This window comes from Babylonia areolata, chromosome 21, assembly GCF_041734735.1.
Source record: "Babylonia areolata isolate BAREFJ2019XMU chromosome 21, ASM4173473v1, whole genome shotgun sequence".
NCBI lineage: Eukaryota > Metazoa > Mollusca > Gastropoda > Neogastropoda > Buccinidae > Babylonia > Babylonia areolata.
The window spans coordinates 9,628,917-9,701,005 of NC_134896.1; the positions used below are offsets into that span (position 1 = coordinate 9,628,917).

Genomic DNA, 72,089 nt, shown 5'->3' on the forward strand with positions numbered 1-72,089 from the left:
AGACAGAGCTCAGTGTGTGTGTGTGTGTGTGTGTGTGTGTGTCTTGTGTGTCTGTGAATAGTTTTGCTGTTTGGTGGCTGTGTTTGAACTAGTTGCCTGGCTTGGTCGGGCGGAGGGACACGACAGGTGAAAGAAAAGTTGTGCACGTGTTGTGTATTTGGAAATGTTTGTTCTGGGCACGAAAAGATTATTTTTGCAGTAATCCTCCATACTCCAATAGGAGTGAAAGGATAATTAAAACTTGAAACTTGTGTGTGTGCTCTTTTGCTGGGTTTTGTCGTGGTGTTGTTTTGTTTGTTGTTTATGCACTCGATCTGTGGTGGTTGCCAGGGTTGGTTGTTTGGGTTGGTTTTGTTTTTTTAAGAGAGAAAAGAGAAGAGTGGAAGGAAAGGTGAGTTTTTGCAATGATGTTTATGACTATGGTCAGCGGAATTATTTTCTTGTTTTTTTTGTTTGTTTGCTTGTTGTTGTTTTTGTTGTTGTTGTTGTTGTTTTTTGGTGTTTTTTTTTTTGGGGGGCGGGGTATGGGGGGGTGGTCAGGGACGGAGGCGTGCTGGGGGGGGGGGGGGGGGGGTTATGGCACACACGTATTGAACGAGTTAACCATGTTTAGAAAAAAAAAATTGCTACTGTCATTATTAATGTTATTATTTTGCATAACTTATAACGTAACATCGTAAGTGGACTGGTATTACGATTGACAATCCAAAGACAATCACGTCAACCATGTCAGTTCAGTAATTAAAACATTCATCTGTATGCTTCAAACTGTTCACAACCAGTTATTCTATACTGATTCTGAATAAGTGTGTGTTTATTTGTGTTGATGAACTCAGTCTTGCATACCGGCGCACTTGCGCGCACATTCACAACACAACACAACACAGCAAAACTCTAACATACACACATACACACGCGCGCGCGCACACATGCTCATTAAAAGAAGTGAAAAGAAAAGAGTCGCATTAAAGCTGCGGTTTTCGAATGAAGTACGTCTGCAAGTTGACATCCGTATCTCCACGTCCCCTTTTCCCCCAACCTATTACCACCCTCACCCCCCACCACCCCCATGCCATACTACTCTCTCTCTATCTACGTCACTCACACACACACACACACACACACACACACTGATTCCTCGTAGTCGCAGCTTATCCCCAAACTCTCTCTCTCTCTCTCTCTCTCTCTCTCTCTCTCTCTCTCTCTCTCACCTATTCACTTCACTCCACCACTGACTCGTTCATCGACCTTACACAGACACTGGCACTAACACACACACACACACACACACACACACACACACACACACACACACACTGACTGTCTGTTACCATCTCGCTTTAAACAGGGCAGGAACTACACCCCCTACGACGCTGCCGTAGCCAAGGGCAACAAGGAGGCTGCGGACTACCTGCAGTCACGAGGAGGACGACCCACCAGCAGCAAGAGACCCGCCAGCAGCAGGTCCAGAGACAGCAGACCGACAAGCAGCAGGTCCAGAAACAGACCCCCCAGCAGCAGATCCCGTGACAGACCCGCCAGCAGTAAATCCAAGGACAGCGTCAAGGCTGAGGACCGACCCTCAAGCGGAAAGGTCAAGGACAGGCCCGAGAGTGCCAAGGTCAAGGACAGACCCACCAGCAGCAAGGTCAAGGGCAGGCCTACGAGTGGCAAAGTCAAGGATTCCCGCAAAGAAGACGACGACGACGACGACGATTCGGAGAAAAACGTGACAGAAAGGGCCGTCGACAAGGAGAACAAAGAAACGTCGGAATCTCGAAAAGCGGTAGACGACAAGGACAAGAACGGTACATCAGAGGCTGACGGCGGTGATGACCAGAAGAACCGGAGGGAGACGGACCTCGTGGTGGCAGCAGAAGCAGTGACTCCCACCACCAGGGAGACCAAACCAGGCTCGCCCAAAAAGGACTCAGACAAGTCCTCTTCCAACGAAACCCCCAGACCAAAGTCGTCCACTAAAAGAAAGAAAGATACAGATTCTGCAAGTCGTTCTTCCACCTCACAGCAATCCCCAACTAAACAAACAACAAACACCGACGCTAACACCTCTTCCAAAACTACAGAGTCAAACTGCAGCGCCACGAAAGACGATTCTCACAAGAAAACGGTACACATTGCAGAGACCCCCAAGGAACTAACTTCCACAGCATCTAAAAACAAGAAAACCGGCGCAGCAAATAAACCAGTTTCGGTAAACCGCAGTCGCGGAAACAAGAGTGCAGCAGCCAATGCGGTTCTTCACCACCATACGCGACAATCAAAGCAAAGTCAACAAAAACCACCACCACCACCACCCAAACAAACCAGGAGAACAACAACCCGCAGCAGCAGCAGAAGCAGAAGCAGAAGCTCCAGCAGGGAATCTCGTGGCTCCAGCAACATGAACCGGAAAAACCGCAGCAAGCAAGATTGCGACAGTGATGGCGAAGGGTTGAACCTGTTCACCGACAACGAGAATACTGACTATGAAGATAACGAAGACACCGCTGCCGCTCGAGGCCGGAAGAAAGAGAACGCCGAGGCGGCATCCACGGAGCATTCAGACGGCAAAGCTTCAGAAGCAGCCCAGGAGGGGGACCCCCCGGAGGACGGCAAGGAGCAGCGGAAGCGGCCCAGGTCCAGTCGTCTGATCGCCTCAGTGCAGGACAGCGTCAGGCGCTACGAGCAAGACCGTCGCTCCATCCGTCAGCTGCAGAAGCTGCGTCGCGCGGAGATCTACGCCAACCACACCCGCAACGTGGCCCACTTCCACGTGCTACTGAGGACCTACGGCACGCCCAACGGGACGGCCACCTGGGACCACCTTCTGCAGGGTGAGGTCGTGTGTGTCTGTGTGTGTGTTGTGTAGTGTGTGTGTGTTGTGTAGTGTGTGTGTTGTGTAGTGTGTGTGGGTGTGTGTGTGTGTTATTTTGTGTGTGTGTTTGTGTGTGTGTTGTGTAGTGTGTGTGTGAGTGTTCTGTTGTGTAGTGTGTGTATATATATGTGTTGTTTGTTGTGTAGTATGTGTTGTATGTGTGTGTGTGTGTGTGTCTTTGTGTGTGTGTGTGTGTGCGCGCGCGTGCGCGCGCACGTGTGTGGGCGAAGAAGAACATTAGTGTGAGTAGATAGGTGCCAGACTTGTGTGTGAATGCATATGTGTGTGAGAGAGAGAGACAGAGAGAGACAAAGAAACAAAAAGTAAGGTCGTGTGTTTATGTGTACTCACTGACGAATGCATGAGTGCATGTGCTTCTGTGTGTGTGTGTCTGTCTGTCCTCGCATGCCTATGTGTGTTTGGTAACTGATGCTTGAGTGTATATTATGTCCTTCTGCTTTTGTGTTTGTGCGTGTGGGGGTATGAGTTCAGTTTAACTACATAAGCTGATTGCCCTTAAGGTCAGATTGTTCAGGGCTTGAGTCTTGTTTTGGTGGGGTACGTGGTAGGTCCGGTGCGCGAAAACAGCACGTCCATTCAACTGACATAATGGTCAAGCAACTGAACGACAACGTCTCCAAAGACAGCGTGTTTCTCAGATCCAAATTAGTTGATTGGTGACTGATTGAAGTTGGCATTAGAAGTATCCATGATGGCGTCGCTGAAGCTGAACAAATATTGTGAAAAGCGACGAAACCCACAATGCAGGCTAAATTAATATATATGGGGCTGCAAGGGATGCTTGGAGGCCAGACAGCCAATACATCATAGGCTGGACACTGACCACCGACCTCCAGCAGCCCCACACGAGGAGGCCCGCTCGTGAGCAGCCCATCGCGAAGTTTTCCCTTGTTATAGAAAGCTCGGTAGAAGAACAAATACCCATATTTGTAAGCCATTGCACAATAGGCAAAAATTCTAATTTTATGTCCTCACACTTTAAAAAAATTTAACCAGTTGATTGGTAACTGCAGTAATTCTGCTAGTAACCACTACATACATACAGTTATATTTGATTTGATTTTATATGGACACTTACATAGGGCTGTCTTTGGTTGGAGACCAAGGTCTAAGCACTATACAAACTGGGGATCATTTTGCACAACAGGCTGCCTGCCTTGGTAGAGCTGACTGATGGTTGTCATCAGTTGGGTGCTTATCATTTGTGTCCTGTGTCATTTAATCAGATTCCAGGCATGCACACATACACACTCAGACAGACATGTAACATTTTACGTGTATGACTGTTTCATTTATTTACCCCGCCATGTAGGCAGCAATACTCCATTTTCGGGGTGTGTATGCTGGGTATGTTCTTGTTTCCATAACCTACTGAACACTGACATGGATTACAGAATCTTTAACGTGCGTATTTGATCTCCTGCATGCGTATATACACATGAAAGGGGTTCAGGCACTAACAGGTCTGCACATAATTATGTTGACCTGGGAGATCAGAGAAATCTCCATGCTTTGCCCACCAGGTGCCATTACCGAGATTCGAACCAGGACCTTCAATGTTGACTGTCTTTCAAATTATGACTGAAATCAAGTCTATGTTTAGTTTTGAAATGTTCCAGACCCTTCCAAACAAACTCGTGATGCAGACCAAAGCCGCAGCAAAGGAGGCGCCAAGGTCTGTGGGGAAAGTGTGTGTGTGTGTGTGTGTGTGTGTGTGTGCATGCATGCATGTGCATGTGTGTGTTTTATATTGATTTTGCAAAAAAAATTTAGAACAATAATTTTAACACTGCAAAATCGTTCAAAATCACGTAAGTCATGACCGTAGCATTGCTACTTGGTAGTTTTAAAGTGTGGCATAGATTTTCTTTGCTTTGTTGTGGTCATTGTAGGCAGCAAAGTATGAGTGGCACTGCCACACTGTGGCAACATGCTATCCCTGTGGAGAGCAACCCATATTTTACACTGAGAAATGTGTTGCAGCAAAAGGTAATGTAATACAATACAGTACAATGCAATGCAATGCAATATAATACAATGCAACACAACACAACGGAATACAGTCCAATGCAATGCAGCCCAGTGCAATACAATACAATGCAATGCAATACAGTACAATGCAGAGCAACACAGTACAATGCAGTCCAATGCAATACAGTACGGTGCAGTCCAATGCAATACAGCACAGTGCAGTCTAGTGCAATGTAATACCGTACAATGCAGTCTAATGCAATACAGTGCAATACAGTCCAATGCAATACAGTACAATGCAGTCTAATGCAGTACAGTGCAGTACAGTGCAATACAGTACAATGCAGTCCAATGCAATACAGTACAATGCAGTCTAATGCAGTACAGTGCAGTACAGTGCAATACAGTACAATGCAGTCCAATGCAATACAGTACAATGCAGTCCAATGCAATGCAGTACAGTGCAGTGGAATACAGTACAATGCAGTGCAATGCAGTCCAGTGCAATGCAGTGCAGTACAGTACAATGCAGTCCAATGCAGTACAGTACAATGCAGTCCAATGCAATACAGTACAATGCAGTCCAGTGCAATGTAATACAGTGCAATGCAGTCTAATGCAATGCAGTGCAGTACAGTACAATGCAGTACAGTACAATGCAGTCCAATGCAATACGGTACAATGCAGTCCAATGCAATGCAGTACAGTGCAGTGGAATACAGTACAATGCAGTGCAATACAGTACAATGCAGTCCAGTGCAATGCAATACAGTACAATGCAGTCCAATGCAATACAGTACAATGCAGTCCAATGCAATACAGTACAATGCAGTCCAGTGCAATGCAATACAGTACAATGCAGTCCAATGCAATACAGTACAATGCAGTCCAATGCAATACAGTACAATGCAGTCCAATGCAGTGCAATACAGTACAATGCAGTCCAATGCAATACAGTACAATGCAGTCCAATGCAATACAGTACAATGCAGTCCAATGCAGTGCAATACAGTACAGTGCAATGCAGTACAATGCAGTCCAGTGCAATACAGTAAGTACAGTGCAATGCAATGCAGTGCAATACAATACAACACAGTACAATATTTAAGCATGTTTTTCTTTCTGTCCGTGCAGTCTTCGGCTCGAGGCGACAACAAGGACAACATGGCCACTGGCGCTACGAAAGAAGGGTCAGATGAGAACCAGGTCAATGGTGACCAGGACTCTGAGACTGGGGTAATTACCCCTTCCCCTTTCTCTCTCTCTCTCTCTCTCTCTCTCTCTCTCTCTCTCTCTCTCTATATATATATATATATATATATATATATATATATATATATATCTGTATACGTTCATTCACAGATACAAAGATAAATACATACGTATATACATACATACATAACATTTCATAGCATTACATTATGTACATACATATAAACATAACATAGCATTTCACACATACATACATACACACATACATACATACATATATAACATAGCATTACATTACATACATACATACACACATACATACATACATATATAACATATCATAGCATTACATTACATACATACATGCATAACATAGCATTGCATTACATTACATACATACATAACATAGCTTTGCATTACATACATACATAACATAGCATTTCACACATACATAGATACATACATACATACATAACATTTCATTACATTACATACATACATAACATAGCATTTCATAGCATTTCACACATACATACATACATAACATAGCATTTCATAGCATTTCACACATACATACATACATACATACATAACATAGCATTTCACACATACATACATACATGCATGCAAAAGGGAGAGACAAGGGGGGTGACTTTTGACTTGCAGTGAGCATTCCATTTACCATAAGAGTAAGATGTTGAAGAAACATTCCACCAAAGCCACAGATATTATTGTTTTCATCTTTAATTTTGTTCTAGCCTAATGCTTACAAACACACACACACAAAAAAAAAAATCCCACCTACTTTCAAGCACTGATCCATTCACGTTATTTTTCTCTGGACAGAAAACAGCTCTTGTGGACAGACGACGTGGTGGTGCTGGATCTGCAAAGGGAAACAACCCAGCAGCCAGCGACAACACAGAAAGAGATGAGGGCCGTTCAGACAGTCCACCCCCACCCCCACCCCCACGAAGCCCCAGTCCACGGAGGCACAAATACTATGAGTACGGGTAAGTGTCCGAATGCATTGGTAGAGTATATCAAGGAAAGTGGCATTGAAGTTTGATTGGAGAAATGGTCCTGTGTCCATCTCTTTTTTTTTTTTCTTTTTTTTTTTTCTCACTGTAAATGAAACATAATGTTGCAGGGTAAAATATTTGTTACACTGTCCCGCAGTAAATGAAACGTAATGTTGCAGGGTAAAATATTTGTTACACTGTCCCACAGTAAATGAAACATAATGTTGCAGGGTAAAATATTTGTTACACTGTCCCACAGTAAATGAAACATAATGTTGCAGGGTAAAATATTTGTTACACTGTCCCACAGTAAATGAAACATAATGTTGCAGGGTAAAATATTTGTTACACTGTCCCACAGTAAGTTTGTAGGCCTGCACTGTAGTTAGTTTTAAGAACTTTAAAGGTCCTTTAGCTTTCACTTTTTTTTTTTTTTTTTTTTTTTTTTTTGTTACAGACCAGGAAATCGAGAAAGGAAACTACCATTTGAATTAAGAGTTGAGCTTTTTTTTTTTTTTTTTTTTTTGACTTGACCATTTGTGAGTTTAATTAGGGCCATGTGTGTGCATGTATCTTTTTTCCTTGAGCCCTGTATTTTGACCAGGCTTTGTGAGTGTGAAGATGTGGCCCCACGGCCGAGTCAGTCCGTTGTTGGACTTCTGATCCAGTGATCAGAGTTCGGGGCCCAATGCTGTTGTGCGTTTGCTTGGGAAAAACCCTTGACACTTATTTTCCTCATTCCACACGGATGTTAATAATAATAATAATAATGGTATTTATATAGCGCTGAATCTTATGCATAGACAAATCAAAGCGCTTTCGCACTAGTCATTCTCACGCATGCATAACTCTAAAACTGGAGAAACTGAAGACAAGGAAGAGGCAGGGAAGGGAGGCTATTTTGGGAAGAGGTGGGTTTTAAGGCCAGACTTGAAAGAGCTGAGTGTGGAGACTTGACGAAGCGAAAGAGGAAGTTCATTCCAATTGCAAGGTCCAGAGACAGTCATAACCGACTATGAACATCAGAACAGCAGAGGAGGCAACTGCTGTCCCGACTATCTAGGTTAGAATTTGATTATAGTGGAGAGTGTCTTTGCCCAAGTGACATCCCCACTGTCTCGGCCAAGAGAGTTTTAGGACAGTCGGCATTGGGATGGTTCCCAAAGGCCAACGAGCCCCCAAGGCTGCAGCACTAAGCTAAATAAGTATGTATCATAATTATCATCATATCATTTCAGAGACCCTCTGTACCTCCGGCAGTTACAGCGGCAGAGATCAGATGACATGCACCGCCTGCTGTTGAAGGCTTACAGACCCTCCCTCCCTTCCGACCTCTTCCCCCACGGTGAGCACTGGTTTTTTTGGTTGTTTTTTTTTTTTATTTAGTTAGTTATTTATTTATATATATATTTATTTATTTATTTTAGTTTAGTTTACTTGGGTTTTTTTGTACGCCTATAGTTGACTTCAAGTTTTTGCGCCTTATACATATTAGTAGTAGTAGTAGTAGTTTTTTTTTATGTATTTTTCTTTTTTTCTATTTTCTTTTTTTCTTTTTTTTTCTCAAGGCCTGACTAAGCGCGTTGGGTTACGCTGCTGGTCAGGCATCTGCTTGGCAGATGTGGTGTAGCGTATATGGATTTGTCCGAATGCAGTAACGCCTCCTTGAGCTACTGAAACTGAAACTTAGCACTGTTAGAAAGTGAAACAGAGGCCGGCCACACATGGAGATTTCCACTTGTGGGCTCACACATGTGTACCTCGTGTATCGCATGCACATTTGTATTTGTATTTCTTTTTATCACAACAGATTTCCCTGTGTGAAATTCGGGCTGCTCTCCCCAGGGAGAGCGCATCGCCATACTACAGCGCCACCCATTTTTTTTTTTTTTTTTTTTTTGTATTTTTTCCTGTGTGCAGTTTTATTTGTTTTTCCTATTGAAGTGGATTTTTCTACAGAATTTTGCCAGGAACAACCCTTTGTTGCCGTGGGTTCTTTTACGTGCGCTAAGTGCATGCTGCACACGGGACCTCGGTTTATTGTCTCATCCGAATGACTAGCATCCAGACCACCACTCAAGGTCTAGTGGAGGGGGAGAAAATTTCAGGGGCTGTGCCGTGATTCGAACCAGCGCGCACAGATTCTCTCGCTTCCTAGGCGGACGCGTTACCTCTAGGCCATCACTCCACATACTCCTCACTCATGCACATTCAAATGAGATGTTACACCAAGACCCTGTGTGCAGCACACACTTGGTGCACTGAAAAAGAACCCATGGCAACATAATTGTTGTACTCTGGTGAATGTTTGTAGAAGAAATCCGCTCTGATAGATACATAAATATGTTATGTATGCATGCACTCAAGACCTGGCTAAATGCACTGGGTTATGCTGCTGTTCAGGCATATAGGTAGATAGACAGATAGATAGATAGATAGACAGATAGATAGATAGATAGATAAACATTCTTGAATCCTACTTTAAGTTTATAGATAAACATTCTTGAATCCTTCTTTAAGTTTACAGTTAATGGACATATTTTTCTTCATTTTTTTTTTGTTTTGTTTTGTTTTGTTTTCTCATTGAACTACTATTTTAGGGTTCGATATTCCTGGACTTATATTTCTGTTTCTTTTTTCTCGTGAAGACAGAAAATGAAGACGTGAATGATGGGCTTTGTGACCTGTTGCTGGCCAAATATGTGAGGCTGTGTTTGCCTGCTTGTTTGTGCATGCACACCCTTGTCCATGTATGGTGTACTAGATGCATGTATGTTTATGTACTATGTTGGTTTGGTTTTGGGGTGTTTTTTTTAATTGTAAGCACCATGAGCTGGCTGCCTGGGAGGTGTGAGCATAAAATGTGCATTATTATTATTATTATTATCATAGTTCTGCTTCTGCTTCTTCTTCTTCTTATTATTATTATCATTATATTGTTGTTATTTTTGGTACTACTTTTACTGGTTTTGCTTCTTTTATTTATGAAGTCCTACTTAAGGGTTACTGTTTCTCAACTTTTATCCTTTTTTTTTCTCTCTCTCGTTGATTTCCTATTTTAGGGAGAGAAGTTCCAGGACTTATTGCACTTCTTTTGTCGGATGACCATAGAATAAATAAAATGACAGCCATGAATAACCACAACTGACACCCTGCCCCCCCACCCCTCCCCTCACCCCCCTACCTCCCACCAGGAAAACCTCAAGACAAACCCGTCACCTCTTCCTTCCACCCCCGCCCATCCAGACCTTCCACCTCCAAATCGTTACCGCCTCGACCTTCACCCTGCCAAGGTCGCCCTGCATCCTCCACGGGGTCGTGCCAGATCCCAATGACCCCGAGCGGCATGTCGCATGCCCAGTACAAAGCGGTTCAGAGGTCGTACACCATCATGACGCCATACGGGACTCGGAGCATCCGACCCCATAGTGCGCACCACAGTAAGTGTGAATGAAGGAATGAATGATATGGATACTTTTGATCAGTGTCTGTCCTCGGTCGGAGACCAAGCTCTACATGTTTTACAGACAAGAGGGTGGCCGGGGTTATTTACATACACAACAGGCTGCCTACTTGGGTAGAGCCGACTGACGGCTGTCGTTGGGCGCTCACTCATCATTCGTTTCATGTGTTGTTCGGTCAGGTTTGAGTCATGTACACATACACACTCAAACATGTAACATTTCTTTGTGTGTGACCGTTTTGATTATTTTTACCACACCGTGTTGGCAGCCATACTCCGGTTTTTGGAGAGATGCATGCTGGGTATGTTCTTGTTTCCATAACCCACCGAACACTGACATGGAATACAGGGTCTTTGACACGTGTATTTGATCTTCTGCATGCATACAAAAGGGGTTCAGGCACAAGCAGGTCTGCACATATGTTGACCGGAATAATCTCCAGCTTTTACCCAGCAGGCACCGCTACGAAAATTTGAACCCAAGAACCTCAGATTGAAAGCCCAACGCTTTAACCACTCGGCCATTGTGCCCATGTGATAATGATAATGATTATTTACCAGTAGTATTCAGTAGGCATCCTTCAGTCACAGGAGGCTGTGAAGATAAGGTCTTGGTGATGTTTCTGGCACAGCGTCGGTTGTGGCTTGACAGACATATTTCAGTGTTGCAGCACAGTCAGCAAACAAATACCAAAAGTTAGTTAAAAATATAAAATAAAAAAAGTAATGATAATAGCTATCACAGTGGTTGGGAATAGTAATAGTGGTAGTTTTTTGCTGTTGTTGTTTTGTGTGGTTATTTTAATAAAATATATAAAACATGTGAAATTCAAGAACAAAGATCTAAGATCAGATAAGAAAAAAAGAAATTCATTATCTCATTAAGAGAAATTGCATCAGGTGTGGCAAAACATACGCAGACAATTACTCCACACAAAAACATAAATCTGATATTCAAGAACCAACCAGTTGTCTTTGAAATACAGTTTCCTCTGACATTTTTTTTATTTATTTTTTTTATGATATGATATATTTCATCTTTTTTATCAGCATCATGGACGCAGTCCCAGCGTTACTCTGCCTCTGGTAAGCCACGCTTTGGGAGCGCCCGTTCCACCGGCACCGCAGAGAACAGAGAGAACAGCGCTTTTCCTGATGACAGCAAGCAGAACCATCACAGCAACACTGCCGGCACTCACAGATAGCAGAGACAGAGCAGTTTTGTCCATGTTTACTTCTATGGAATCGGTGTTATGATGTTGAATAAGCCATATATACAGCTGTAAATTCCTGTGATCAACTTTTTGTTGTTGTTGTTTTTGTGATTTTAATTATAAAGCGTTTCAAGACAGTTTTTGCCAACTTTCCTGTGATTGATGTGTGTTGCATTTGTTGTGTTCTAGTATGTGCTAGACTGTAAAGACATGTATACATACATGATGATGATATGATGGCTGGTTCTTCGCTTGTGAAGATCAGTGGGAAGATCCCGCCATGGATGGGCGGCATGCCTTTGGATACATACATAACATCCATACATACATACAGTACATCATTCCGTCCATCCATCCATCTATATATGTCTCTATACCCATGCTTGATAGTGGACCTTTGGTTTATGATGTATATGTCCATAACCATTCTCTCTCTCTCCCTCTCTCTCTCTCTCTCTCTCTATGTAGATATATGTACATATATATTGGAAAACTTGTGGAAGCTGTTGTGCAGTGAATATTTGCAAAAAGATAACCACACGTTTTAAAGACATGAAAAGACTGCTGTTGTTTTTTGTTTTTATATCTTATCATTAGGGGGTGCTTACTTCATTGAAATCTACAAAGAGTGGAGCCCAGGTAAAAAAAAATGATAGAAAAAGTAAGAAAAAAATAATAAAATAAAAAAAAAGAGTAGAGCCTGAGATCCCAAGAGAGAATGATCATTTTGTATGTGTGTGTATGTGTGTGTATATATATATTTGTGTGTGTGTGTAATCACACAGTTACTTGTAGCCACTAAATATCACATCAGCTATCAAGTATATTCTTTCAATGCAGCCCATGCAAATTTTGTTGTTTTGCAGTAATGACCACAGTTGTCTCAGAGCTGTGAAATGTTGACAAAATGATTACATGAATTACTTACTTTAGGGTTGGTGTTTGTGTGAGTGAGTGTGTGTGTAAAAGTGGTGAAAGAGTATCTGTGGTCATGTTTGTGCATGTGTGCATGCACATACTCACAGACAAATATATATACATATACATAATATATCTTTTTATATGTTTCTTTTCACTATACGTAAGTGATGCAAGTGTTTGTTTACTAAGTATACAAGGGAACATATGTATGGTAATGTGTGAGTGAGTGTGTGTGTGTGTGTGTGTGTTTTAGTGAAAGTGTGCATGTACGATCCCGTTTGTGTATGCACATATGTAATACAACCATTTCTGTATGACATAATGGGCATACACATCATGACAATGTGTGTGTGTGTATGTCTGTGCAAGTGCAGGTAAGTGTACATGGGTCATTATTTTTCTACATACACATGTATATATATATATGAGTTTGTTTATTGAGGAAACCATGGTAAATACCTATCACATTTTATGTACTAACATACACTTCACACACTATATTATGTGTGTGTGTGTGGTTCGTCCGTCGGTACACTTCACACACTATATTATACAATGATAATGTCAAACATTTTGACCATGTCACATGACTATGCAGGTAAATGATATAATGGACTTCATAATGGCATTCAACACTTACAGACTGGTATTTTGTTTGCCTTCTATAGATAGGTCATGGCATGTCACATGGTAAAGATTAATTTTTAAGAAATACATAAAAAATCAACATGAACAGTTGTCCATACAAGCATACATGTACAAGCATATGTTTGTACTTGATTTGTTGGTGCATGCATAGGCTCACACACAAAGAGAAAACTACCTTCTCCAGAAATGTTCTGTTTTCTTGCTTGTGTGTGTGGGGGGGAGGGGGGGGGGGGGTCTGTCTGTCTGTTTATATGAATATGTGATGTTTGTGCACGTGCAAAATCCATGAGAAATCCATTTTTCATCTTGCTTGTCTCAAATAATCTGAAGATGTCGAACAAAGATATTTTAACATGCCTGTTGATGAACTGTGATAATACTGATGGAGACACCCTACTGTAATTTGAGTATGTGCGCCACTGCACATTTAAACAGCTTTTTGGGGGGAAGGGCGGGGGGGGGGGGGGGGGGGGGATTATAAGACATCTTTACTGTTGACTGTGCACAGCAGTTTTAGTCTAGTCTGTCCTGTACGTAAGTAGAATTGTATGATCTCCACACTGTGTACAGATAGAATTGCTTGTTGTGTCCGGTGTGTCCACTATGCACAGCAGTTTTAGTCTAGTCTGTCCTGTACGTAAGTAGAATTGTATGATCTCCACACTGTACAGATAGAATTGCTTGTTGTGTCCGGTGTGTCCACTATGCACAGCAGTTAGTCTAGTCTGTCCTGTACGGAAGTAGAATTGTATGATCTCCACACTGTGTACAGATAGAATTGCTTGTTGTGTCCGGTGTGTCCACTATGCACAGCAGTTTTAGTCTAGTCTGTCCTGTACGGAAGTAGAATTGTATGATCTCCACACTGCGTACAGATAGAATTGCTTGTGTCTGGTGTGTCCATTTCTTTCTGCATTTGAGTGCTGCAAATACCATGTTCACTGGCATTGACATGTTTGGCTGTTTTTGCTCTGCCATATAGGCAGCCATATTCCGATTCGGGGGGAACCAGTGTACATGATCTCCATGCTTAATGAAAGAATGATATGTGTATGCATATTACATTGTTCATGTTAGAATATTTTGCGAAAATACAGATATCTGATTCATTTTGTTATCTTTCAACCTTCTGGGTAATGTATGTGTGAATGGACTAAATTATCTCTGTGTGTAGGTGGCATGTGTGTGTGCGTGTGTGTGTGTTTGTGTGTACAAAAGCGTACAAGAGGATTTATGAACTGGAAAAAAAATTGTGCCAGGTTTTCAACAAATCCTTGGTTCCTGATTCAGGTGTTCAATGTTTTCTGACCAGTGTATCATCAAACTCTGAAGCTGAAAAGAAACACCTTCTTTTTCTTTTTTTTTTCTTTTTTTTTTTTTTTTTCCGTTCTAATGGTCTTTAATGTTCTTGAATTAAAACTATTCATTGTTTGTTTTCATCAGCATACAGAAGTGCCATTTGTCAGTGTTCGTATCAAACCGACTGCTTCAGTGAAAACCTCCCATGAGTCACATTTTTATTCAACTGTTATGAATTATGTATAAATTCAAATGATGAATATTATGTGTGTACTAAAACCGTTATAACACTCCCAACAAAAAAAAAAGAAAAGAAAATATATTCTTTAAAAATCATTTTATTTTTCACAATATCCTGCAAATTCAGGCTCAGGAAAACAGTACAAAGCTTTAAAAAATGACATGAATGTATATATAAATTTACACACGCAGAAAAGTTAGAAAATGCTATACTGATCTGATACATGCATATACACTGTCATATAGTGAGTGAAAGGCTAAGTGAAACTGACACCATTAATTTTCATACATTCTCAAGCCAAAGCCAATAACGACATGAACACCAAAAAGTTCAGTCAAGGCACTTTTGAAGCAAAATTAAAAAATGACATGCTTATGTGATACTCGGTGCTGAATCATGAAAAATCACATGCTTGTGTTTGACAACCTATATCTTGTTCTCATCGCATTTGATGTTGCTCATTTCACACTTAGATTACACTACAATTTGCCCTTACATAGACAAAATTATAATAGACATACAACCGATTTCGCTAGCTCTTACTTATTCTCTGTACAACCAATTGCTGTAGCTGTCTTCCTTTTAAGTGCAAGCAATCTTAGCAGGCTAAGTTTACCCAGCATCAAGGATTCTCCAATGTTTATGCATTTTCCAAAGACTAAGGACAATGCTCAACGCTAAGCAGACTTAGCAAGCACCACAAAGATTGCTTGTATAAAACCCTGCCTCTGCCTACAAATTCAAAATGACAATAATCTTGCGTGCACACCATTACATTTGGTTCAGTGTGCTCAAGTGATCCCGATACCATAGTCCACATGCTGTATACACAGCCGCAGAATTTAAACTTGGTGTGATCACAAGTGATTAAAAAATATAATAATAATTTAAATCTGGTAAACTGGGAATAAGCAAATCATCAGATTTAAAATATGAGGAGAAAAAACATGTGTATCTCATTACCTTTCTGAAACAATGCTGTACTGTTCTGTGCTGCTTTTTTCAGTTTTCTTCAAATCTAGATGGACTAATTCAACTTTTCATACTGATTTCTGTTCCCCCTTCAAAAATGATGTTTTTATTTCTGATACCACACATTTTATGTAGCCACTACTCCATCGTTCATTTAATTATCTATTTTACTTCCAAAGTACTGAAAATATGTATATATTTTAAAAAAAAAAGAATCTAGAGTATACATACCTATGTGCACTTGACGCTAAGGATATGCATGTTGATTTTTACTCTTTTGTCTTTGTAAGGTACACATTTTATCAAGCACACTGTGTGGATTTTTAGTGCACTTGATATACTGTGAAATCAACAATGTAGTGATACACACAGACATTGCAGTTTTACCTCGTCAGTTAACACAAAACCTACAAAAGCAACAGAAATCTGAGATCAATCACCACAAGCACTGCAATTGATAGACAAATATATATATATATATGTAAAAGCAATTTTTGTGCACTGAATGATGAAAAAATTATTCATACAGTTTTAATGATAACAATGACAATGATGATGATGGTACATTATTGGCTGCACATCCAAACATCCAGCAACCAATAAAGACAACATGAAATCGCAAAAACATGTCGATCTGAAATCTTTTCGGCAGTCACACAGACAAAATTCACCCAGACTGTGGAACAATTTCAAGTTCATAAAACCCCATAACCATCAAATGCACTCATGTGTGCAAGCAAAATGAATACATCAACTGTTTGTCATTTTGCATGTATCTCGTAAGAAGAGTACCTCTTGAAATATTTGGGCTTTTTTTTTTTTTTTTTTTTAATAAGAACATGTTTGAAGAAAAAAAATGAACAGAAACAAAAATGAATCTTTATTCCATGTGTCTGAACATGGTATATCATTAAACCTGAAGCTAGAAAAATAAAAAAAGAAAACTGAAAAACCCTGATTTACACTTCTCCCCAAGAGTGATGTGGGGAGAAGAGGGGGGGGGGGGGGGGGGCAGTTCTGTGATCAGCTGTATTTCATTTATTTCTTCTTTTCTTTTTTTTAAAGCATCTAAACTGCTTCCATAGCTGTTAATACAAATTGCTGCCACATAATACGTGCGGATTCAAACGAAGGAGAAAACAGACTGGAAAATAAAAATAAACAGAGCTGTCAATAATGCATTCCAACAACAGATAGCTGTATAGCAAAAACAAACATAAACACATTAAATCCCTGCATCTTCCAGCACTGAGAATGTGGACTGCAAAAAAAAAAAAATAATAATAATAACAAAGTTGCTGATTCCAGCAACAGGGAAAGCAGACTGAAAAGAACAAAACAAAGAATCTTAGCAAACACTGACATTCACACTGTTGCTTATTGTCCAACGGCAGATAACCACACAAGGCCATTATATTATCAGGACTGCCCAACCAAATACAAGAAACCAACTGCATGAAAAACAAAACCCTGCCACATCTGGAAAAAAAAAACTCATTACATATTAAGTCTTAACCATTAGGCTAATTAAGACAAACAGCTGCTGTGAGGACGTCAGCCCTTCCACTTGATTTATCATCCTCAGATTACAAAACACTGTAAAAAAAATAATAATAAAAAGTATTAAAAAAATACTTTGAAGCCAAACAAAAAATACATTAAATGGCCTTATTATAGACAACGCTGCAAAATGGACTGCTAGTGTTCATCCCGATGGTTACTATATCTTTACCTAATCACCAGAACACAACGGCAAAGACAGTACACAACAGACGACAGAAATTAGAGAAAAAGACATCAAAGCTTGCTTGAGAAAAAGAGAAAGGGGAATGGACAGGGAAGGCAGAAAAGCAGACAACTGTGAAGAAAAAAAAAGCAAAAAAAAAAAAAGCAGATACAGAGAGCAACAGAAAAGAGGAAATTTCTAGCACAGAACTTCCATAAGGCGGGAATGCTATTCATACTGAAAGACTCCTGGCATCTTATAGGAGGCAGCTGCAGATTCAAGCAACAGGGAAAGCTGCCAGGAAAAAAAAAAAGCATTCAAATGCTAGATATGCAATCTACATTCACTTAGCAGCATGCATGATGCCAAAAAATCTTTAATTCACTTTGGACTGAATAATCTTTGGGCAACTAATAAATCCACCAATGTAAACGTTTCCAACATGCATAAAGGCAAAAATACAACAACAACAAAAAACAAAAAAAACCAACAATGAAATGTTAGCGGTGAAGACATTAATCGTCTTTCACTGGGCATTTTCAGCCGAAAAGCAAATTTTACAGCTGTAACAATAAGTATCAGTATACTGACATTCCACATAACATTGGAATAAAATACAATGAAATTTGAACAGAACAAAACAAATACACGAAACAGAGGAGAATAAACAGGTACATCAAAGACGATTGTTTTCTTTAAAACAATGAAATAATAAATAAATAAACTTCTTCTTTTTTTTATTATTATACGAACTAACAATCACATCATATATGGTACAGAAAAAAATATCATGTCAAAATAATACTGAACTTAACAGTTATACCTAACTTCCAGCTGATCAGTTATTTTACTTACTCAAGTCTGAATCCTTGTTAGCAGTCAGCTAAATGTGCTTTTTAAAGTCTGAAATCTTTCCTTTTCAACCACCATATCATACCATATATATATATATACATATATATATATGACATAATAATAATGATAATAATCATAATTATAACAATAATAATAATAATAATAATTACCAATACTATAATATGCTACTTCTCATCCATCCACTGTTAGCTGGAGCTCAAAGAATACTTCCAGTCACCTCAATTCAGTAAGTAAACACCTCATACTCAAGCCAGACAGGAAGTTTGTTTCGGCTCTCGTGGTACAGACCTCAAAATTATTTCTCTTCTTTGAGACAGACGTCCAAACGAGCAGGGAAACAAAAACGGAATTGAAACTGCCTCAAAGAGGAGCTGGGCCTATTTTCTATCTAATCCTCTGTAATCCAGGTGTAGTGAGCATCTTTTACTGTTTACTGCCAAGCCAACCACAGAGGGGCATCTCAGGGCTGAAAAACTATCAATACTGATCCTGTAGAACTTGCAACAACAACAAAAAAAAAAACCTTGGAAAAGAAAAGCTGACCTATGTACAGTCACATTCATACACATAAACCTAGAACATGCCTCAGCTGTTGACCATTCCATCAATTTTTCACCAGAGGATCAAAACAAAACAAAACAAGCTAACTTGAACAAACACATAATCAAACATAACACACAAAATTGTACATAACCGGCATACAAAACCAGAAATTGGCACCTCACACTATCAAGGTGCAAAAAAGATTATAAAAAAATTAATAAATAAATAAAAAATAATTAAAAAAGCCTAATTATCGAGTCTGGAAAAAGACCAACGACAACAAAAAAGAATCAAAACTTTCTAGGGGAAACACACACACACACACACACACACACACACACACACACACAAGTGTGGGGACCAGACCATCAAGGCAGAAAAGGAAGGACAAGATGACAGAAAGAAAAAAAAGGAAAAAGGCAGAAACAAAGAGAGCGATAGAAAAGAGGAAATTTTGAGCACAGAAGTCCCAGAAGATGGGAGACACTATCTACACCGAAAGAGTCCCAGAAGATGGGGGACACTATCTACACCGAAAGAGTCCCAGAAGACGGGGGACACTATCTACACCGAAAGAGTCCCAGAAGATGGGGGACACTATCTACACCGAAAGAGTCCCAGAAGATGGGGGACACTATCTACACCGAAAGAGTCCCAGAAGATAGGGGACACTATCTACACTGAAAGAGTCCCAGAAGATAGGGGACACTATCTACACCGAAAAAGTCCCAGAAGATGGGGGACACTATCTACACCGAAAGAGTCCCAGAAGATGGGGGACACTATCTACACCGAAAGAGTCCCAGAAGATGGGGGACACTATCTACACCGAAAGAGTCCCAGAAGATAGGGGACACTATCTACACTGAAAGAGTCCCAGAAGATAGGGGACACTATCTACACCGAAAGAGTCCCAGAAGATGGGGGACACTATCTACACCGAAAGAGTCCCAGAAGATAGGGGACACTATCTACACTGAAAGAGTCCCAGAAGATAGGGGACACGATCTACACTGAAAGAGTCCCAGAAGATAGGGGACACTATCTACACTCAGAGTCCCAGAAGATAGGGGACACACTATCTACACCGAAAGAGTCCCAGAAGATAGGGGACACTATCTACACCGAAAGAGTCCCAGAAGATGTGGGACACTATCTACACCGAAAGAGTCCCAGAAGATAGGGGACACTATCTACACCGAAAGAGTCCCAGAAGATAGGGGACACTATCTACACTCAGAGTCCCAGAAGATAGGGGACACGATCTACACTGAAAGAGTCCCAGAAGATTGGGGACACTATCTACACTCAGAGTCCCAGAAGATAGGGGACACTATCTACACCGAAAGAGTCCCAGAAGATAGGGGACACTATCTACACCGAAAGAGTCCCAGAAGATAGGGGACGCTATCTACACCAAAAGAGCCCCAAGGAATCCCTGTTGTGGGAGAGTACAGTGAGCTGATGGAAAGAAACACGACTTGATCAAATCTAAAAGCTTGTTTACTGTTAATTGTTGCTTATCGTCAAGCCGACCACACATGGCCATGTAAGGAATGACGAACCATACAAATGCTCAACCGCATCAACACGTAACTGTCACATCTACACACATGCGTACAAACCCAAAAATCCCACAAAGACAAACCCACAAAGCACAGTTCATGACACATTATCCTAACCATTTAATTCCTTAGGGCAAATAATACTAGGCCATGCTGAGGACATCATCCCCTGATTACAACAACAACAAAAAAGGGATTAAAAACAACAACAACTTCAAACCCAAACAAAAGATACAAAAAAAAAGCCATCTAGGCAAATAACACTGCAGAATGGACAGCTAGTACCCATCCCAGTGTTTACAATTTCACTACCTAATCGCCCTAGCAATACAGCACAAATAGTACATCATAGACTGTAGAAAAGAGAAAAAAAAAAAGTGTCAAGACTTTCTCGAAAAAAAAAAAAAAAAAAAAAAAACAGAAAGGGAAGGCAGAAAAAGCAGACAACAGTTAAGGAAGAAAAAAAAAGTAGAAACAAAGAGAGTGATAGAAAAGAGGAAATTTTGGGCACAGAAGTTCCAGAAGATGGGGGATATATAATTATAGTCAGTCATGTCCGACTATGACCATCAGAACAGCAGAGGAGGCAACTGCTGTTCCGACTATTTGGGCTAGAATTTGATTATAGTGGAGAGTGTCTTGCCCAAGTTACATGCCCACTCTCTCGGCCAAGAGGTTTTTAGGACAGTCGGCGTTGGGATGGTTCCCAAAGGCCAACTAGCCCACAAGGCTGCAGCACTAAGAACCAGTGCAATTTTTTGCCTCCTAGTTTGAGAGTCATAGTCCTTCACAAAAGACCAAGCTGTAAATGATTTCCCCCATTGACTGGAGAAACCAATGATAATACAGCTCTCACTTTGCTGTTGGCCCAAATGTAAAACTTATGTCAATCTGTGATACAAGCCGAGTGTTGGGCCGGTCATACTATCCATACTGAAGGAACTCCAGGGCATCCCCATAAGGTGAGTACAGTGAGCTGGTGGAAAGAAACACGGGACTTGACAGAATCCACACACTGCTCCGTTTCTTTCCAAGTCCTTCACAACAAAGTGCAGGATATAATTGGACCTTGCAACTGGAATGAACTTCCTCTTTCGCTTCCTCAAGTCTCCACACTCAGCTCTTTCAAGACTGGCCTTAAAACCCACCTCTTCCCAAAATAGCCTCCCTTCCCTGCCTCTTCCTTGTCTTCAGTTTCTCCAGTTTTAGAGTTAAGCATGCGTGTGAATGACTGGTGCGAAAGCGCTTTGATTTGTCTCTGCACAAGATTCAGCGCTATATAAATACCATTATTATTATTATTATAATCCTTTCATGTGAAATCAATACTTGGAGACAGAAAGACCACAAAACCCTTGGCTGAAGATGTCCATAAACTAACTATAAATACACACTGTTATCCACAGTAATCCATGAATAATGCAAAACACGTTGGAACCAACACCAGCAAACGTCAACCCATACAATATCAGCTTATGATGAACAAAGCGACAGAAATTATATAAACCACACAACAAACTAACACACCACAACGTGAAGTAACACATTTTACACGACCCCACAAAACAGACCACCAGATTCTCCACAATAACTGATTTTTTTTTCAGACACAACATACAAAAGACACAAAAGAAAAAAATTCAAACAATACACATGCTGTATGTGTCAATGTTCGCAACAGGTTTACAAACATATCATCAGTTTCGACAGAAAACTTCAGAGCAGCAAAAAGCAGGGAAAAAACACAAACAAACAAACAAACAAAAAACTGAAATAAAAAAAAAACGCAGTCTACATTATCACAAACAGGAACACCAAAACAGTGACCTTGAAGTCTTTGATCTCCATGACAACTGTGGCACAATGGATTCCAGTCAGAGTGTTATCACAGAAAATCACACAATGTTGACAAACACTTAGTGTACAGAAAATCACACAATGTTGACAAACACTTAGTGTACACATGCAGCTTCAGTGTCTTACACTCATCATCAATCAGATCAGGGTATTTGCAGTTGAATCTATCAAAAAATCCATTTCTAGATTTTCCATCCTCTTTGCAAGTATTTTACTTCCATTGTAAAAATCAAAACGACAATCAAAAATTCTTCTTTTTTTTTTTATCAAAACAGTAGATGCGAGTAAAATCAAAGTCAAATATCAACATCATATAACCATGGTTTTCCTCATTTGCTTTTTATGGATTTCATTTTCTTTTTGTTTAAAAACACCATCTTGGCTCTGCCAATTCCTTCTATTCAACATTTCTAACTGACGCAATTAAATTACAATGTCAGTTTCAACTGGTGGCTTAACAACATGACCCTGAATAATGACACTGCTTTAGCCACTTATCACCGGAACTGAAATGGATTTTTTTTTTCTTTAACCCTGTGTTTGCTTCCTCTAGAGCTAAACTGTCATTTGGTTGTCATTTGGCTGTGGAGTGATGGCCTAGAGGTAACGCATCCACCTAGGAAGTGAGAGAATCTGAGCGCACTGGTTCAAATCATGGCTCAGCCGCCAATATTTTCTCCCCCTCCACTAGACCTTGAGTGGTGGTCTGGACGATGGTCATTCGGATGAGACGATAAACCGAGGTCCCGTGTGCACTTAGCACACGTAAAAGAACCCACGGCAACAAAAGGGTTGTTCCTGGAAAAATTCTGTATAAAAATCCACTGCGATAGGAAAAAAAATAATAAAACTGCACACAGGAAAAAATACAAAAAAATGGGTGGCGCTGTAGTGTAGCGATGCAATCTCCCTGGGGAGAGCAGCCCGAATTTCACACAGAGAAATCTGTTGCGATAAAAAGAAATACAAATACAATCTTTAAATCAGAATTACTAAAAATATACACAGTAACCAAAGGACCAATAGCCTACAAGCTTACACATGAAAAATGTGTGCAAACATTTGGCATTTACCAAAATGACTGGATGCCTGCTGAACCCACCATTTATTTTTAGCATTATCTCTTCAAGGGATCGATTCATTCTTTGGTTACATGACAGTTGTATTCAAGTACATACACACTATACCCAAGTTTTTAAATGCATGTGTATGATTAAAAACATGCCTTGCCTTTCATGCACAGGTGTCTTTTTGTTGTTGTTGTTTTTAGAGCAATAATTCAATAAATCTTTGGTATGGGGTCTTTGCAACACATTGACGTAGGTGTGAAAGTATTTCAGCTGTGCCTGCACTGATTAAAAACTCTGTGTGTGTGTGTGTGTGTGTGTGTGTGTGTGTGTGTGTGGTGTGTGTATGCGTGCATGCTCATGTATGCTTGTAGCTGAACACATGCCTTCAGGGAAGACGAAAAAGAGACAGAGCACAGACACAGAAAGGTCAAACAATGAACGATAACATCTAATGCATACAACGCACAACAGAGACAAGATAAGAAATTACAGTACAGTCACAATCTTAAATTACAGTACAGTCACAATCTTACAAAAGAGAAATGTCTGTTACCCTGAACAATGATGGATCAATCCATCAAAATGACAAAAGATGCATAGCTGTTTATTGTGTTCCTTTGTTTTTTTTGTTGGTTTTTTTAGCTTCTGTGGGAACACCTGTTAGCATTTTGCATTACAACAAAGTTGCATGTGGCTGTGTTGGTAAATAGGGGGTACTCATCTTTTCTGTGATTTTTGCAAAGCATAGCCAACAATCAGATTTATAGCAAAGTTCTTTGGACACAGAACCAGACTGACACACACATGTAATGATGTGTGTGTCTAGTAATAAACGCATGACAAAAACTAAAGTGTTTGCTCACATGCCTAGTGCGTAAGTACACATCTATTTGAATGCATGTTTGTGTATGCTTTTGTGTCTGTCAGTATATCTCCATCTGGGTGTCTGTTCATGTACTTTGGCAAGTATGTGCGTGTGTGTGTGTGTGTCTGTCTGTCTGTGTGTCTGTCTGTGTGTCTGTGTGTGTCTATGTGTACCAGTAAATACACTGAGTGCTTGTTTCATTACTCATATATTTACATATACACAGCAATATTTTCTTTGACAAAGCACTTGTTAAAAAAAGAAGAGCAGAATTCAGGAAAAGCAAAACAAATTACCAACAATATAATGAAAGTACACATATGCATCTGAAGCATTTTATATAATTGTGTCTTCACATAAACAAATATCAACAGAAAAAAACATAAAAGAAAAATTAATACATCCATAAATTCAACATACCATACAATTTAAACTCATACTGTAGTCATAACAATAATCAAAATTCAAATAAAAGGAATAATAAACAAAGAGTGGTTTGATTAATTTGATACACCAGGAACAGAAGAACTTGTTTTCAAGAATTCCCTTACACATACACCAGATTCGTAGTTTTCCTTTGGTCCCATATATACACAGCAATACCATGATAATTCTCCACCCATGGCAATGATCTTAAGTATTTGGCTTGTAAAAAAAAAAAAAAAAAAGTGGAGGTAAAATAACTGGTCCCATCCATTCATGAAGTGTTATACATCTGTCCAAGCCATGAAGGTAAAAATAAAACAAAATAGCAACAACAGATTTAAGGTATATAACTGATGATTAAATATATAAAAAAACCCAGTAAAAGCAACATGCAAACATGTGTGCGCACATGCACACACATCACAACAAACACACACCACAACACACACACACATACACACACACAACACACAAACCAACATACCACAAAATGAAGAACAACATTTCACAATAAAGACATTTCACTGTCGCTACAGTCAGAAGCCAAACTGCCACAGAAACTGCACATGGATTTATTCATAATCATAATCTGTTGCAACCATCAATCACTGGCGAGCAAAGCATGGGGCACAAGCCACCACTGGCACGTACTAATGACATTGGTCTGGTTGTTTGAATAAGAAAGCCATCAATGTCAAAACTACAGCATTAGGAAAATCTGATAGAACAGTTCTGGAATGGGAAGAAACTTCCAATATATACACCTTAAATCGGAATAAGAAACGCACGCACAAGCATGCATACACACACACACACACACGTGTGTGCACATACACTCAATCAAACACTTCCTCTCTTCTCAAACATTCACACACACACACATGCATACACTTTCTCTCTCTCTCTTTCTCTCTCTCTCTCTCCCTCTCCCTGCCTGTCTCTCTCCCCCTCTCCCATGCACAACATACCGACAAATATCAAAAAACACAAAGGGAAGGAAAGAGACTCACCCATAGATTTCAGATATGTACTGTATACGGGAAAGGCACTTTCATGAAAAAGTCATCGCACCTTATCCATTTCCAGAACTCGTCAACCATCAATCACAGAGATGCTGCAACTAGTTTGATTAAAACTTCCATCTCAATCACTAGATTTTTAAACTGGCAAACAACTCACATACAGACTGGAAACAAATATGCTGATAACTCTTTGTGTGTGTGTGTGTGTGTGTGTGTGTGAGTGTGACTTGACTTGACTTGACTTGACTTCATTTATTGTCATTAAATCCCGAAGGATTAATAGACACAACAAAGAACAAAGGGAACAAAGAAATAAACGGTCATCTAATACGCATGCACTGAAATACATAGTTGGCGAGTGTTTTTTGACAGTCATCACAGGTGAATAAATCACTTGGTTTTAGGATACTGTTTTGTATTTTTCTGGAGATCACATTTGATTGATGATCATACTGCTGTATAGTTGTGATTAGATGGTTTCGCAAATTATGAAATAAGATACACATATCTAAGAAATGTAATTCATCTTCAACAACTTCACATACAGCACATAACCTCTCTTCTCTGGGAATGTTTGCATATCTTCCTTGTTCTATGTTTAAATGTGTGTGTGTGTGTGTGTGTGTGTGTGTGTGTGTGTGTGTGTGTGTGTGTGTGCCTGTGCCTCTGTGTGCATCATACAAAAGACATGTACATTCAACATTTCACTGGAAAATAGAGCATGGGACAATATCTATCTGTGACTAACACCCCTAAATTCATTTGCCCATACCTATCCAAATCAATGTTTGCCCAATGCTGTCTTGGAAGAATTCTGTATTTGTATAATTCACAATACTGGAATTGACTTGTGCATGCCACGTGTTGTTCTCTCATATGAACTATGTACTGGCCATGTTAAAATAAATAAATAAACAAGTAAATACATAAAGATAAAATAAAATCATAAAAAAAAGTACTGGCTATGCTACGGAAGAATTAAAACTGCTACAACTGAAACTAAAGAGCTAAAAATCAAACAAACCAAACACCTAAAAACTAAAGAATCAAACAAACAAACCAACTATGTACTCAGCAAACTTTTCATTCAAAAAAGATTTGTCTAAAATTTTCATCTATATAATTATGAGTACTGGTTTACGATGTACTGGTAGCTTATTTTTTTTTTTTTTTTTTTTATAATCAGCCCAGAAAAACAAAATATAAACATGAACAGGAAGGTAAAAACCAATGCAAGCAAACTTCCTCTCTTGATAGATTCTACAATACAAAACCATGAATGGAAATGAAAAAAAAAAGAAAAAAGAACATCAACCTTTTCATGATCTACAGGCACAAAACTTTAAAAGGACCCCACCATCCCCCTCCTCCCCACGCCCTGCTGCTAAACAGTTGTAACTTCAGGAAATATTGACTGATTGATTGATATGGATACTTATATAGCGACTATCCTTGGTCGGAGACCAAGCTCTGAGCTCTTTACAAACACGGGGTCATCATTTGCACAACAGGCTGCCTACCTGGGTAGAACCGACTGACGGCTGCCACTGGGCGCTCATCATTCGTTTCCTGTGTCATTCAATCAGATTTCAGGCATGCACACATACACACTAAGACAGACATGTAACATTTTGACATGTGTGTGCCTTTTTAAAAAAAAGACTAAAGATCCCCTAGCCTCTTAAGCCTTTAGTAGCAGCAATTTCATATTCACTGTATATCTAGGGCTTGGCCTAGGGAGGTGGGGGGGGAGGGGGGTGCCCAATCATCACCTTCCGCCACTTTTAAACTTCCCTGACCGAAATCAGGTACCCGTTCACACCTGGGGTTGAGTGATGAAAAAATCGGGATGAAGTGCCTCTCCCTGAGACACAGCACCATGCTGGGAACGGGGACCTTGAACCCTGATCCCTGGTGAACTCATCACTCATTACTCATTCCCTCGACCGCTGGGGTCATTGGGGGGACATGAGGAAGATGTCATAGCTCACCACGCCGTTCTGTTGGCAGCTGTCGTGAAGAGATCTGGCATCGTCATTTTGGTCCATTCCTTGACGTTGTCAGACCAGCTCTTTCTCTGCCGCCCCCGTCTGCGCCCTCCCTCTACAGTCCCTTGCAGGATGGTTTTGGAGAGGGTGCTATGTCGTATGACGTGACCAAACCATGCCATCTTCCGTCATTTGACAGTCGCCAGCAGTGGTTCTTGGGGCCCAACAATGTTGCTGACCAGGTTCCGCACATAGTCATTGGTCTTGTGCTCCAAGATCCTGGTGAACACTGGATCACAAGTCCGATGCCAAACCAACTCTGCCACTGCGCCCCTTTGTATGTAAAATGTTTGTCAGAGGCATGACTGATTTAGCTCGACAAATTGATGCTATACTAGATGGTTGATATTGTGACAAAGTATGATGCTGGACAATCGGACTTCAATGCTTCCTCACATCACAGTGTTGTACAAAGAAATTCTTTCAATGACAATCATGCTGGTCAGCTGGAAAGTAGGGGCTGAAAACAATGCCCACAAACTGGACTTGTTTTCTACTTTTATCAGCAATACTACACGTCAAAATGTTACAATGTCAGCACAACTGGCTAATCTCTCTCTCCAATTACCAAGAAACCGTTTAGGGACAATGCCCAATGATATGCTTAAATATATATCTATGTATGAAGATAGACACAGATGCTCAGGCCAATATGCAGCATGAGAGCCAAAAGCACAAAGGGATTTTGATTTCCACTTTACAAAAAAAAACAAAAAAAAAACCAGTTTTCACACCTCTCAATCTGAAACAAGCAAGCACCATGAAAACATTTCTCACAAGGCATTATTGCCATAATCAGCGAAAATGAAAGTGTTTGTCCACAAATGTACGTTGAATGCAAAGTTTGCAAAATCCCAAATTTCTAATTTAAAAACAAATGCAGCTTTGAACACTGACATCTCCTTTACACTTAGCAAACTAAAAGATCACGAATGCTATAAATTGGAGCAAAAAGCAAAAAAAGAAAAAAAAAAGTTTTTATAATCATGGTGGTAAGAAATAAACCTTGGATTCTTTGCAAACATTGCATGCTTTTTTGTTCTTGTTTTTTTACAATCAAGACAGAAAGCAATAAAAAACCTAACATCTTTCATGCTGGAAATACAACCTAAAGACACACATTTTCAACACACACAAAAAACACCAGAAATACAGTGTCAGGGTTATCTAGGATTTTCCTCTGTTAAAAAAAAAAATCTCATTAATACGAGAAATCCAAGCTCTCAAACGCTCTGGAAAACATTATTTATTTGTGACAAATAAGACTGATGCACACAATTATGTATGAGAGAAATCCAGGTTCTAAAACTATCTGGAGAATACCATTTAGTTGTGACAAGACTCACACACACACACACACACACACACACACACACACACACATATATATATATAATATCATGTTATATCATGTTATTACTAACTGCCTCCTGGTGCAATCAACAAACCAAATTTGATCAGAAACAGAAGTGAATCAGTAGTGAAATGAACAGCCGTAAAATCATCCATACAAACAAAATTCTCCTGAACAATTTTTGACACTTTCCTCACCAGTCCTCAGACCCATCTTGAAGCTCACAGCATACACCAACATGAAAAGAAGAGCATTCTTGATATCTAAGCAGGGTGTAAGTGTTCTGGAGCCAGTTGTATTGCTTTTGGGTATCATTCAACAGCCTTCCCTACATGGCACACCTGACTACACATACTAGGGTGGACTAGCTGGTCAGTTGATCGATGCAGACTGCACTGCTTTAGACAAATGAAAGGCTGAACAACGCCAGACTTTTGTTCTTATGAACTAAGGGACAGACCCAGTTTTCGTAAAAATTGCAGTGGCCTCGAAGATGAAACAAACTATTTGTTGAAAGTGGCAGACAACAAATGTCTTATTATGAAAACCTCACTTGACCAAGTATGAAACTGCCACGCTAATCCAAGAACATATATCTTGCCACCATGACCAAGCGTTTTCCAAATTTAGGACAACAGACTGGAGCAAGAAGAAGCTTTCTATAATCACATCTGGAAATCCGCTTATCTTAACCGACCATTCAGCAGCCATACACTGTTTACCAGGTAGGGACAGCTCAACAGCTTCCTTTCCTTCATCCTCCTCGATGCTCTCAAAACTGAACGGGCTCCAAGACTGCGGGATGACAAGCAGTGAGAAAAGCGTCACCAAATCCCCAGTTCTTTACATATTTTTTCTTCTTCCTTAATTAAAAAAAAAAAATTCTTTTCATTGGTCACAGGCAGCCAGGACAGATGACACACGACAGTCAAAAGAACAAGGAAACAAATTTTCCACACTACATGGTAGGAAGCATCCAACATGACTTGATGATGACATCACAAGTAACCACAGCACCACCCCCGTCGGGCAGGTAACTCCCCCTCCCCCTTCTCCATCTGGGTGTCAGCACTGTCCTGGCGCTGAACTGCAGGCTGGCTCAGGTCTATCGGGGCGCTGCGGCTGGAGTTGTTCATGTCCAGGTGGCCCGAAAGGTCACCACTCGCTTTGTCCTCCTGCACCAAGATCTCCTCACACAGCTCCATGAAGGGCTGGAATGTATACACAGACAGTGCTCCATTGGTAGTGTGTGTGTGTGTGTGTGTGTGTGTGTGTGTGTGTGTGTGTGTGTGTGAGTGTGAGTGTGTGTGTGCGTGAAGTCAAGTCAAAATGATCTTTATTGAGGGTAAAAGAATAAGCTTGTACAGCTTTTTTCCATCCTGCCCTCAGACGAAAAAAAAAAAGAAAAAGAAAAAAGAAAAGACAAGAAAACAAGAGAAGAAAGGGAGGGAGGTAAAAGAGTATAACATGAAAAATCAAGCACGATAGCACACAAGTTCTATGAGGAAAAACAGCATTCAGACAAATAGCAAATGAACATATATATATATACATGATGTCAACACAATTATAACATACGAAAACAGCATCCTCACATCACATCATTAACAAAAATATTTGGGAAGAGAGACAGTGGGGGTGAGAACAAGAGCGAGACTGAAGACAGACAGACAGACAGACAGACAGATAGAACTGATAAAAGTACAAGTTCAGAAAGGGAGGAAAAGAAGGTTGGAGTCAGGAGACAGAGAGAAAGTAACAGACAGACGGATACACAACAGACAGACTGGAATAGTTTCAGTTTCAGTTTCAGTAGCTCAAGGAGGCGTCACTGCGTTCGGACAAAACCATATACACTACACCACATCTGCCAAGCCAAGCAGATGCCTGACCAGCAGCGTAACCCAATGCGCTTAGTCAGGCCTTGGAAAAAAAAAAAAAAAAAAAAAAAAAAAACCGGTGGAATAAATAATACATAAGCTTGCATAAATAAATAAATAAATAATAATTATAATATAGAAAAAGGTAGTAGTAATAATATTAGTAATACTAATAAAATGATAATAATAAAACATAAATAAATAAATAAATAAGACAACAATGGTGATAAATAAGCGAATAAATGTAAAACATGAAGACACACATTCACACATACACCCACACATGCATAACAGAAATGCACCAAACATGCAGTTTCACAGATATGAAAGCACAGTCAAATACATATAAACGTACATGAGCTCCAACACACACACACACACACACACACACACACACACAATACCTTGCACCTCCTGGAATAGCAGAGGTTAATGACAAAAAATAAAAGGGATCATATTTTTTTCCATCAAATGTTTCTTAACTCTCTCCGGACGAAGGAATGCTCACGCATTCCTACACAAAACGTATTCGGATTCGGACGAAGGAATGGAATAGCATTCTCCGAAAGTAAAATTCCATCATGCGCTGTACACGTGATTCTGTGATTAGCCAAGCAGAGTGTGCTATTCTGGGTCACTCCACAATCGAACAGTATGATTGGTCAGCCTGGGATGTGTGGCCCGTCTTGCACACACGCTGACAAAGTCACTGACCGGTCGTCTGCTCGCGTGCCAGCCTGTTAGCAAAGTGGGCTCTTCTCAGAATGTTGTGAAGCGAACAAGGCAGTGACGGCAACGTTTTAGGGTTGCCGAAGTACTTGAAATGCTACAAACTGAAGGGTCGGACATTGAAGAGGTGGATGATGACGAAGAAGAAAGCGAATTGAATGCAGAAAGCGAGCATGGGTATGGTGATTCGGGGTGAAAAATTGGCAGTATTTTCTACATATGGCAAAACTGTAAAAATAAGATGAGAAATTTGATTTTTTTTTTTTTATATATGTAATAGCTCAACACGTAATAAACCAGTTCTGAAAGTTTCATTTTCTTACACAGTATTTTGTATTTTTTGTAATTTTTTTCCAAACCCTTACAAATGGGCCGTCTGTGGGGAAAAGCAAGGGAGAAAACTTGTCGTCCCGAGTGAGTTATAAAGGAAGGTAAGCTGTTCCATATCGTTCCACCAAAATACGTTAAACTAGATTTATGTAAATTGTTTCGGGGTCATGGAAAAGACAGTTTGTGAGCATGTCTATTTTCATTCATAATAAAATTCTGGATTATTTTCTTTGGGGCTATTCCATTCACGACACTGTGCATAAATATACATTTGTTAAACGAGAGTCAACGTCTTAGCAGGAGGATGTCTAGATTTCTGTAGTCAGTATCTGTCACAGTACTGGATTTTAATTTGATAAGTTTTACAGCTCTCTTGTGCAAACGACTGGTGTGTTTGAGGTTAGCGCCTCTGGCATTTTCCCATAAAGTGGATGCATAGTTCATTAGAAAAACTGGTTTCCTTGATTGAAGTTTGAGAAAATTCTTAGCCTTGGTAAGTTGGTATATTCTTTTGGAAATTTGCTTTCCTAGGTCTGTTACATGATTCGACCATGACAGGTCACTGACCATTATGATCCCTAATACTTTGTGAGATTCAACCTCAATTTTTTGCCCTCTGTGTGCGTGTGTATGTGTGTGTGTGTGTGTGCGCGCGCGTGCCCGCGTGCGTGCGTGCGTGTGTGTGTATGTCAGTGAGTGAGTGTGTGTGTGTGTATGTGTGTGTGTATGTGTGTGTGTGTGTGTGTGTGTGAGTGTCTCTGTATGTGAGTGAGTGAGTGAGTGTGTATGTGTGTGTGTGTGTGTGTGTGTGTGTGTGTGTGTGTGTGTCTGTGTAAGCGTGTGTCATGTGTGTGCTTGAGTGCATGCGTGTGTGTATGGGTGTGTGTGGGTGTCTGTATATGTATGTATGTATGTATGTGTACATAATGTGTATGTTTCAAAGAAAGTTTTTATGTATGCATAAATATATTGTCTACATTATCGTGTATATATACATATAGTTTGCTAGATACCTTTTTGGTGTGTAACATTGATGAAATGTGTGATGCAGAATATCATATGTTCTGAAAAACACATAAAGGAGTTTTCTATATGGAGTGCTATATAAGTATCCATTATCATGATTATGATTATTATCATTATCACTATTATTGTTAACAATGTCATTATCATAAAGTCACTTGTTCCAAACTCTTTAAAAAAAATTGAATTAAAGAAAAAAAAAATATATATATATATATATTTATATCAATACTTTTCTTTCTAAGGGAAAAAGTTAGGACCTGATTCACAAAAGCTTGAAAGGGTGTGTTGAAAACTTGAAAAACAGAGAGAAAGACACACATGCTAACACACATGTACATGTACACCCCCCCCACACACACACACACCCCCCACCCCCCCCCACACACACACACACAAAACATTTACCTTGTCAAGACTTCCTGGGTCCTTGGCACTTGTTTCATAGTACCTCAAGTTATTCTCTTCAGCAAACTGCAAACACACACACACACACACACACACACACACACACACACACATACACACACCACACACACAAACACACACACACACACACACACACACACACACACACACACACACACACCACACACACACATACACACACACACACACACACACACACACACACACACACACATACACACACCACACACACAAACACACACACACAGAATTAACTTTTTCCATTCAATTCCTAAACAGACAAGAAAACATTCTTATGTCTGTGATAATTAACTGGCATTCAGAACATGCACATATTTTGTCATACCATACTAAAACTACAACGGTCAGCTGCTACTTGCATTTGCAAACATAAACAAACAAAACAAAAAGAACAACTTGAGACATCCACTGTGATTCTCTTTCAAAACTCTTTGAAAAGCTCTCTTCAAAGCAAAGAGAAAGAGAGTACGTATCAAATTATGTTGAAGATAACAGTCTAAAAACTTAAATAAAACACAGGAATAGCTTATTCTGTTTCAATTTGTTGTCTTCTTCTTTCATCTTACAGACCTTTTGTGCGACTGCAATGGAGACCTGTCGCTGAGCTTCTCGATCACACTGATTCCCCAGCATTATAACTTTTGTTTCTGGTTGGGAAAACTGCACATACATATAATACGGCCATCATAATTATTTGAACACACACACACGCACACACACACACACACACACACGCACACACACACGCGCGCGCTCACTCACTCACACTCGAGCACGCGCGCGCACACACACACACACACACACACACACATCACTCACACTTGTGCGAGCACACACACATACAAGCGCACACACGCACACACACACGCACACACACACACACACACACACTCACACACATACACAGAATACATGTACCGGTACACACACATGTATAGTTGTGTATATATACACACAAATACACCATGCACACACACACACACACACACACACACACAGGGAAAGACATACAGACAGACATATACACACTCATACATATCATATGTGTGTGTACACACACAAACAATGTACATGCACGCACAGACACACACACACACACACACACACACACACACACACACACACACACACACACATTGTTAACACATTCAATGTGTCAGCACACATACATTGTATACAACACCATGTATCCACCATTCCCACACAAAGACAAAAAGCTCAGAATGTGTGTACATACCTCCTTTACATAAAGCAGCCACTTGGCAAGGGACTCAAAAGAACTGCGACTGCAGATATCAAATACCAACACCACTCCCTGAGGGGAAAAAATGTCATTATCATATCATTTACTAAAGAAAGCTGAAATAAAATTGAAACTCCTAGGCATCAAAAGCATAATGGAGCAGATATGGTATTCTACTCAATTCTTGCATACAAGTAACACTTTTGTTGCGCTGACAGTTTTCATATCGAAAATTCCATTTTCAGTCAGAAGACTCTCACCTCTTCTCTCCCTTATTCAGGTATCTCTTTCTCTCATCCATGCATATAAACAAATACAGACACACAAAGACTCTCTCTCTCTCTCTCTCTCTCTCTCTCAATTTTACCTTTTTCTCTTACTCACCGGTTTTCTCTCACGCATGTGAATGCCCACAGCCACACGCACACACATGCACGCACACTCTCAGTCTCACTCTTACGGATGCTTGAGCATTTTGTTTTCCAACATAGCTGTCGAAAATCACTTCAGTGAACAGATGTTGAATCAATGATTAACCACAACATAAAGAACTATGACACAGGGGGAATCATTATTATACCTGTCACTCCTTCCTGGTTAATCTGGAATTTTTATATAGCATACACATGATACAGCAGTCGGCTAAACTTGTTACAACAAATTATTTTTAAAGTTGACTGTCATGCTCGCTAACTAGCAGTGTGATATTCACTAAAAGAGATGAACTGGCTTAATCTCATCTTTAAATTATCTCAACTCAAGAAATTACAAGTGCAGTGCGAGAATTGTGCCCAAGCATTCACACATACCATGGCTCTTCTATAGAACTGTTTCGTGATGGCTTCAAATCTCTCCTGACCAGCTGTGTCCCTGGATGCACATTATACAAAACTTTCAATTTTTCATGATAATATACCACTTGAGTTTACATTTATTCTAATAAAGAGTGGTGATTCAGAGAGAGGGAGGCTGAGCAACATAGCAGTGTTTTTTTTTCCTTCCCACACCCCTTCCCCTCGTGCAGAAAGCAGACTGTATTGTGCATACACATGCATGTTGTTGTTTTTTTCATTTTATATGTTGTTGTTGTTGTTGTTGTTGTTGTTGTTGTTGTTGTTGTTGTTGTTGTTGTGTGTGTGTGTGTGTGTGTGTTTATGTATGTATCTGTGTCTGTGTGTCTGTGTCTGTGTGTATGTGTGTGTGTGTCTGTGTCTGTGTGTCTGTGTCTGTGTGCATGTGTGTGTGTGTGTGTGTGTATGTGGCATTGTCAGTGTGCATGCGAGTGTATTTGTTTGTGTGTGTGCACATGCATGTCCACAATCAATCAATGCAGAATTACTACAATCCGTAGCCAAATACCTCAGCTGTGCAGTGTGTTCAAGATGCACCAGCATGGTGACAATGTGAATGGGGTGAATACATATTCTGGAGTGGGTTTTTCTTTCAAAGCTGACTTAAGCTTCTAGTACACAGTTGATGAAAATGAAAAGAAAAAGTACAAGGCAAGGTCTTCAAGACTCACTTGTGATACACACTTAAAGAAATAATCATATTAATACTACTACTACTACTATTAATGATAATAATAATGATAATAAAAACTTATAAAAATCAGTTTGCTGAAATGTATTCTCTGTTCAATACGAACCAATGATGTTCAGGTCATGAATGCTTAGTTTAATGCACTGGTTCAGCGATGATATTCAAAAATCATTATTTGAGCTTCTTTTAGCGGAATAAATCGACAACAGTGATCAAAGTGATAACACCATTCAAATCATGTGATTTTGGTATATCTCTGGCATTTAAGAATTTCTTTCAGGTCCAAGGTAAAGGAGATGTTCCCATCGCCTCAAACACACTGCAATATGTGTTCGTTTTTATAGATCTGCAGAGAATCGTGTTCGACAAGCTTGTTTTACATTCACTGAGAAACTATGAGTATGACACCGTCCATTCAATTTCTCTTTTCTGTTCATTCTAGTTAATTCAGTATCCACTTTAAAACATTCTTATGCAGTAAACACATCGATGATTATTTAAGAAATTCTTTTAATTTGGCCATAAAGGAGACATTGCCATCGCGTCAGGCTTTGCAACATGTTTTGTCAAGATCAGCACAGACCACTGCAGACAAGGCTGACCTTAACTCAGAGAAACGGTCGAATCAATTTTTTTTTTATGTTCATTCTAATTAATTCAATACCACTTTTAAATATTCATATGCAGTAAACACATCAACAATGCAGTTAATGTCACTGTATGTGTTCTGTCCAGAATTTGTATTTCTTTGCTTTTAATTGCAAACAAGAAAAACAAGGTCATGGCATCTTCTTACCAGACAATCGGGCAGCTGCAAAGAGGAAACAATGTTTTCAGAATCCGGAACCAGCATCAACAAAATAAACCGTTGATGATTTGGAAATATGGCTAAATTTGGGAGACGTACAACCTATTATTGGTATGACTGTGAAGATTTTTTTCAAACTATGTTTAAGCCAAATTTGGTATTGGCAGACAAAGTATTTCCTGAGAAAATGGCAATGTCAAAGTTTACCATGGACACACACACACACACACACACACACACACACACGAACACCAGGTTATAACATAAACTCACTTTGTTTACACAAGTGAGTCAAAAACAAAACACACACCCACTCACACACAACACACACGCTCTCACACATACACACACACATGCTCACACACACACACACACACACACACACACACACACACACACACACACACACACACTGCACTATGTTCACAAATCCTATTCATCTAACTTTCAAAATGAAATATATTTATGTTGAAGATTATCATAATATTTAAACCATGGTGTAAAATATCAAAACCTTTTATGAGGACTACTGTGCAGCAAATCTTATTTCTTTGGTTTTTCATGCTTCATATTCTTATCTCCCTCAAAGATATATAATGTAATAATCTCATATAAAATGGATGTACAGATCTAAAGAATGGGTCCAAAGTCTTACCATATTTGCATTTTGACTGTCTTTCCTCTTATATCAGCAATTTTCAGTTTGAAGTCCACTCCTGCCAACAGAATGAATTAAGACACTGTGATGGCATGATCAACTTGAGGAAGGGCAACACTATCTAAGTTAAACTAGTACTCTTGTATTCAAACACACATTCTCCACTTCAATGTAAAATAGCATACAGTTGTGGACAAATGTCAGGGGTTCCTCAACTTCCTGGGTGTGAACAGGACATTCAATTCTTTTATAAATTATGATAGGATATATTTGCTCTGTTCATAAACCGGTCACATATTGATACTTGTATACATTTCATGTTGAAGATATCACACATACTATCAATAGGATTTCTCTGAAAGCTGACAAAATCTTCAATGTTGCTGACGATGTAATTGCATCCAGAATCTTTGAAGCATGTACTAATTCTGTGTGTTTATTTGTGAATGCTTTTGTGTGTGTGTGTGTGTGTGTGTGTGTGTGTGTGTGTGTGTGTGTGTGCCTGTCTGTCTGTGTGTCTGTGTGTGTGTATGCGCACGTGTGCTTTTGTGTGTGTGTGTGTGTGTGTTTGTGTGGAGGGTGTTCTAGTATTACTATGATACCAGAGCTACTAGTTATTATACTAAATATTACATATCCAACACATACACATAATAAGCAAGTGCTCATAAATTATTATGTCTAATCACAACCACCACCACCATCATAAATGACAGACAGAACCTAAAAACAAAACTATAAATCATAATAATTTACCAATAGTGGTGACATGGATAGGGTTGAACTGATTCTCCGCATACTGACAGATGATGCACGTTTTGCCCACACCTGTGTCTCCCACCAACATCAGCCGCATCAAGACATCATAGCGAGTGGCCATGATGATCACGCAAGCAAAAAGACACTTCAAAGCTCCTAGTGATGAGATGTGTAGATCTTACTTGTCACAGAACTTCCAACAGAATCTTGATCTCACTCCATTTCAAGTTCAATCTTTTAAGTAACCAGTTTCTGTTCAACAAACTTTATCAATGTCAATTTGACTTTAGATATTGTGAGTTGTATAAAGAGATTTAGGAATTGACAATTTTGCTCCACTGCTATAACAACTTTTAGAAGTACGCCACGATAGCTATGACTCAACTTTTATGATGAAATTATTTGAGAAATACTTGCTGTATATTTACGGTGTATGAATTATATTTCATTCAGAAGAAGAGTGATTGGTCACGATACATCAGTTTTACCAGGAATTCTTTTATTACTATATCGAATGGAATATCTCCAAAATGTGTCATCTGCTTTGAGTTCTGATCCACTTGTTATAGTCTTCTGACGAAAATGAAACAAAAGACTTCAAAAACAAACCAATGTGTCCTGACTCTCGTTTCCATGTTTTGTGTTCAAGCCGGAATCGATAAATGGTTTTATCTGTAAATGGTTATATTTGATTGATCTTAATCTTGCTAGCTTCACAAAGCGACCGCTATTTTTGCGAGAGATTTATCAGAATGAAAGTATATGTGCATGAAAATGATGATAACATAACTTCTATATATACATTAAACTAATCAAAGTTTGTATGTATTGAGTGGTTGATTCTTGAATGACCAACTTCATTTGGAACAAAATCCCGAGTCGGGAGGCTTGTAAGGGGACGTTACTCTGGATCTTCCGATTGCATGACCACTGCGAACGGAGCAGAAGATGGCAATGTCACTTTCGATTTTGTTGCGAAGATGTTGCATGAAAAACAAGCAGGTATTGCATCGCTTATTAAGTACAAGACAAACGTCTGAAACGACAGACAATGCGGATATTGTCATTGCTGGTGGTGGCATGGTCGGAGCATCGATGGCATGTGCTCTGGGTAATGTGACTTTTTTTTTCATTTATATGTTCCCACATGTGATAATGGTGGTGTATGTGATGATAATCACGTAATCGTTTTCTTTATGCAACCAATAGTGATATGATTTTGTGGGGTGGGGGTGGGTGGATACGATACAGTTTGTGATACAAGGTGTGATCATGCAGGCTGTAGTTACAGCTGATGTGGGTTTTTTTTGGGGGGGGTTGTTTGTTTTTTTTACCCTAGGATACCAGTGAGAACTGTACACTTCCCAAGGTGGAAGACAATTGCATTCTCCCATTTTGGTGAGCAATGGAGGTCTTGTTGATGGCCTTAGTCCTGCTGGGAAGCGACTGCTTTCTGGACTGCTATGTCATCAGCATGTTTGTGGGTGAAGTCACTTTCTCCAAGAGATCATTAATCAATTTGATATTGATTGGGAAGAAGGATGGTCCCAGCTCCAATCCCTGTGGTACACCTGATCTAACACTCACATTGTCTGACTGAGCTCCCACCACCTCAACTGTGTTTTGTATGCCTGAGAGGAAGCCACCAGCCCAACAACTGACATCATCCCTAATTCCTTAGTGATGGCTTTTGTTTGGGAGGAGGCTGTGTTTAACTTTGCAAAATTCATGACAAGGGTGTTTGTCTGTCTGTCCTATATTAATTCATTAATTAGTTCCAAGAGCTGAATCTCAGAAGACCGCTGTCTTCTGAATCCATACTGCTGACTGCACAGAAGTCACAATGTCCTGCAGTACTTTGCATGAGATGCAGGTCAGAGAGGACTGTAGTTTGCTGGATCATAGTGCTTCCCTTCCTGGTAAATATCAGTGTGACATATAAGTCCCTCCATTCTGAGGGAACTTGACCAATCGAGAAGGATGACTGATAAATGATAGTACATACATGGGCAGCTTTTATCATTAATTTTTTTTTCTTCTTTTTATAATCTTGGCGATACAGTCAGGTCCTTTGGCTTTATGAGGGTCCAGGTTTTTCAAAAGGCATCTGATACCTTTCTCAGTGATGTCGGTGGTACTTAGCCTGTTTGACCTTCCTTGCAGAAGTTTGCATACCCACGGAGCATTTGTAATTGTTTTTGTTGTTGTTGATTGTTTTGTTTTTGTTTTGTTTTTTTGTTTGTTTTTTGTTGTTGTTTTCTGAGGGGGGGCAGGGGGCTAGGAGGGGTGCTGCAAAAGCAATACTTTGGGCAAGCATCAATTTTATGTACAGTTGAGTTGTTATTACAACAGCTGCAAAACTACACTCAGAAAAATCTTTTTGGGGAGTGAGATGGTATGGGGAGAAAGGTTGTATGGGGCTTTTGAATTTTATAACATTCATTACAAGTACTTCATGAATCTTTTAACAAAAAAGCTTCTCTATCCAGTATCATGAGTACGTGTAACTTTAATTGATATTTTTAATTTTTATTTGTTCTAAGCTTACAGTGAGAGTTTCGCAGAGAAAAGAATTGTGATGCTTGAAGCTGCTCCTGACAGAGGGGAATTTCAGCTGCCTGCTCGGTACAGCAACAGAACATGTGCCCTCAGTCCAGCAACAGTCAGTTTGCTGTCAAGTGAGTAAGCATATTGCAGTACTGACTTACACACGTTTACAGACACATGCAGTGATTATGCAAATAGTATACATGGAAACACTCAGTTATCATGTTTACAGACATGTTCATGTTGTTGTTACCTTTGTGAAATCCAAGTTACACATATTTTATTATTCTCTTGCTCTGATAATAACTGGTCTGCACCCCCTTACACACACACACACACACACACACACACACACACACATGCGCGCGCACCACACATGCACACACGCACATGCGCATAAACACACCAGTGCCAGAGTATTGTCAGTTTGTCTTTGGGAAGAGCAGCCTAAATCTTCCATAGAGAATTCTTTAGGGGTTTAGATACACACACACACACACACACACACACACACACACACACACACACACACACACACACACACACACATCCCACCCCCACACACAGTGACATACACACACTCATATACACACATACACTTGCGCTCATAAAAGATTCATTCATATATGCCAGTTCTCAGCTCATGTTGTTTTGTTTTGTTTTTTATATAATCACGCATCCAATACAAAAAATATGCCTAGCAGAATCCTTTTTAATGCAAAAGATCATTTATTGTGATGGTTCTTTTTAGGTTTTGGTGCTTGGCAAGAAATAGAACAAATGAGATGTCAGCCAGTGCGACGAATGCAAGTAAGTATTTTTTTGTCAGTGAAATGAGAAGTTGATTTCGAGGAATTATATTATATAAAGTTGCCCAGGGTTCGTCACTAACGGGAGCGCTGAGTGGAACGCTCTGAAAAAACAAATTGCGCTCTGGAAAATTCCTTGACTCAGAGCGCTTGCGCTCTTGATTTTGAAAAGACATAAGCATACACTACTGTATCTAAATTGTTATTCCATTGTCCATCACAAACAAGAGTCAAAAGCGCGATCGTTTTACATTTACCGAAGTTTGAAAGCCGTCTGTTTACGTTTTGTTAGTTCAACCGGAAGTAGGCCTAGTGAAGTGTGGTCCAAGGAAGAGAAGGCCAAACTTTCAAAAGCGTCAGAAAACTGAGAAGCCAGAAAGTGAGAGTGAGGAGAATGGATTAAGTGACTCAAGTATCGAAGAGGAATTGATGTAAACAAGAATTTGGTGTCATATACTGTACCATGTCAAACTGATGCAAACTAGGCCTATTGGTTTGCTCTGCTTGGCCAAATTTCGCGCGGCTAACAGTGAAAAGATGGGCCCACCGCTCTCAGCCAATCAAACTCCTCCTTTAAAGGTGAGAAAATGAATTTATGTTTGAGACTTGTTGCTCTATGTTTTTAGTGTGCGCTCTTAGTTTTCAGTTTGCGCTCATCAAAATTCTGAAACTAGAGCGCAGGCGCTCATGTGAAAAAATGTTAATGACGAACCCTGTTGCCACATTGTAATAATACGTTAAGTGCCTTTTAGACGTCAGCAGCAGACATAAAAAAATATTGCCATAGTGCCTGTAAGACATCCACTAACGTCTAGCATGGATTTTGATTTTTCCCTTCATGAGAGTTTGAAACAGTAAATGTAAACAGACTCTGAATGGTTAGTTTAATGTGTCTGGTGTCACAAGTTGTTGTTTATGATTGATTATTTTATTCAAGTTGGATTACATGATAACATCTGACAGTTTTTTCATAAAGAATTACACCAGCCTTCTGTTGAGCAAACAGTAAAGAACAAGATATCATCTGTTTCCTGTCATTCAATCTCTGTAACTCCACCTCGGTGTGATTCTGACCCTTTAACATGTTCCCAGGTGTGGGACGCATGCTCAGAGTCCATGATTGCCTTCAGCAAGGAAGACATGACAGAGCCCTTGGCCTACATCGTAGAGAATGATGTGATTCTCGGGGCCATCATGAGAAGACTGCGGAGCGCACCGAATCCTGTGGAGGTGCGTTTCAAGACGTCGGCGAAGGCCTTCAACATTCCGTACGTGGCGGAAGCGGAGCAGACAAGTAAGCATCCCTGGGTGGGCATGGACCTTGGCCAGGGCAAGAGCATCCGTACACGGCTGTTGGTGAGTTGAGAGGATTAGTGTTGGTGAGTGAGGGGGATTAGTGTTGGTGAGTGAGGGGATTAGTGTTGGTAAGTGAGAGGATTAGAGTTCATGAGTGAGGGGATTAGTGTTGGTGAGTGAGATTATTGGTGATGAGTGAGAGGATTGTTCTTGGAGAGAGAGATTGTGTGTATCTGAGAGAGATGGGGTTTGGAGGGGAGGAGAGAGAGAGGGATGGAGAGATAAAAGATTGCATGTCTCGGCAGGAATGTCAGACCCCTGCCAGAGTCTGTGCTAGTTGGGTCACGGTAAGTATGTTATTTTTTAAAAAATTGCCGTATAAAGAGCACAGGAACAGGAGTCATGATGGCTGCCGGAAAAAGAGGGCGCTAGCCAGCGGGACAAAGGGGAGGTTACCTACTTCCGGGAGGTTATCGGCCGTAGTTACTTTCGTTTTCTCCGCATAGGCAGATAGTAGTTTGCACAGGACAGGAATGTCAGACCCCTGCCAGAGTCTGCACTAGTTGGGTCACGGTAAGTATGTTATTTAAACGTAATTTTAGATAGAAAATTTCCTTTTACATTCATTCAGTTTATGGTGTTTTTGTGTGTGTGTGTGTGCTTGTGTGTGTTTTTGTGGGGGTTTTTTGTTTGTTTGTTTTTTTAAGTGGAGTTGATTGAAAGAGAAGATACAGAGATAGACTTACACAGAGAGAATAGAAAAAGAGTTTGTATGTAAAGGAGAAAAGAAAAAAAAAGAACTTTGTATATTATGAAGATGATAACCGATATGATATGAAAAAAAGTTGGGTTTTTTCTGACAGAGGTTTACACTTCTCTTTGATTGGATATCATATAATATTGTTTCATAATACTTTTTGTCACAACGCTCTCCTCCTAGTCAGGTGTGTTACCTCAAGGCCACCTCTCACTGATATGTTTGGGAGGCAGAAAAGAGAAAGTAGTAGGAGCCTGTGTCAAGAAAAAGAAAAGCCACATCTTCATTGTTAAATTAAACTTACGTGATCATTTGTTTGCAGATTCAGTTTCAGTTCCTCAAGGAGGCGTCATTGCGTTCGGACAAATCCATATACACTACACCACATCTGCTGGGCAGACACCTGACAGCAGCATAACCCAACATGCTCAGTCAGGCCGTGAGCGCCTGCATGTATATATGTATGCCTGTCAGAGTGGATTTCTTCTAAAGAATTTTGCCAGAAGACAACACTTTTAGTGCATGTGGTGTGGTATGTGGGACCTCAGTTTAACTCACTCAGTACGGCCAGTCCTGTCTTCTCCTCTACACAGACCCCCCTGATGTCCAGTGGGTGTCTGAATGACCCAACCTTTAGCTTCCGTCATCAGAATTCACCTCTTCAGTATAAGAGCCTTCCGCTTGCAATATTTTGATGATGGTAATTGGGGTGAAAAGCTGTTAACGTCGTCCCTTTCACCGTTCGTATGGAGAGAGTTATCGTCACATTGGTATGACTAGACGTTCAGTTTGATTTTCCAGTCGAGTTTGGAAGAAAGTGCACAGTATTGGCAGATGAACATCCTATCCCTTCTGCCACCTTCTCCTTGTTTTCAGATTGGTGCCGATGGAGCCAAGTCAGCGGTCAGGTCAGCTGCCAAAATGCACACAATGCAGTGGGGGTACCAGCAAACAGCTGTGGTGGCTACCCTCAAGCTAGGAGAGGTATGTTTTTCCGTCTGAAATGTGTCTGCACGCAAGCTTTGTTAGAGTTGGGCATTTTACTTTCAGGAAAGGTGTTTTTGTTTCAAGTGTGTGCACACACTCATCTTTGTTGGAGCTGTTGGACATCTTTGGTTGGAAGTGGAAAACCATGGCATTAAAGCATTATAGAAAAAAATTAAGATAATGTTAAGGGATCAGAGTATCTTTCATTGTTAAAAAAATAAAATAAAATAAAATATTCAAAAAGAAGAAGAAAAGAAAGGTTTAGTTTGTTGATGTGAACTCTTCCTCAAAGTGAAAGAAAACCAGAACACTTTTAAGTCTTTGGCAGCAGTAAGGGGAACCTTGCAAAGACCCAGCCGGTGTATAAGACCTCATAGGGATCATCTAACGGAAACCTATGCTTCCAGAGAATAGTCTGTGACAGCTTGTTTGCAGATAAAGCATGGGAAGCAGTCATCATACAGGGGCATAGGAATAAGATGCAAATATTAGAAACTGCCCTATGGATACAGTTACCTTGCAGAGCAGTTCTGACATAAAATGACACAAGTCAAAAGCCTGGTACTGTTTGTCAAAGGATAAAAACATATTTATTTTTCTTGAAGCAATGTTTGCGAGCTTGCAACAGAAATGCCTGGGGAATATGATCATTTGCAGGCACGCACGCACACATGCACCATGCACGCACGCACGCATACAGTGCCAGAGTAGAGTGTTGTCAGATTGTCTCTGGAAAGAGGAGCCTAAACCTTACATAGAGAATTCTTCAGTGGTTTAGATATAATACAACTGCATACCAACAAAACAACACAATACACACACACACCTACACACACACACACACACACACACACACACACACACACACACACACACACACACACACACACACACACACACACACACACACACACACACACACACACACACAGACGCACACACACACACACACACACACACACGCACGCACGCAGTGACATACACACGGTCATTTTCACACATACACTTGCGCTCATAAAACTAAATGATTCATGCATATATGCCAGTTCTCAGCTCATGTTGTTTTGTTTTGTTTTTTATATGAACAGGTTTATTTTCTTTCTTTTTTTTTCTTTCTTTTTTTTTATGGGTTCCTGGGAACTATGGGAATTATGCAAAGAAAAAAGATACAATCAAAGTGATCAACAGGTGATTTCTGTGTGAAGTATTTTAACTTTGACTCTTCCGTCTGCCAGACATCGTTCATGGTACACTGCTGGATCCATTTGTGATCGTGATGTCTTTCCCTCCAATCTGCAGGCATCAGAGAACACTGTGGCATGGCAGAGGTTCCTTCCAACAGGCCCAATAGCATTGCTGCCAGTGAGTATGATCTAAGTCTGTACTTTCTTAATGTATTCTATACTGTCCGATGACTTCCTTCATTATACTCTCTGTACTGGCCGTTTGTTTATGTTAAAAGAAAAATATCTATTAAAAAAAAAAAAAAAAAGGAGTGCAATTACGTACAGCGTTGAAATTTTGTGATAATATAAAGAATAGAATGGACTAACCTTCCACAAAGTTTCAAAGCATTCACCTAATTATTGAGTGATTTATTGTATTTTGAAAAAAAATCCATGTTTTTCACAACTGACATAAAGGGGGTGGGATTTTCTCATATAACAAATATTTGACAAATGTGGTCTTTTGTAACCATAATTGTAGCAACTGAATGGGCAAATGTGTATGCACAGTGGATATCCACCATAGAATCAGTTTACATTCGACTTTGAGCCACAGTACTTGCCGAAGTTGACGGAGACACCATCTCGTCGAGCGAGTGAGCGAGAAGGGTGACTGTACGCTCGCATTTTCAGCCACAATAAAAGTGCACGTGCACTTTTGGGTGACTGTAGAACAGAGCTGTGCCATTTAGTTTCGCACAAAACTGTTAACCAATAAACTACAAATTTTTTTTAACTCGAGGTACGCTTTCGCATACCACGGAAACAAAACCTTGTGCACATGAAGTACACAATAGTAAATCTTTCTTATTTCTTTTTTATTATGAAAAGACAAATGTAAACATATACACTCATAATTTTAAAAAATTGTCAACAGATCTGATTTGTTTTGTAAGTTCACTTTTTGTATAAACTCTTTGTTTCAAATGTTTAAGATCATTTTACGACTTCTTTTCAAAAATGATATTTCTCTTTTTGATTTTCTCAAAATTTTCTTAGGACATGTAATTGCACATGTTTGTGTAAGCATTTTGTTTGTTTGCTTTCGATATTGTGTGTCAGTGGGGTGCATGGTCATGTATTTATACTGTGTGTACAAGTTTTGTTTTGTAAAACAGGATGCTATGATAATTATTATTTTCATCATCATTATCATCATTGACTAGCTCACTGTCTCTTTCTGTTTTTTTTCTCCCCACACTTCAGTTGTCGGATGAGTTCAGTTCCTTGGTGTGGACAACAACACCAGAAAATGCTAAGAACCTTCTGCAGGTCCCAGAGGAGAGCTTTGTGGATGCTATCAACGATGCTTATGTGAGTTTGCTGTGGGTTATGTTGTTGTTTTTTGTTGTTGGGTTTTTGTTTTGTTTTTTTGTTGTTTTTATTCTCCATACTGTGGAAGGGCAACAGACTTTGGAAAGAGTATTTTCTCTTTTAACCATGATTATTTTCCTTTTTGCTCTTTGTTTTGTTACAGTTGAGGAAATGGTATATGTATATGTGAAAATGTATGTATGTGAAAATGTATGTATGTATGTAGATAGAGTTTGTCAGGTCTCTACCTGCCACAGGTACCATGTAACCCTGTGCTACCTGTCACATGCGGGCAGATGGAGCTCGACAGCCCGGGAAGGCAGTCCATCTAAGACAAGGAAAAGTCTGAAGTAAAACCCATGAAGTGCTAAGGAATGCAGGACAGTCTCGACATGCATTGACCCTGGGTCCATGGCCATGTCCCGACTTTCAGTAGCCGTGCCCCCGTGCCTCCGAGGAAGGTTTTTGAGCCAGAGGCTAGGACAAGGACAGTCTGATATAAAACCTACGACCTGAGGACCTCACTGTCACCGTCCCAGCTTGCTAGGCTATGGCAGATGAACCACGGGTGTAAAGGGTGGGGCCAGTACTGCGCACACTGCACTCCACCTAAAAATTCCATTGCGCAGGCTTGAAGGACACGTCCACGTCCGCGCCACCAACTATTCCAAGCCCTGTAGCGATGAGAAAGGGGCGAAAACGGCAGGTGGAAGATGTCACTGGAAGCCGCAGTTCCAATCCTGCATGCAGGCGGTTCAGGATATTGGTCGCCTGATTGTTGACCCGGAGGTGACAGCATCACTCGGCAGCACCCTGAACGACAAAGCAGCCTTTTCTAGGGACAGCACTGCTTGCTCCACACGGAGAGGGGCCTAGAAAAGGTGGTCCAAACAAATGCTCATCTCCATACCCCCCAGTTGGCTAGCCGCGGTCAACGGGCATCTCCAAACGCGGTCGAACAACAATAGAGAAGAAAAGGCCAGCACCTGCCTCACAATTAGGTGCAAAAGGACTAAAGGTAGCATGCTGGAACATCCGAACCATGCGTGACTCTGCAGACAGCAACCACCCAGAAAGGCGTTCCGCTCTAGTCGCACACGAACTTCAGAGACTGAACATTGACATTGCTGCCGTCAGCGAAGTCCGCTTTGCAGGGAAAGGCAGCCTCCAGGAACACGGCGCTGGGTACACCCTCTACTGGTCAGGCAAGCCAGAGACCGAGAGACGCCTTTATGGCGTAGGCTTTATGGTCAGGAGCACCATTGCCTCCAAGCTTGAAAACCTGCCAACAGGACACTCAGACCGAATTATGTCCATGCGCCTCCCACTACGGAACAAACAGCATGCCACTCTGTTCAGCGTGTACGCTCCAACCCTCCAAGCGGACCCCACAGAAAAGGTCAAGTTTTACACTGATCTGCGCAACCTCGTTCAGAACACCCCTGCTGACGACAAGGTCATCATCCTTGGCGACTTCAATGCCAGAGTTGGCCAAGATTCAGAAGCCTGGAAAGGAGTCCTTGGCAAGCATGGCGTTGGTAATTGCAACGACAATGGGCGCCTTCTTCTCGAGTTCTGTGCAGAGCAGCAGTTTACCATCACCAACACCATTTTCCAGCAGAAGGACAGCCTGAAGACAACGTGGATGCATCCTCGGTCCAAACATTGGCACCTCATTGATTACATCCTGATGCGCCAGAGAGACGTACGAGACGTCCTACACACCCGAGTGATGCCCAGCGCGGAGTGTCATACTGACCACCGCCCGTCCGCAGCAAGCTCAGGCTCCACTTCAAGCCCAAACCAAAGAAGGAGATTTCCCTAGAAAAATTCCGTTGCAACTTTCGTAGTGAATTGGGGTGAAAAGCTGTTCAGTCGTCCTTCACGTTACGAAATGGAGAAGTTACGTCACATGGTTGACTGCCGTCATTGACTCTTCCAGTCGAGTGGAAGAAGTCACGTATGGCAGATGAAATCCTATCCATCTCTGCACTCTCTTTTCAATGAGCCGAATGGAGCCAGTCAGCGGTTCATCGCGCAAAATACACAATGCAGGTGGGGTTGACAGCAAAACTGTGTGGCTAACCTCAGGAGAGTATGTTTTCCGTCCGAAATTGTCTGGCACGCAAGCTTTAGAGAGTTGGGCACTTACTCAGAAGGTGTTTGTTCACGTGTGGTCACAACCGTCTTTGTGAGCTGTTGGAACGTCTTTGGCTATTGGAAGGCAAACACCATGGCATAGCTTCTGAGATTAAAAAATTAGGTATGTTAAGGATGCAGAGAGCTTTCACTTTGTGTAAAGAAAATTAATAAATACCATGTTATAAAGAAGAAGAAAGAAAGGTTTAGTTGTTGATGTGAACTCCTCAATACAGAAAACCAGAACTTCTTAGTCTTGGCAGCGAGGAACCTTGCAAAGACCCAGCCGTGTTAGACCTCATAGGACATAACGGAACCTAGCTCCAGAAAAGTTGTGAACATTTTTCGCCTTAAGCATGCGAACGCACTATCATACATGGGCTAGGAATAATGCATACCATTAGAACTGCCTAGTGATACAGTTCACTAGCGAGCAGTTGACCATAAATCACACAAGTCAAGAGCCTGGTACGTTTGTCCAAAGATAAACAATTTTTTTTCTGAAGCAATGTTTGGAGCTTGCAACAGAAATGCCTGGGGAATATGATCATTTGCAGGCACGCACGCACACATGCACCATGCACGCACGCACGCACACACATGCACATGAACACAACAGTGCCAGAGTAGAGTGTTGTCAGATTGTCTCTGGAAAGAGGAGCCTAAACCTTACATAGAGAATTCTTCAGTGGTTTAGATATAATACAACTGCATACCAAAAAAACAATGCACACACACACACACACACACACACACACACACACACACACACACACACACACACACACACACACACACACACACACACACACACACACACACGCACACACACACACCACCCCCACACACAGTGACATACACACGCTCATTTTCACACATACACTTGCACTCATAAAACTAAATGATTCATGCATATATGCCAGTTCTCAGCTCATGTTGTTTTGTTTTGTTTTTTATATGATCAGGTTTATTTTCTTTCTTTCTTTTCTTTTTTTTTGTGGGTTCCTGGGAACTATGGGAATTATGCAAAGAAAAAAGATACAATCAAAGTGATCAACAGGTGATTTCTGTGTGAAGTATTTTAACTTTGACTCTTCCGTCTGCCAGACATCGTTCATGGTACACTGCTGGATCCATTTGTGATCGTGATGTCTTTCCCTCCAATCTGCAGGCATCAGAGAACACTGTGGCATGGCAGAGGTTCCTTCCAACAGGCCCAATAGCATTGCTGCCAGTGAGTATGATCTAAGTCTGTACTTTCTTAATGTATTCTATACTGTCCGATGACTTCCTTCATTATACTCTCTGTACTGACCGTTTGTTTAGTTAAAAGAAAAATATCTATTAAAAAAAAAATTTAAAAAAAAGGAGTGCAATTACGTACAGCGTTGAAATTTTGTGATAATATAAAGAATAGAATGGACTAACCTTCCACAAAGTTTCAAAGCATTCACCTAATTATTGAGTGATTATTGTATTTTGAAAAAAAATCCATGTTTTTCACAACTGACATAAAGGGGGTGGGATTTTCTCATATAACAAATATTTGACAAATGTGGTCTTTTGTAACCATAATTGTAGCAACTGAATGGGCAAATGTGTATGCACAGTGGATATCCACCATAGAATCAGTTTACATTCGACTTTGAGCCACAGTACTTGCCGAAGTTGACGGAGACACCATCTCGTCGAGCGAGCGAGCAAGAAGGGTGACTGTACGCTCGCATTTTCAGCCACAATAAAAGTGCACGTGCACTTTTGGGTGACTGTAGAACAGAGCTGTGCCATTTAGTTTCGCACAAAACTGTTAACCAATAAACTACAAATTTTTTTTAACTCGAGGTACGCTTTCGCATACCACGGAAACAAAACCTTGTGCACATGAAGTACACAATAGTAAATCTTTCTTATTTCTTTTTTATTATGAAAAGACAAATGTAAACATATACACTCATAATTTTAAAAAATTGTCAACAGATCTTCTGATTTGTTTTGTAAGTTCATTTTTTGTATAAACTCTTTGTTTCAAATGTTTAAGATCATTTTACGACTTCTTTTCAAAAATGATATTTCTCTTTTTGATTTTCTCAAAATTTTCTTAGGACATGTAATTGCACATGTTTGTGTAAGCATTTTGTTTGTTTGCTTTCGATATTGTGTGTCAGTGGGGTGCATGGTCATGTATTTATACTGTGTGTACAAGTTTTGTTTTGTAAAACAGGATGCTATGATAATTATTATTTTCATCATCATTATCATCATTGACTAGCTCACTGTCTCTTTCTGGTCTTTTTCTCCCCATACTTCAGTTGTCGGATGAGTTCAGTTCCTTGGTGTGGACAACAACACCAGAAAATGCTAAGAACCTTCTGCAGGTCCCAGAGGAGAGCTTTGTGGATGCTATCAACGATGCTTATGTGAGTTTGCTGTGGGTTCTGTTGTTGTTTTTTGTTGTTAGGGTTGGGTTTTTTTTGGTTTTTTTGTTTTTAATCTCCATTCTATGGACGGGCAACAGACTTTGGAAAGAGTATTTTCTCTTTTAACCATGATTATTTTCCTTTTTGCTCTTTGTTTCGTTACAATTGAGGAAATGGTATATGTATATGTGAAAATGTATGTATGTATGTAGATAGATTTGGTTCTGTTACATGTTCTTTTGTCTGGTTTTGTTGTTTGTTTTTGGTTTTTTTATCCTGTGAAGTGAATGACAGTAACATGACATTGCAGACCTGGTCTGTGTTTCAGTGGCATGAAAGGGATAAGAATGAACTGGCAGGGAAGGCTCTAACGGCCTTTTCACAACTCCTCAGCAACGTCGTACCAGGTGTGTGTTCAGTTTCCTGCATTTGAATTGTTCAGGGATCAGATTTATTTCACTCTCCCCCGTTCTCTCCCTCTGTTTTCTCTCAAACACACCCCCATCCTTTCTCTCTCTCTCTCTCTCTCTCTCTCTCTGTGGTTGCCTACTGTTTTCTTTCCCCTTTTGGGAGGGTCAGGTGTTGGGGGCAAGTTTGTGCTTTCAGTATCCTCCAGCCTTTATAGTCCTGATAAGACCTCTCTCTTCCTCTTTCTGTCTCACTCTGTTGTCACTCTCTCTCTCTCTCTCTCAACTTCTCTCTCTCTCTCACTCTTACAAGGCTTAGGCTTACATGATGCTGTATAACTTAGACAATAACGGAAAAAAGACTTGGGTTACAGGTATTCGAAAATGTTTGTGCTCTTATGGATTTTCTTATGTCTGGGATAACCAGGGTGTTGAAAACGTTTCATGGTTTATAAAATATTTCAAACAAAGAATTGTTGATTGTAGATGGCAGGACTGGCATAACCACATTCAGAGTAGTGACAGATTTGCTGAATATAAGATGTTAAAGTTGACAAATAATGTGGAGCCATACATTGAAATGAAAATGAATAGATATGTGCAATGTGCTTTGACCAAAGTTAGACTTGGTGTATCAGATATTGCCTACCATCGTTTAAGATACAGTGAAAAAAGAGCTGAGAAAGTGTTGTGTTGTTTATGCCATCAATCAGAAATTCACTTTATGTTTTGTTGTCCTTGTTTACTTGACTTAAGGTTGAAACATATCCAGCCTAAGTTTTATAATAACCCATGCCGCTTTAGATTCAGTTTGCTAATGTCATCCAGAAATGAAACTGTATTGTGCAATGTGGCAATATACATTTACAATGCCTTAAAGCGATTGCGTATTGCTATAACTTAGATCATAATATCAACATAGATTGTCAAATATAACAAGCATCTGAAGTGTAAATGTTAAGCAATGTGTTTTTGAAAAGTGTGTGTGTGACTGATATAATTGTGACTTACCCCTTCAGTAAGGGGCTTAGGCCTAAATTTGAATAAACAGTTTCGTATTCGTATTCTCTCTCGCTCTCTCTCACTCTTCAGGGTCTCTCTCTCTCTCTCTCACACACACACACACACAAATGCACACAGACACACACACGCTCTCTCTCTCACTCAACTTTCTCTTACTGTCTCTCACTTGCACACTTTTTCTCTTGCTCTGTCTCCTCTGCCTGTGTTTATCTGTCTGTCTCAGTCCCTCTCACTCTTTCTTTCTGGGGAACCAAACACACGTTTTTTAGTATGTGTTTGTGTGTGTTTTGTTTTGTTTTGTTAAAGCTGCATATCTGCATCATTTCAGTGACATTACTCCCACACCACTCAGTCAACACACATTCTTGTACACAGGTGGTACTGCCATACGCCAGCTGCCACCGACAGTGACCGGCATTGTGGAAAAATCCAGAGCCGCTTTCCCATTGGAACTCGTGCATGCGTCACACTACGTGCGTCCACGTGTGGCGTTGATTGGGTGAGGGATATTACTAAGGTTGTTGTTGTTTTGGGTTTTTTTAATGCTGATTTGTGCATGATTTCTTTGAGTTTTTAATTTCCTTCAGTGTGTGTCCTTCAGTTTTACATATCATCTTTGAGTGTGATTTCAGATTTTTGGTGTTTGTGTGTGCATGTGTATCCAGGCATTATCATGTGACAATGTGTGTCTTGCGAGTGTGTCCGTGCATGTACCCATCTATAAACCATCACTATATTGTTGTTGTTTTTGTCTTCATTATTGTTTTGTTAATGTACTGGTCACTATTGTGTGCCGCCTCTACCCAACTTGAGTGGAGTGCCTTTGCATGATTGCCTAAAACAAAATATAAAACAAAAGTGAACATGGAATAGCAATGTCAACAACAAAGTCTTTTATTAAAAAAAAAAAAAAAAAAAATTCCCTGCAGGGACGCAGCTCATAGGCTTCACCCTCTGGCAGGCCAAGGAGTCAACCTGGGCTTTGGGGACGTCCAGTGCTTGGTCTCAGTCCTTGAACAAGCAGTGGCAGCTGGCAGCGATCTGGGTAAAACTTCTTTTTTTTTAATTTCTTTTTTCATAACAACTTTTCTTCATAAGTGCACATGAACATAAGTTCAGTGTGTGACAGAAGACAGTGTTAAAGCTGATGACCTCCATGGTGTCAGTTCATCCCACTCATCGGAAGAAAAGTTCATGATCAAAATCACACCACACACATACACACACACTCACACACACATATATACACACCCTCACACACAAACACACATTCATCAGAAACACACACATTCATCAAAAACACACATCAGAATCTTCAAGCAAACACATGCTGATAAATTTGCTTAAATATTTGCACTTGTCAGTGAATTGTTTGCATGTGTACAAGAGACAGCAACATCTTAATTTGCTGTTCTGAACAAATGTACACAATTATTCAACAAACATAAAACTGTAAATTGTGATTGTTTTGCCCTTTGTTTACAAAGTAACTGGACTTCGTAATTCTGTCTGTCTCTTCCCGTCAGTCTGTCTGTCTCCCTTTCTTGTCTCCCCCCTCCTCCCTCCGTCTGTCTATCACACAGGGAGGCTTCAAAAGAAATATGATAATTTCAGGGTCACTGAATCACTTGCTGACGTATGAGACGGAGCGTCAGCGCCACAATTTACCTGTTCTGGCAACCATTGATGGCTTGCAGCGCCTCTACAGCACTGACTTCACTCCCTTTGTTTTGGCGCGATCTCTGGGTCTCACAGCTGTCAACTCCATGACCACGTTGAAGGTAGGTTCTGTGTGTGTGTGTGTGTGTGTGTGTGTGTCATTTTCATAGGCTTTGGAGTTTCACCAACAAATACTGCCAAAAAATATTCAATATGATGGCTTCTTGTTGTCAGTTCCACAATTTATTTTTCACACTGCATGATTGTGAAAGCCTTTATAACGTTCAAGTTGTAAAATGTGCAAAATCTAAAACATGAATACCAATCTCTTATTGTTTGATAGTAATCTTCAGTTACTGAGGTTGATATTACTTAACAAGGCATAGACCATGCTTTGGCTCATTTGTGAGATTTTTTTTTCTTCTTTTTTTTTTTCTTTTTTCACTTGTATGGATCTGTGAGTGGGCTTTTGCGTATATTACCATTTTTACCCCACTATTTCAGCAGCCATTTTCAGTTTTGAGATGTATTGTGTGATATGAAATCCTACATTCTTTTTCATTACAGTTGAGATGCTTTTGTTTCTGAAAACCTAGCTGTACAGAAGAATTACGAAAGAAACTTTGTTTTCAGAATTTAATCATCCAGCGAGCTACAGCATAATGGGTTTTCAAGGATGGAAGCAGCACAGAAAGATCTGACGGATTTGTAGGTTATTGTGAACATTTTCTGAAATGTGATCTTCATGATAATATAAACACCTGAAAGTTCATTTTCTAAATATTTCTTTCTCCTACTTTCTTTTTATTTGAAGGAGTCTGCTTGTGCTGGAGAACCACCAGATTAACACAAAACATGTGAATGCATTCTGCTCAGTTGTTGAATGTTGGACTTTGCCATGTAAATTGTTTGAAAGAAGATAAGTGAGTAAAGGGTTTGAACATGTGGGTATATTTTCAAATGTTTAAATTGTCTAGACAGTGAACACTTCACACACAACATGCAAGCACACAATCACAGACACAAATATAAAATGGTAATATATACATGCTCACACACATCCATCAAAATCATGAAAGCATGGATACATTTGTACAAAGCGTGATAGATGGTTTGAAAGCTTTGTTTTCTCTGTACAAATATTGCTGTAGAAATGTTGAATGGAAATTAATTTCAAATAAAAATTCTTTTTAAACATTTCCTGTGTGTGTATTTTTGTTTTGCTCTGTGTGTGTAATTGTGTGTGTATGTCTGTGTATGTGCATGTGCGTATGTGCACGTGTGCGTGTGTGTGTGTGTCTGTGTTGTCCTTGTGTCTTTCTGTTTGTTATAGTTGGTTAAAATGGTGCATCAGAGAAGTGAAACAAATAAGTAAAAATTAAGCTGCTGATATGATTTTGTAAACATAAGAGTGTTTTGCAGACATAAATGTCAGGTGAATATCAACTATGAGCAATAATGAAAAATGGCTTAAAAACCTTGATCTGCAGCAGACAGAGATATTAATAATAAAAAGTTCATCTGTAATGTCTGTATCATTTCCTTAAGTAAAGGTAAAACGATTTGATTAATCCATGAGTTTCTTCACCTTCACGTCTGCTGATGTTAGGGCGCCATTGAAGACAGCACCACCACTCTCCTCCACCTGTCTGCCCTCCATCAGTCAATCTCTGGGATTCCACCAGGTTCATTCCTGTCCATTCTTGGATATTATCTTCCCACAGCTTTCTCTGCCTTCCTTATCTGTGGCTTCCTCTGACAATCCCTCGCAAGATGGTCTCTGCAAGTTCTGTTGAGCAGGAAACATGTCCATACCACTTCATTTTCCACTTCTTGATGATTGTGAGTGGGTCATGAGGTCCTATTGCTTGTTGGATCTTGCTGCAGATCTCTTCATTTGTCACATGATCTGTGTAGTGGCTGCCCAAGATCTTCCTGAGGCATCTCATTTCTGTTGCCAGCATCTTTCTTTGCATGTCTGCTGAGAGTGTCCAAGTTTTGTAGGCATAGAGGAAGAGAGTTAGACTGATAAGGCAAGGTGGCACAGTAGGATTTTGGTGAGCAGGGTGATATTCTTGTCTCTCCAGATGGTTTGGAGTCTTGCTATTGCAACTGTTGTTTCGACATCCCTTACCACAATTTCAGGTTTTGAAGCCTTCATCTGATATGACAGAGCCAAGGTATTTGAACTTCTGCACTGTTTCTAAACTTTTCCCACTGACTTTGATGTCTGAAGTGATACCTAGGGTGCTGTTGGTCATGAGATGTCTTTTTGGCACTGATTTCTATGCTGAATGCAGAGGCTACTTTGTCCAGATGTTCCAGAAAGCATGCCATTTCATGTTCACTCTGTGCAATACCATCAGTATCATTGGCGAAACACATACTGGTGATTGTTCTTCCCCCAATGGCAATTGTGTCTTCATGATCTTCCAAGGCATCTCCGATAATCCTCTCCAGAAAGACACTTAACCTTCACTGGCTATCGTGGGTCGTACACGACCCAGAAGGGTACAAAAACGCAAATATCTCAGCCAATTCTTAATATTTTTCTACGAAATTTCAGAAATGCTTCCTACACCTAAAAGGCCAACTTTTGCCAAAAAATGAAAAAAATTCATTAATTAGTTAATGAGTAATTAAAGGTGGCGTTTTAACTACACACGGACGCTTGTGTGGGTCATGTATGACCCATGCTTTTTAAAGAGGAAAAAACGTGTTCACCCCTCGAAAGCTCGTGTGGGTCATGCACGACCCATACCTTTTTAATAGTGATTTCAGAAGGTTTAATTTGCAATTAGTGAAGGAAAATAAAGAAGTTTTACCTTCAATAGCCTCACTACCCCACTACTCTCCCACTACCCCCCTTCCCGCCCCGTCCCTTTCGCCTGTCTTCAGCTATAACCCCCTTCCATCCCTTTCTCTAACAGCATATACCTGTGTGACTGAATATCTTTGATTGTACATGTACAGGATGCTATGAGTCATCTCTCTCTCTCTCTCTGTCTGTCTCGCTGTCTGTCTGTCTGTCTGTCTCTCTCTCTATCTGTGTGCATAAGTAGGGTTTGTATGTATGTGCATGTGGTGTTATGCATTTGTGTGTGTGATCAGTTCTGTGTGCGTGTGTGTGAGTGTGCGTGTGTGTGTGTGTGTGTATGTGCATGTGTGTGAATGCGTGAGTATGTGTTTCTTCTGAGTGTATGTGTTTGTGTGAGTCTGTGTGTGCGTGTGCGACCGCATGTGTGTGTAATCAGTTGTTACCATATGTTTTCCTTTTCTATATTTTGTTATAAACTTTGGAGGAATATACAGGTTTTTGTCTCTTTACAAAGTATGGGTCGTGCATGACCCACACAAGCTTTGGAGGAATATACAGGTTTTTGTCTCTTTAAAAGGTATGGGTCAGGAATGCGACAGCGGTATGGGTCGTGGACGACCCACATGAGCTTCCGTGTGTAGTCAAAAGCGACAGCCAGCAAACGTCAAGAGGGTGGGTGACAGTAGGCATCCCTTATGCATTCCTGCCATAGAATGGAACCGGTCTCCCTTGTTCCCATTCAGGAATACAGCGCTTGTGGCCTTGTTATACAGTCGTTAGTCATTCAGACAAGGTTGGCATTCATGTTGTACACTGATAGTAGACTATAAGGCAGCAATGCCACACCCTGGTGAAGGCCTCCTTGAAGTCAACAAATATGCAATACAGGTTTTGTTGGTGCTAGAGGTACTTTCCACAGATTACTCTCGTGTTGAATGTCTGTTTGATGGTGCTCCACCCTATCCTGAAGCCTGCCTATTTTTCAGCAGTGACACTTGAGGTTTCAGTCTGTTCAGTAGGATTTTCAGCATAACTTTGTTTGGATGGCTTATATATAAAGCTGATGGTATGATAGTTCTAGCATAACCGAAAATTTATTTTCTTGAGCAGGGCGATGGTAAGTGACTTCGTCCAAGGAGTTGGCCATATTCTTCATTTTTACTTAAAACATTTCCTTCATTTACAGCAGTCAAGACTCATGATTTTCCCCAAGGCAAGATAGAAAAAATATTAATTCCCCCAAAAGCAAAATTCAAATTAATTTTATAAAAATTCAGTTTGAAATTCATTCATTCTAATTCTTTGTCAAGGTCTATACTCCATTGTACTTTTATTTGTCACAAGAGACATCATTCACCTTCATAATGGTTATTTTCTGCTCTTAAACAAAAAATACAAAGGGACTGAAATATTAACCCATCATGTTTGAGTGTTGTCCTTTTGTGGAATGGCAGTAATATTCATTGCTTGTTCAGCCAGTTTTCTATCCTTTCTTGCACAGTCATGATTTTATGCTGGACACATATCCAGAGAAACTTAGTATGGAAAATTATGTCATTTAAGGGATATGATGACCAGAGACACTCACTAAATGCCACTGTTAATCACTCTATCTCACTCCACAGTTAAATGATTACTATCACCATTACAGGGCTTAAAATGGGAGTATTGAACTCCTTGGAGATGACTCAGCAGCAGTGCAGGGTCTCCAATGGTTTGTGGCCAAATGGCAACATAAAACTGATAAATCTCTGTTGACTGCTAGTGCTAAGATTAAATTTTAAAAGTCAGAAATTCTAATTAAAGTTTTAAAAGCTCAGTTTGAAATAAATTATGAGGGTAATTCTAATTCATTGATAGGGTTAACACTGCACTATACATTTATCCATCATAGGTTATATTTTTTACCCTTAAAATTGTTGGCTATTTGATTGAAAGTATGGGATTTTTTTTTCCACATTTCCACATTCCTTAGTGTGTCCAGTATGAACTTTTCTGTGAATCAAATTAGGTAACACAGCAAAAAATTAGTTCTTCTAAAATCTGGACATCAGTTCCAGAGGAAGACATCTCCCTAAGCCACAGCCATCAAAACAAAATTACAAATACCCACAGTGAGAATAGACAAGACAATGAAATAAAGCTTGAACATACTGCCAGCCGATGCATATTCACACAAGGCAGGCCCAGTGCAGACAAATAAAACCACCACATCAATGTAAGTCCCATCATTGCCTTTGACTGTCACTGGGGCAGTGAATTCATGTCCACAGTGTTCAGGGGTTGGCACAGGAAGGTGGGGCCCAATCCTCTCCTGCGATATTAGCTTTCACCAAGTGGGCCAACTGAAGTCCGGTATTCATTCACGCCTGAGTGGAGCAGGAAAATTTTTAGTAACTTCCCCATGGACAGAGCACTATGCCAAATTGGGGCGGGGCTCTTACCCTGATTGCTGGTGAACACAGGATCAGAAGTCCAAAGACTAACGAGCTCAGCCACAGCACCTCCCTACACTTGACATCAACATGCAGGGACACAAACATGAGAAACAGCTGACAGCCAGAACTTGTTAGAAAAACTTTCTCTTTTTTTTCAAATACCTTTATGAAACAACCCATCCTTTCAGTTTTGGGTTGTTTTTGTGCTAGTCTGTTGTGAAAATCAGTCATACTACTGGGGAACAGGGTTTTCAAAAGCCTTGTCATCATAGACCAGACACAATGAGAGTGGTGGTTACTGATTTCAAAAGACTTACCTTATTACGGACACTATAAAAGTGATTGGTTACTGACTTCAAAAGACTTACTTTGAAAAAACCAGGCATTATGAGTGTGGTGGTTACTGAATTCAAAAGATTCTGCACAGACACCATAAGAGTGTTGGTTACTGATTTCAAAAGACTTACTGTCATGGACCAGTCACTTTAAGAATGGTGTTAACTGATTTCAAAGGATTTACCTAAACAGACCAAGCACCATGAGAATGTCGGTTACTGAATTGAAAGGACATGCTGCAACAGACCAGGCATCATATATTGTATGGTGCACCAGAATTGCTTTCTCCACATTGACATGCTGCGTCATAAATATGAAAGAATCAAAACACAATCGTGTCACTGCCCCATCTGAGAATCAACTGAATGTTGGTGTTAAAAACAAAAAACAACCTCTCTCTCTCTCTCTCTCTCTCTCTATATATATATATATATATATATATATACATACAGGCATATGTACTTAGAAGAGCTATCTCCTTGGGCAGAGATCTCAGCCAGAATTAGCAAAGCAGGCCAAGCTCTGGGGTGACTTCACAACAAGTTGCTGAACCATCATGATGTTACCCTGACCACAGCAGTCCAGGTGTACAGAGCTGTTGTCCTCCCATCTCTTTAATATGTCTGCGAAAAATGGGACAGTCTACAGGAGGCACTTAAAACAGCCAGAAAGATTGCATCAACGGGCCCTGTGCTCCATCCTTGGATGGAGGCAGGACAAAGACACCAACACAGAAGTTCTTGACAAGACTAAGTCTGTATTGAGGCGATGATCCTGAAGTCACTTCTCCGCTAGTCAGGACATGTATGGAGGACCACGGCATTCTAAAACAGCTGCTGTTCGGAGAAGTAGCGCAGGGGCATGGTAACAGAGGTCACCCATGTAAAAGATATAAAGACAATCTGAAAGACTGTACATAGATGTGACATTTTCCCTGCTGAACTTGTCAACACAGCCCAGGACTCAAATGCTGGTGTCCTCTAACAAGAAAAGCATCAAAGGCACATGAAAAGGAGCGTTGCAGCAATGCTCATGCAGGCAGCCAGAGAACGTCGCCACTGAGCAGGGTCTGCCTCAGCAGACTTCTATCGCCATGTGTGCTCATGACTCTGCATACCCAGACTTGGTCTGCATTTACATACAGTGTATGTGTGTGTGTGTGTTGTCTGTCCATAGTTTTTTCTGTCTTCCCCTCAGTCGCAAGGCCATTGGATACATGGTCATACAAGTGCAGTTGTTTATTGTTTGTTTTTTTTAACTGATGCTTGTTTTTTCTTAACTGATGCCAGCATATCTTCATATGGTCCAATGTGCTGCTTGGTGGTTTGGTGCACTTGTTCATTGGTGATGTGATCAGCATGTCTGATGTTAAGTATCTTGCGATAAAACATTTCCGTGGCTTAAAGTCTTCTTTCCAAGCTTTTCCAGCTTGTCCCTGGACAGTTATACAGCAGTGATAGTGGTGTCGTGGCTGGCCATGAACTTAATTGGTCTTTTCAATGCTGATATCTGCGCCATATATTGTCAATGTTTCTTCAAGTCTAAGCTTGGCAAGTTCTTGCTCACTTCCTGCCAAGTCATCCATGTCATCTATGAAGTGAAGGTTCATGATGGTTCTTCCTCCAATGCTTACAGTGCTGATATGGCCTTCTAGTGCATCAGTCATGATGCGTTCCAGGAATTGTTGAACAATGTGGGAAACAGTAGGCAGCTCTCACTGACTACAACCAAAGTATGGAACTACTCTTGTACAGCACCCTGTGTGAGTATTGTACTGGTTACTTTGGAGTATAGTTGCTGAATGGTGTTGATAAGCTTTTGCTGTTTTTTCATCATTGTAGTTCATAGTGCTTCCTGCCAAACTCTGTCAAATGCCTTCTTGAAGTCTATGAAGACGCAGAATTCCCTCTGTTGAAGGCGTTCTTCACAATGGGTGCTCAGGTTAAAGATCTGTTCAATGGTACTTCTGCCTTTGTGGAATCTAGTCTGTTCTTCAGCACTAATAGTATCTGCTTGCAGCTGTAATCTCTTCAGAATGACTGAGCATTACTTTGCTCACATGGCTGATCAAAATGATTGTGTTGTAGTTCTGACAGTGTTGGAGATTTCCTCTCTTGGGGAGGGTGATGATCAGTGATAGGGTCCATGGTGTGGGCATTCACTTGTGTGCCAGATTTTCTTGCAGATGGCAGCTAGGATGTCAATTACTGTCTGTCCACCATGTTTCAAAAGTTCTGAAGGAATGTTGTTGACACCTGGAGCCTTGCCATATTTTAACGACTTCACAAAAGTTGCAACCTCCTCTTGTAGAATTGGAAAGTCATCCTCATTTGAAGAATCTTACACTGTCATTACACTTGAGTCTCCTTTGCTCTAGCTGCTGGAGAGGTCAGAGCAGTACTCAGTCCACCTTTTTATGTATTTTCCTGTGTGATACAGTTCCCTTGTTTTTCCCTGGATAGTGCTACTTTGTTTTTGTTTGGTAGGGTCTGTTACAATCTTGAAGGTTTTCTTTGTTTTGTTGCTGTTAAGATTTTCTTAATGTCACACTATTGTTCAATCCAATTTTCCTTCGCATTCTTCATTTCTTGACTGATCTTCTTGTCTATAACACTGTATTTTTCTATTTCTTTCTCAGTTTGTTTTGTGGGATGTAGGCTCATTCTGGTGTCACCATCACACCTCAAAGACACTATTTGTGATCCCAGGCTTGGGTTTCCATCAGCTTATCCCTGGGACCTCTGTTGCTGTTTTGGTCATCACTTGGTTGAAATTGTTTGTGAGGGCTTCATACCTTCTTCAAGCAAAAGTGAGGCAGATTTTCCTCCCATGACACTTAGAATTGCTCATAGATGTCAGAATGATTCAGTTTATCAAGGCTGACTTTGAGACTGCTGTTTTTCCCTCAATTGTCCTCAACTGTAATTCAAATTCAAAGTACATCATTATAAGGTCATGGTCACTGCCTAGGTCACCTCCTAGGAACGTTCTTGTTTTAACCCTAATCTGTGATGCCAGACCTGAGTAAGACAAGAATATAGTCTGTGATGCTAACCGTTTGGGGAGTGCCATATCCATCCCATAGAGAACTTAAAGACATAAAACTTCTGTCCAGGTAACTTGACTGTTAATTTTCTTAGCTGTCCATTCACTCTCTTTGTATGTGTGGATATTGGTAAGAGTAGGGAGAGGGGGTGAGAGAACTGAAGGGAAGGGGGATTACACTAAATGTATGCCATTTTCTTGTAGGCATGTCCAATCACTGGGGCTATAACTGTAGATCTTTCTTTTTTTTTTACATGTCATTTTTTGTTAACTTTTTGTCTGAAACAGTGTGTCATAAACTAGTTAACTGCTTACTTTTCTGATGTGAGTCTGTAGACAAGTAAATGATTATTGTTGAAAGGGTGTGTATAAACTGAAGATCATAGTGAACTGGGTGCATGGTCGCTGGCTCTTCTTGTATCCCTGGCACCAGTATGAGTGTAAAAAAAAAAAAAAATAAAAAAAAGTGGCGAGAAGGTGGGTTATCGTTTGATGCGTCCCTTTTGTTCCACTATCCGGAGACATGAGTTTTTGGTGAAGTTGTCAACTTCTGGTCAAAACTGATTGCCCTGCTTTTCTTCTCCATCCTCTTTTAACTGCTATGTTGCTGTTTCTCAGAGTCGTCGCAGCGCAGTTCGGACAAATCTATATTCGCTTGGTTAGTCTCGTTCGAGTAACTAGACGCTTGGTTCGATTTTCCAGTTGAACATGGAGAAGGAAAGCGGGTCCTTGATCAATGCGTCCGGCAGAAGAACAATCACTGTGCGTCGTTTCAGGGGAGGGCGGAACCTAGCTCCTGTCCGAGCGTCAACTTTCCTTTTTTCTTCTTCTTCTTCTCCTTTTTTTCTTTTTTTTTTCCCTCCAATAATTAATGTTGATCTAATTGCATGTTTTTCGACGTATATGTATTATACTAAGATGATTTTGATGATTATCTCACATACAGAATCCACACACTCACATCAGAGCAAACTTAGTCACAGACAACTGAAGACACATGCATAATGTTAGAATATTCACTGAAACTGTCCATGAAAACTGAATATTCAGAAAAAGAGCTTAGTGTATTGGAGGAATGCTACTTTGAATACATTTAGATGTACTTACATATATTGATTGAAAACTGACATGTTATACAGAAGAAAAAAAAGCGAAAGAAAACAGAAGAAAAAAAAAGTTTTTTGGGGTTTTTTGGCCAATGAAGGCGTGTGAAAGCACCACAAAAAAAAACCCCACCAAGTTCTGGTGCTCCATGACCTGCATGCAACTGAGGCCACAAAAAAAGGAGAAAAGGAAAAGAAAAAAAAAGATTGATTCCAAGTTTGGTACACATGATTGTATGATTTACGATATGATATTATATATCATATGATATTGTACGGATTCCTTCTATATGTCTTTTTTTTCTCTCTTTTTTTTTTAACAAGCCTAAAATCCGTAAATGAAAAGTTGTATTTATTCCATAAATGTTACTGATTACTATGAGATATAGTTATTATGGAGTGCCAACTATTGGTTTGATTATTTCCATGTTGTTTAGTTGATTGTGTAATTTATATACAAAATAAAACGGTGGTCGACCCAAGAAAGTCCGGGTAAAAAAATAAAATAAAAATAAAAATAAAATAAAAAAGAGAAGGAAAGCGGGAATCGAACCCACGCCCACACAGACAGGGTGTTGGCAGATGAGCGTCTTAACTATTTTACCACCTTCTTCCATTCTGTTTTGCCACAAATGTGGGTGACACTATTACTTCCGGGTTAATGAACCATAATTCTTTGCGCATGTAGAGCACATGATCCACCATGTTTGTTGTTTACGCCGTAGGCTTGAGGTCTGGAGCGAAAGTGTTGAAGTGAGATCAACTCATGGGCGCGAAAATTAAGCAGGCAACCGATAACGTTGCTGGACGAAGAGACAGTTTTTGTGCAACAAGCAGAAGCCAAACCAGAAAAAGCGAAAGTTGTTTTTGCTGGCCTTGATGTCAATCACTAAAAGTGCAAAAACAACTGACTTCTGTTCACAGACCATTGGTTGACTTACATTTTTTAGTTTATTTTTCCCGAGTTTCTGCACTGAATCGTGTATTTCTGAATGTGCAATATTTTGCCAGCGCCATTGTGACTGTGTGCCTAAACATAATACGTGTGTTGATTGTGCATTCATAAAATAAACTCTAAAAAGGGACAGCAACAAGTTGTGCCATGGGCAACCAGTCAGTAAAAAGCCGTCAGATCTCTGGAGATGATACCGCTCCGACTGTGATGACTAGATTTGGAGATACTTCAGGAACATTTGATGATGAGCAAGGAGAGCAAGACCCCCTTCTTCATGGGGTGGGTACGATTTTCTGTTTTAGTTCTTAACTGTCAAAATGCAGGTCATGCCCACCAGTGCAGCAGTTGATGCACGTGTGCAGAACCACGCAAACCGAGCTTGTCCGAGTTTTGTGTAAACGACAAAACTGAAGTCGCAGATCTCCAAAATTAGACAAGCGGGAATGTTGAAATGCAGAAAACAAAAGCATAGAAAACTCTGTAATTGCAAAATAAAACAATTGATCACCACATGACAGAAACAACTTTCTTCTGCAGATTATATTGATTGAAGACATGTGCGTGACCTCTTGTTGTTTGCAACCAAGGTCAAGGTCGCAAGCAAAAGTGACCGCATTTTCTGGCGGTGTTTACGTTTACCGAGGGAGAACATTGTACTGCGAGTTATGAAGTGTACGGTTCATACAAGCAGATTTTCAGTGAAGAGAAGCCAGACGGAATCTGTGAACGAGAGGTTAGGACACCGACGTAACATGTAAACAGCCAAATGGAACCATCCAAAGAAAGCTTCTTACGAAGACTGGTGTCACAGGTAATGCGTAACATTTCCCGTTTTTTCTGTAATCCGATGTGTCCGACCTTGACAGCAGTGTTTTTCAGCATCATGTGCGGGCTCGGAAGTGAGTCTGGTACGGAGAAAAATTAGAATATGTTTCTCGGCTCAGCCAAATACAAAAAAAAGAAGTAAAAAAAATCATTCGCATTGGTTGTCGGACATAATTCATGCCAGATGTTTACCTCAGACTGGAACTATCTTTTCTGCAAATGAGACCTCCAGACACTGAAAGTTGAGCACCGCTAGAGTTCCCTGCGCCTGTCTTTTATTCGAGCTTATGAAGTCATTCTGTTCACAGTACCCTTTTACATTATTTTATTGTTTGTTTGTTTGTCTGTTCTTGTTGTTGTTTTAAGTTGACAAAACGATTGAGAATCAACGCATTTTCCAATGTGTATGTGGTGGGCTGGTGCAGAATGTTTTCTTTTCCATAAGATTGGTATCCCCCATGGGTTTTAACAAAAGTGGAATGATTTGTCAAGTGTCATTGTGATAGACATACTGAGTATTATACTATTGATGTCATATTGTAATCAGACAAGACTTGAAGTTGCATTGTTTTCAGGAGTGGAGACAAGTTATTCATTTTACCACTATCCAATTTACTATTTCTGTTGTATGAATGCCAGCTTGAAAGTTTGCCGTCGATTAGATTGTTGGTGTTCAAAAACATTGTAAAGTTTCATAAACATGACTTCATCTTTTGCTCAGTTTTAAATCTGATCACTGTTTTTGAGTTGTTGTTTTGTTTCTTTTGATAAAAAAGTTGTTTATTGCTGCACTCATCTTTCTCACCCTCTCACTCTCTCATCCCCCTCACACACACACAACCCCCCCCCCCACCCCCCCACATACACACACACACACACACACTCACAAAGTAAATGTGTGATAAGATAATGTTTTGTTCACAGGAATTGAAGAAATGAAGCCTGAAATGTGAAATTGCTTAAACTGTGATGAAATGTTGAGAATCATTTGACTCTGAGTTTGAGGATTATTGTTTATTATTTATATTGTTATTATTATTTGTATTATTTTGTGTTTCGTGTTTGCCTCCACTATTAAGTATGATTAATTAAAACATTTTGTTAACCCTTATTGATGGGGTGTTTTGAGGAAAAGGTGTGGAAAAAAAAAAGAAGTTGATCCGACAATATTTACCATCCACTAATGACATAAGCAGGAGTGCCAAGCAGCAGAAGAGCTTAGTGCACATTTGTACAGTTAGTCATGGGGCACTAAGTAGGGGGCATTAAACTAAAAGCCCTAGCAGACTGGAGTGGTGTTGTCTAAGTTCTGTGACAACACACGCCAGTGCTGTGAGAGGATTTTAACCCCAAATGCACTGCTTGGCCCTGTGTATAGTCTGGGAACTGATCATTTTTTTCTTTTTAAATTTTTTTTTTTTTTTTTAAATAAATTTTTAATCAGTCATTGACATTGGCTGAGTTTGTTTACTCAATACTTCAGCTTTAAATGTCAAATACTTGGCATTATTGGATTTTTTTTTTTTTTAAATAAGTTATTACACTCATGTTTATTCGCAGGGTGGATCCTCTATTTATTAACTTTTTAGACTCCAAATTACAGAAAAAAAAGTGATTATACACTTGAATAAAAGCTTGCACTTTTGCAGTTAATCTTTTTGATCACTTCACTCATTATAGCTTTGTGAAAAAACCTTTATGCATGTTTTTTTTTGGGGGGGTGTTTGTGGTTTGTTTGTTTGTTTGTTTTGGGGTTTGTTTTTTTGTTGTTGCTTAAAACACATTAAGTTCAGGCCTGCCTTTTTTCTTTTTCTTACTTCTGTTTTCCTCTCACCTAGGCTCTCAAAGACTAAGAGAGGCTGGCTTTAACGAAGACAGCAGTAAAAGCTAACCACAGTGATAGATGAATGTTGTGGCACTCTAGAAAATGACTAGTTGGCTGCAGCGTTCATATACTTGTGCTTGCATACGTGTGTGTGTGTGTGTGTGTGTGTGTAGTATCAACTATCACTATCAGTCTGCAAAATAAATGAATCCTAGGGATTCAACTTTCAAGTAGAATGTGGAGTGACTTCTTGAGTTTCCAAACTGAGGGTTGAATAGCTTTGAAGTATCATTTGGCTTCAGGGGAAAAAAGTTCAGATTTTTTAGATTGAAATGCTCTCTCGAAGCACAAAGCTTTATCCAGGAAGAAGCATCCAGCGAAACAGCATTCACCTCCATTTTCCCCACCTTCCCCCATCCTCTACGAAACTTAGTGTTAGGTTTTATTTTTTGTTCTGAATATATATGATATAGTAAGCTAGTTAGATGATTCAAAGAATATGTTGAAATATCCAAAATCTGATAAAGATAAAGCATAGAAGTAAAAAGTATTCAGTTTACATTATGTTTGAATATTTCTAATGTTCATGTACTTGGAATAGTCTAAGAATCATGTGCAGGAACGATTAGCTTCAGCTCAGATTTCAGAATGTTCTTTTGTTCTATTCTGCCATACTGTGCAGATGACTGCAGTGTATTCTTTACAAGTAGGCCCAACACTCGGCTTATATCACAGATTGACATAAGTTTACGTTTGGGCCAACAGCAAAGTGAGAGCTGTATTATCAATTGTTTCTCCAGTCAATGGGAAATCATTTACAGCTTAGTCTCTTGTGAAAGATTATGACTCTCAAACTAAGAGGCAAAATTGCACTGGCTCTTAGTGCTGCACCCTTGTGGGCTGGTTGGCCTTTGGGAACCATCCCAACGCCAAATGTCCTAAAACCCTCTTGGCCGAGAGAGTGTGGATGTAACTTGGGCAAGACACTCTCCACAGTAATCAAATTCTTGCCCAAATAGTCGGAACAGCAGTTGCCTCCTCTGCTGTTCTGATGGACTCATAGTCGGACACAACTGACATAAAAAAAATAAAAAAAATTTTTAAATTCTTTACAAGTTTTCATATGTAGAATTTTTTGTTCAATATTGTTGCAGCGCAAAAGGGCGAGCACATTAACACCCCACAAGTCCAGTCAGCAGCTGGGGGTCCCCAAGTTGTTGCCCACAGTATTCAAATGGCAGGATGGGGGCAAAGAGGTCGCAGTGGCTGGCACATTCAATGGCTGGAAAGGGACAATTCCATTGGTTAAAAGGTGAGCGCTTGTACAGTTGTAGCTTTTAGAGGCGTTTGATTGGCTAAGAGCGGACCAGGCAAGATGGGTCGTCTTTTCACTGTTAGTCGCGCGAAATTTGGCCAAGAAGAGCAAACCGATAGGCCTAGTTTGCATCAGTTTGACATGGTAAGTATATGTATCACCAAACATGGCGTATAATACAAACTCCTCCTATTAATATTACTGTCACTGCTCGTCTGATTCCTCCTTCCATGCTTATGAACATTGATTTGAACAGATTTTTTAATATGTCATCTTTGAATTTGTTTGTTAAATTATTTGTAAATGTCCAACTTTTTTATTCTGAACTTTTTATGACAAAATTTTATTTAGGCGCATATACCAAAGATTGCTTAAATTTCATTATTTATGTCATCAGTCATCAGTTGGAATATTTTTTTATGGGAATATTGTTGTGTGTGTGTGTGCTCTTTTTTTCATACAGCATGATAGGTGAGGAAAAAAAGTGCAGGTATCAACTAAACAATTCTTCCATAATTTGAAATTAACTCTGCAAAGATTAAAAAGTAAAATGTAAAATGAAAAACCCTTCAAAGACTGCATGGGGCTTGTTATTGTGCAAAGTGCAGCATTTTGAGCAGTACACTTTGCACAAAGACTTCAAAAACAGAACACATTTTACTACATCCATGGTTCTTTTCTGTGGATTTCCCCCCCTGTTTTTATTTTGTTTTACATAGTTTAATTTTGTGTGTGTGTGTGTGGAAAAATTGCAGTAAATAGTATATGTTTATGAGAAGGAGACTATGGCAGGAAACTGAATATTATATGTCTATGAGGAGACAATGGCTGGAAACTGAATAACTAGTCTACAGCAATCCAACTTCAATTCCATAAATTACCCATTTATTTGTGCAGTTTTGCAGTTAATTTTCTTGGTCTCCATTTCAGCAAAACGGACTTCTACACCATTGTAGATTTGCCAGAAGGGGAACATGAGTACAAGTTCTGTGTGGATGGCCAGTGGGTTGTTAATCCAAAAGAGGTAAGTAGATTAAAATGGATACAGCAGTGTGTGTGTGTGTTTGAATTAATCTAAATTTGGAACCCCCATCCATCCATTTCCCCTGTCCTTTTTCCCTTGTGATTTAGCATTGAGTTTAATTTCATGATTATATTAACTTTGGAAAAAGAAAGCCGTTTAATCAGTTACTCATTGATTGGTGTACTGGTGTGTATATAGATATATATATATGAAAAGCATTGAAATATGTGTCAGTGTGCAATTTATGTGCATGTTTATATAATGGTGAACATTTAATGCATTTCCATAATGATGCATGCAGGTGTGATGCATAAGTCAAAGATGATGACTGCCAGTGACCTACTGTTATAGTTATATCCATTAATCACCATGAGTACATGACTTTGATTTTGACAAACATGTACAATCCTTGTAAAAAGCAGACACATCATCACATGCATTGTGCTTTGAAACGTAAAGATATGAATTGTCCATTGCCCAGCCACCAGACACAGTGGAATGTGGAAAAGTAGAATTATGCTTCCTGATTCATAAACAAAAGCCAGAACAAAAATCCCCCCCCCCCCCCCCCCTTCTTTTCTTCTTCTTCTTCTGCATCCATAGGCTGCAACTCACACATTCACTTGTATGTAAGAGTGGGTTTTTACATGTTTGACCATTTTAGGCAGCCATACTCTGTTTTCCAGGATGTGCATGCTGGGTATAATAATAATAATAATAATGATGATGATGATATTTATATAGCACTGAATCTTGTGCACAGACGAATCAAAGCGAATTCGCACCAGTCAATCACACACATGTATAACTCTAAAACTGGAGAAACTGAAGACAAGGAAGAGGCAGGGAAGGGAGGCTATTTTGGGTGGGTTTTAAGGCCAGACTTGGAAGAGCTGAGTGTGGAGATCTGATAAAGTAAAAGAGGAAGTTCATTCCAATTGCAAGGTCAAGAGGCAGAAAGAATGGCGGCCAGCAGTCAAGTGTTTGAATCTGGGTATGCGTAAACAGAGTGGATCCAAAGCCAGTCGTTGAGAGCAAGATGGAGTGTAGAAGTGAAGGCAGCCACAGAGATAGGAAGGGGCAAATTTGTCAATACATTTATAACATAGAGTGCTGTTCATTTTCTATAACCCTTCGAACGCAGACATGGATAAGAGGATCTTTAATGTGCCTATTTGATCTTCTACTGTT

At 40.0% G+C, this 72,089-nt stretch overlaps 4 protein-coding genes across 4 annotated transcripts in view; 3 read left to right on the top strand and 1 right to left on the bottom strand.

Moving 5' to 3' along the window:
• LOC143296292 (uncharacterized) overlaps positions 1-14,466 on the top strand; it is a 128,458-nt gene extending 113,992 nt beyond the window's left edge. Inside the window, exons 10-16 of the mRNA XM_076608144.1 lie at positions 1,349-2,834; positions 4,516-4,571; positions 6,002-6,103; positions 6,926-7,092; positions 8,340-8,446; positions 10,296-10,541; positions 11,615-14,466. Of these exons, the coding sequence (XP_076464259.1) occupies positions 1,349-2,834; positions 4,516-4,571; positions 6,002-6,103; positions 6,926-7,092; positions 8,340-8,446; positions 10,296-10,541; positions 11,615-11,769 (2,319 nt within the window). The 3' untranslated portion in view covers positions 11,770-14,466. The remainder of the gene's footprint in view (positions 1-1,348; positions 2,835-4,515; positions 4,572-6,001; positions 6,104-6,925; positions 7,093-8,339; positions 8,447-10,295; positions 10,542-11,614) is intronic.
• Positions 14,467-28,738: 14,272 nt separating this feature from the next.
• LOC143296324 (ras-related protein Rab-13-like) lies at positions 28,739-39,236 on the bottom strand. The gene is made up of 7 exons (XM_076608193.1): positions 38,631-39,236; positions 37,872-37,932; positions 35,676-35,736; positions 34,861-34,938; positions 34,194-34,283; positions 33,582-33,647; positions 28,739-30,422 (listed from the first exon to the last, which is right to left on the bottom strand). Exons 1-7 carry the CDS (start codon positions 38,752-38,754, stop codon positions 30,210-30,212), a joined length of 693 nt encoding a protein of 230 aa, XP_076464308.1. The 5' UTR covers positions 38,755-39,236; the 3' UTR covers positions 28,739-30,209.
• Positions 39,237-39,508: 272 nt separating this feature from the next.
• LOC143295785 (ubiquinone biosynthesis monooxygenase COQ6, mitochondrial-like) lies at positions 39,509-56,409 on the top strand. Its single transcript, XM_076607403.1, has 12 exons — positions 39,509-39,744; positions 41,177-41,311; positions 41,932-41,990; positions 43,082-43,345; positions 44,919-45,026; positions 46,329-46,391; positions 47,462-47,569; positions 52,454-52,532; positions 53,931-54,054; positions 54,485-54,600; positions 55,170-55,336; positions 55,848-56,409. Exons 1-12 carry the CDS (start codon positions 39,582-39,584, stop codon positions 55,875-55,877), a joined length of 1,416 nt encoding a protein of 471 aa, XP_076463518.1. The 5' UTR covers positions 39,509-39,581; the 3' UTR covers positions 55,878-56,409.
• A 9,298-nt stretch (positions 56,410-65,707) lies between these two features.
• The window catches only part of LOC143296101 (5'-AMP-activated protein kinase subunit beta-2-like), a 13,380-nt gene continuing 6,998 nt past the window's right edge, over positions 65,708-72,089 (top strand). The window contains exons 1-3 of the mRNA XM_076607872.1: positions 65,708-66,188; positions 69,714-69,871; positions 70,805-70,898. Coding sequence (XP_076463987.1) covers positions 66,057-66,188; positions 69,714-69,871; positions 70,805-70,898 — 384 coding nt within the window. The 5' untranslated portion in view covers positions 65,708-66,056. The remainder of the gene's footprint in view (positions 66,189-69,713; positions 69,872-70,804; positions 70,899-72,089) is intronic.

What these genes read in the sequence shown, in the direction of transcription:
- LOC143295785 (XM_076607403.1), top strand. Translation starts at nt 39,582, where the DNA reads ATGGCAATGTCACTTTCGATTTTGTTGCGAAGATGTTGCATGAAAAAC. An exon ending in AGCCAGTGCGACGAATGCAA is followed by an intron (nt 41,991 to 43,081) that starts GTAAGTATTTTT and finishes ACATGTTCCCAG; the next exon opens with GTGTGGGACGCATGCTCAGA. An exon ending in GCATCCGTACACGGCTGTTG is followed by an intron (nt 43,346 to 44,918) that starts GTGAGTTGAGAG and finishes CCTTGTTTTCAG; the next exon opens with ATTGGTGCCGATGGAGCCAA.
- LOC143296324 (XM_076608193.1), bottom strand. Translation starts at nt 38,754, where the DNA reads ATGGCCACTCGCTATGATGTCTTGATGCGGCTGATGTTGGTGGGAGAC. An exon ending in TATCCATGTCACCACTATTG is followed by an intron (nt 37,933 to 38,630) that starts GTAAATTATTAT and finishes TTCTGTTGGCAG; the next exon opens with GAGTGGACTTCAAACTGAAA. An exon ending in CCATTGCAGTCGCACAAAAG is followed by an intron (nt 33,648 to 34,193) that starts GTCTGTAAGATG and finishes GTGTGTTTGCAG; the next exon opens with TTTGCTGAAGAGAATAACTT.